Below are 71,388 nucleotides of genomic sequence, written 5' to 3'. Positions count from 1 at the left end.
AACTTTCAAAGTAGGACTCATTTTCATTACAGTTTATAGACTATCAAGTTTCTAAACTAATTACGCCAAATTCAAGCAGAAAGGGCGCTTAGAAACCCTGGAAAACATTCAAAGTTCAAGACCGTCTGTTGTGGTGAAAGGAACTTCAGATCTCGGTTTAAGGGATTTGGGTACTGGAGATGGCAGCAATTATTACAAGTCAACACAGTAGCTCCCTTGAAGAGTTAATAAAGTTCTGTGCACTTCAGAGGAGATCCAGGCTGCAGCAGCTCAGGGGGGTTGACTTTCAGGAAACTAATCCCAGCGGAGCTCCTGCGCCATGAAGTCCTGGCTCTGTGGTCTCGAGGCCTGTGTCAATAAAGTCACCCAAGCAAGAAAGCACCTTAGTCTCAATCTGCTGAACTCTGAATAGCAGTTATGCAACGATCAAGGCATGTGATTTGTTTTCGTAAATTCCTTTACTTTGATTGCCCAGGTTGAGGGAAGAAGCTGAAGGCAATTTATTCTGACAGGATTGGCACTTTTTAATGGTGTTGTAGGTGTTTGACTCCCCAATTTCACACTTCCATAGCCTACACACACACGCACACACTAACACACACGTACACACACACACGCGCACACACACACACACACACACACACACACATACGTACAGTACACATAGGACATTTCATTTTATAAGTGAAAATATTCCCCCAGAGCCACCTGTAATTTGGTGGTTGTAGCGTGACTTGCATGAAATGTGTTTCCTTCAGGAAAGGAGAAGTTGTCATTAGCTAGCGTGTGGAGGGGCTCGTCTGGGAGCACAGGCACGTATGAAAACAGCCTTTAGAGAGGCCTGTCATGCATGTTCTAGCAGGATCTCGGTCTCGGCACCACTCACAAGCAGCCTTGTTTTTCTCACAGCATCTGCTCATCAACTCACGGCTTGTCAACATTCACTGTAGCAAAAAAAAACGCAGCCTACATGCCAGACAATGGTATGATTTGCACAGTTACTTTACCATTTGTAAGGGGTCTTACTATCTGGTGAACTGTACGTCGTACACACAAAGAGCTGACGCCGGCTCTCGTGTCGAAGCCTTTGGAACACGCAAACCACCGTGTCACCACCTCATATTGTTTGGTGTTTTTCAATGCGCACACTGCCACGGGGTTTACTGTACTTACGACAGCCCCTCCACGCGCTCTATTTTCACAGCTGTGACTCGCGGCTGGCGATTTTCTTTTCCGCTCCGTTTGAGGAGCGTTGTGTGTTTTGTGCCGCTCCGTCTCTCTGCGTGACCTCCCGTCGGTTCTGTGCAACGGCAGCGCGCAACATTCCCGGGGCCGACATTCCCAAGAAGGGAAGTCACCCGAGCGTAAGGGTGCCAGAGACCGTATGTGTGTTCCAGGGACCTGTGGCGTATAATTAACAGTTTGTGTTCGGTCTAAAATAGAGCCGAGCCACAACAACGGGCACGATAGACAAAAACATATTTAATTCTGACAGAGGTGAAAGACGCGAGGGCGCGAGGAGAGACGGCGTGCTGAGTTTTGTTTTTGTTTTGTCGGTGTGGGAGCGTGAGAAGAATGAAGGACCGCATCACAGTCAAAGCACTGTTGCTGTGATAGCCTGAAGTCCACACTCTACCTTCTGTAATACTGTTGCCATCCAAAGGTTTCATGATACAGATGTTTTATCCAACCAACAAAGGCATCCTCTAAGAAAGCTCTGGTGTAGAACGTTATAATGTGTAGAATTTGGGAGATGAGACAGTAGGAGGTGATTATGAAACCCCAGTAGACATGATTGTTCCTGGTGACTTTGTTGTCATTTTCTCTTGTCCTGCAAATTCACGAATTTCTCCGTCTCCCTCCCCTGCAGCTCTCATTGAAAATGTCCACAGCTCCTGTTCTAACGGACGCCAGTCGGCCGGGGGGAGGGGCAACGAACCGTCGCTGTGGAGACCCCCACCCAACACCATCACCGTCTCCAAGAAGCGCAACTGGCTGCAGCAGAGCTCCGGAAAGCCCCACGCCGCGGACGACGGCCAGGGCGCGCCGGCAACGGAGGAGGACAACGGGAACGCCTCCCGCCCGCCCCCCAGCCCCTCCCCGGAGAGCCTGAGACCCCCCGGCCCGCCGCCCCCCTCGCGGCCCCTGCGCCTCCACCTGCCCCAGGTGGGTGTGGGCCACGCGCGGGTGGCCCCCCAGCCCCGGCGCGTCGACCCCGCCGAGGAGAACGACGCGGACGACGAGGGGGAGATCTGGTACAACCCCATCCCTGAGGACGAGGAGGCGGAGCCTCCCCACAGGCCCGCCTCTGCCGCCAGGCTCCCCGTCCCGCCCCCGCGTCCGGAGCTCCAGGCCCCCGGGCCCCGGAGGAGGCCCGGCAGCAGGGGGGCCGGGCGGGAGGCCGAGCGGGCCCAGGAGGGCTGCGGCGGAGAGGGGTCGGAGATGGCGGCGGAGCGCACGGGCGGCGGCGGAGAGGGGGTCCAGGGGAACGCCGCGCATTCCGCCGAGCAGCAGGTACCGCCGCACAGGCCGACGCTCGCGTGCAAACCTGCGGAGGAGGGGCCAGCCAGCCGAGCGACAGGTACAGACTCTCCTCTCTCACACCCCCATCACATTCTGCTAGTCTAGCAATCTCTCTCTCTCTCCCTCTCTCTCTCTCTCTCTCTCTTTTTTCTTCCCCCTCTGTCTCTCCCAGACTGCATATCTGGGGATTTGCGTAGCAGTGCCAGTGGCTGTTTGAATGCTTGTGGTTGTCTGCACACCTGGGACTAATAGGAGCTCGTGTTGATAATCGGAGGATCAGCAGCCCGGGCGTTTAGCTTTCAGTCATTTCTCCCCCACTGACTTTCTGCTGGAACAGAGAACATGGCCGACTAGCTTTAGTTCTGTTTTCACGCCGGTGTGTTTAGTTTGAGAGAGGTGGCCAGGGGGACCGGGGTAACTTATTAGCTAAACTCCGCCAGACATTAGCCATGCGGAATGAGTTGGCATTCCTGAGGGAAAAAAAAGAGATCTCCTTTCATTTATGACAGAGGCGCAGGCATAGGATTGTAAACATCGAGATAAACGCCTTTGTATGCTAGCATTAGCCTGTGGTTGAGAATTGAGAACGTTGTGAGACCACACAGTTCGGCATCAAGTGTAATGTTGACAACTAGTGCACAGTCCCCTGTCTCTCTTGATATGTAACGCTTGTGTCTCCTTTTCATTCTTCTGATGTGGCAACATGGCTGTTTGAACCCTGTGACAAATCCCGAAGCAAACCCATAATTATAACTTTTGACAAATGTCCTTTGTGGCACGCAAAAGAGCTTCTTAGTTGTCGGAGGCTGAATGGCAGCATTCAGTTCATTCCTCATGGATAGGCCACAAAGCCCCGGCCCTCGGTGACATCACGTGCCGCGCGGCCAAACTCTCCGCCCTGAGAGACTTTACATGTAGGATTAGGATTAGGCTGGACCCGAGGGGGTCTCAGTGTGCCAGCTCAGGCCTGGAATAACCAAGACACACACATCCTATTAAAACAAGGCTAGATCCGCCCCCTAATCATTTATTGGCTTATATTTTAACTACATTTTCAGGAGTGTTGAGAATTGAGAAGTGTTACTTTCACGGCGTGTGCTTTGAAAACATAAATGGCTCAAGGAGAGTTTTGATTTTCTGGTTTTGCAGTTTGCGCACATGCGTAGCGTGTTGTTCTGTGGCGCTGGTTGGTCAGTGAGGTGAACAGACGGGCTTTGAGCGCAGAGCTGCTCTTTAACGAGGGTGTTGGTGTTGTGTGGAATGTCGCACGGCGGCGATAGTGTCGGTCACCTAGTTATTTTTGAACGCTGCTCCGTTGTGAAAGGAAGGGAGTGTTCCGCTCCGGAACCCCCGGCGCGCTGTTGACTACGCGGCCGACTCCTGCGGGCTCGCCGGCGCCGTTCCACACGTCGGCCCGCGTCTCGACGAAAAGAACAACTTCAGTTTACGTGTCGTCAAAGAGTCCGATGACACAGCTTACACTGGCAGGTTGTGTGTGTGTGTGTGTGTGTGTGTGCACGCACGTGCTAAAGTCACATATTTTACCATCAGTCACACCATTGGGCCTTGATTGATGGGGCATGGCCGCGGTGAAGTGGTAGAGATTCTCCCATGATCCTGTGGGATGTAATGGGAGCTGACTCTGTGATTTGCCGGGACGTGGCAAGAAGCACCACTTGCCGTTTGGCTTGCGTTTTGGCCAGGGACACCTAGTCATAACTAAGCCATGTGTAGTTAATAGCTGCTAGGTGGGGGATGTATGTATGTGTGTGTGTGTGTGTGTGTGTGTGTGTGTGTGTGTGGGCTGGGCGGGGGAGTCAAAAGGCCAAGCGTCGTATGGTGGGACATCAGTCCAGGGTTGAGTGACCGGCGCTGTCACAGCTACACCGCTCTGCCCACAGGGGGGAACGGAGAACTGCCCGTCAGGAGGAAAGTGACCGAGGAGCCAGACTGTACCGGTCAGCACGCTCTCCCCAGCAGCGGCTCCCGCAAGAGGAGGCCCCTCAATCCATCCCCCCTTCCTCTGCCCTCCTCTCTGTCTTCCCTTCTTCACCCCATCCCAGCGGAGGACAGAGACCACTTCATAACAAGGCCCCAAAAATGGACCACTCCTTGTTTTTTATCGCCCGGAATATTAGCCGTCCATCTGCTGATTTAATGAATCGATGTGCAGGCTATATGCAGATGACCCAGGGGTCCACTATGGGCCCCCTGTGTCCGGCTGGTTGGTTCTTTTCCCCCCGACCGGATAGACCCTAGACTCCTCGCGTGGTGGTCATTGACTGCCCCTTTGTTGAGCTGAATGCTCTGTTTGTATGGAGAATAATGATTGATGGACTGTGGAGTGCATTTACTCGTCTGAGTGTCCTTTTAGTGGCCCTTGCGCCAGCGCCTGCTCGAGGGGAATCTCGGCGGACGAGTCGGGACCGGCGAATTCATTTTTTTTGCCGTCGTTTGGAACCGTCAGTTCTAATTAGGCCACGGCGAATGCGTGATTCTTTTATTAAGTCTGACTTGTGACACCGGGCATCAGTGGCAACACTGTAGCTGGAGAGGCAGGAGAGGTTGTGGGCTGAACTGGAATGCCTGCCCGCCTGTGGCAGTGGGATGGGCTTCAGAGAGAGAGAGAGAGAGAGAGAGGAGAGAGAGAGAGAGAGAGAGAGGGAGAGAGAGAGAGAGAGAGAGGGAGAGGGAGAGAGAGAGAGAGAGAGAAATAAAGAGAGAGAGGAACAGAGAGAGAGAGGGAGAGGAACAGAGAGAGGAACAGAGAGAGAGAGAGGGAGAGAGAGAGAGAGAGAGAGAGCGCAGAGGCCTTGGCAGGTGGCCATGTTGTGGTTGTGAGTGGGCCTGCATGCCTGGCTATATTAGCAGGGGTTTTGTAACCATTGTAATGAAGCGGCCGGCTCCAGCGGGCTCTGAAAGGCGTCCCAGCGCTGAATGATTTAGAGCCCAGGGACAGCAACCAATACAGCGCGGCCCGAGGCAGCCAGAGAGACCTAGGAGAGGTATGCCATTCATTCATCTGGTCTACACTCCCTCGCTTTCACGCCTAGCAGACACACACCCACCCCGCACGCAAGCGCGCGCGCACAGACACATGTGCACACACACACACACACACACACAGAGAAGAATGTGAGGAAATGTGCCAGGGTAATCAAGGACAACAGCTTTGTGTCCTGCCACAGCCAATCAGAGGACAGTCTTTACTTAAACAGTCACTAGTGCAGCACACACACACACACACACACACACACACACAGCAGCCTCTCACTTTCTCAGACGCTCACGCTGTTTTAACAGTGCGCACAGACAGACCCCACTGTCGCTCTGCAGCACACCCTCCACAAACACAGCTCAGCCTAGATATTCAACCAAACATCACCCCAGCATGTGTACAAAACACACACTAACGTAAGGTTACACACACACACACACACACACACACACCCCGCTCCCTCAGCACCTGTCCGGGCCCAGCGTTATTAAGAGCAGTCAACGGTCATAAATTCCGCGGCTTTGTCCGAGGTGTCACAGACAGGGTGCCTGGGGCGGGCCCACGGGTCAGGCCGTCACCCGGCTCAGGTTCCTGCCTGCGGAATGCACCCTTTCGACCTCCGACCCCTGAACATGGCCCCTGGGGTTAGGGTGTCAAACGGTTGCCCCTGAACCCTCGCGCCGTTCTGCGCTCGTGCACACAGGGGCGAGAGAGGCCACGGAGCGCGCGGCGGACGGATTCTGGCGGGAGATTCGCCAGCGCAGTAGAACCGAGATTTTCAAACGTTGAAAACCCCTCGCTGGGTAAACAACACAGGGTTTTAACTCGGGCGGATGTTCGGCCCCCGGACTCACACACATCACCAAACACGATCAGGGCGCCACAGTCGCCAGACGTCGCGATGCACCGAGCGGCCCTTGTGTGGGATTGTGAGGCGACATGAAACGACACATTTCCCAGTGTCCTCCTGTGAAGGTGTAGCGTTGTACACCAGGCCACGCCCCCTCGAGCTGTACCGCAGGAATGTTCCGGTCCCCTGGTCAGCTGCTCTCTGTGTGCGTGCGTGCGTTTGACAGGAAGCGGCAACAAGGAAGTCTACTCAGCGAGAGGAAAAGGAGGCTAAACGTGGTTTGTTGTGGAATGCGAGCGGACCGCCCCTTCGGTTGGCCTGGGCCTCTGATTTGCAGGACAAGGGATGCCTTTGTCCCCCCCCTACCCCCACCCCCCCACCCCCACCTCCTCCTCTGCCCCTCTCCACGCAGAACCCTACCCCGCTCCTGCCCCCATCTTACCCCTTCTCTCCATCCTCCGGCACCCCCCCCCCCCCTTTCCCCAGCACCCCCGCCACCTCCCTCTTACCCTCTCCAGAATAGCACAGCAGGCCCCCTCTGAAAATAGAGCTGGTGATGTTGGCAGGTCATGCTACACTCTCTCTCACTCTCTCTCTCTCTTTCTCTCTCTCTCTCTCTCTCTCTCTCTCTCCTCCCTGCCCCCTCACATCTCCCCCTCTCCAAGAGCCAATAGAATCACCCCTTTGTTTCAGCAATTCAGAGACCCTTTGGTTAGAAAACAGAACCAAACTAGCGGAGTTACTTTAAAGCATGTAAATACAGGGCGAGGATGTATAATACAGGCTACACTTACTGTAGCTCAACACGCCGTGTTAAACATTTCAAAAGGTTAAAGATAGAGTTAGTTAAAAGTGTGGCTGCTTCAATGTTTTTTGTGCATGTGTAGCCATCGCTGTTTGTGCTACAGACGGTCCTTTCGTGGTGGAGGGTTACTGGCTAGCCAAGGCCAAGCACCGGTCAGTTCCTCATTCCCCATGTCACATGCCCTGGTTCCGGTCACCTGACGGGATCTTCCCTCTGGTGTAGGGATGCTAACAATTAATCAATTAATCGCGCTCGAGCAAATCCTTAACGACCAATGAATGGCTTATTGATTAATTGTTAGCATCCCTGCTCTGGTGTGCTACAGAAGGGGAGTTACTGAGGGGAGGAAATCCTAAATCCTATTAGAAGAGCTGGGAGCAGCGCTGCCTTTTCTCCGTTTTCAAACAGGCTCAAGGCTCCCATCGGGGGTAGCAGTGGGACACCCCATCGCTTGACAAATTCATCTAAACTGTGCCTGGCTCCGGCTGCTGTGCCTGACCGCTCTGTCCACCCTGCTCACTGCTGGCCAGTACCACACAGGCCGGTTTAACACAGCCAACCCACTTAGACGAAAGGACAGAATCCCGGGAGCGCCTCTAGTCTGGGAAACGACCCCGTACAAACCTTTTGAGACGCGGGGAATTCGGTCGCATTATCTAGGCTTAGATTTTCGGGGCCCTTATTAAAAACGGATCAAATCCACCGTTTCCGAAGAGCTTCCAAAGAGGCCGTCCTTTCCTTCCGGCGCCGCGGTGGCTGTGTTGTGTTTGCGGTGACCTCAGTGCGCCGGGGTTAATCACGTTGTCTCTTGTTTTCCCCCCTTGCAGACGTTGGGCCCGACCTTCCCAACGCCGGCTTCTCGCCTCCCTCCAGCCCCAACCCCGCCAAGAAGGGGAGCTCCCTCAACTGGTCCTTCCCCGACAAGATCAAGTCGCCGCGCACCGTCAGGAAGCTCTCCATGAAGATGAAGAAGCTCCCGGAGCTCAGCAGGAAGCTCAGTATCAAAGGGACGTCGAGCAGCAACAGCAACAACAGCGGCGGCGGCGGGAACGGAAGTACTAGCGGCCAACCGGAGGCCAGGGCTCATTCCCCCAGAGTCAATAGCGTCAGGCCGGATCCGGCCCCCGGCCCCGCCCGGCCCAGGCTGTCCCCACCGGGGGGCGGCGGCGGCGGGGGGGGGCAGGCGTCGGCGGCTAGCCGCAACGTGATCTCCCGCTACCACCTGGACAGCAGCGTGTCCACCCAGCACAGCTACAACAAGAAGAAGAGCAGCGGGGGGTCCAAGTCGGCCAGCAAGGGGGGCTACCTGAGCGACGGGGACTCGCCGGAGCTGGTGGCCAAGTCCGGGAAGCACGGCCCCTCGTCGGAGGGGAAGGGGGCGAAGGGGAAGGAGCCAGGCCCCACGGGAGGAGAGAGAGCAGGAGGAGGAGGGGGAGGAGGAGGAGGAGGAGGAGGAGGAGGAGGAGGGAGCCCCAAGCTCCACGGCGCAGAGCTGGACATCGACGCCTTCCGCCATTACAGTTTCTCGGAACAGCCCAAGTGCGCCCAGTACATCTCAGGCCTGATGAGTCTGCACTTCTACGGGGCGGAGGACCTGAAGCCGCCGCGCGTCGACTCCCGCGACGTCTACTGCGCCATCCAGGTGGACTCGGTCAACAAGGCGCGCACCGCCCTGCTCACCTGCCGCACCGCCTTCCTGGACATGGACCACACGTTCAACATCGAGCTGGAGAACGCCCAGCACCTGAAGCTGGTGGTGTTCAGCTGGGAGCCGACGCCCAGGAAGAACCGCGTCTGCTGCCACGGCACGGTGGCGCTGCCCGCCCTGTTCCGCGTGACGCGCTGCCACCAGCTGGCGGTCAAGCTGGAGCCCCGCGGGCTGATCTACGTCAAGCTGGGCCTGATGGAGCAGTGGCAGAACTCGCTGGACGGCGGCGGCGCCAACGGCGAGCGGGAGCCGCAGGTGTTCGGTGTGGAGGCCTGGCGCGTGGTGGAGAGGGAGGCCACCGCCCTGCTGGTGCCCCTGCTCATCCACAAGTGCATCGCCGAGATCGAGAAGCGCGGCTGTCAGGTGAGTCCGCCATTTTCGCCCCACCGCGTTCCCCTCGCTTACTTTCGACAAGTCGTCTTTTATTCCGTCGCGGGGAAACGCCAAGCGATCGACGCGCTGTACAGCGCGTTCTTGGCGATGTTACCTAAGCCGCCCCCAAAAAAGCTACCGTCCGTGGCGAGGGAATAACGAGTATTATATTGCCTCGGCTATCAAGAACGCCATAGAAGCTGAGTTGCTTGTAGCGCAGCATTCCGTGAGAAGAGAGCGCGCCCCGGAGGCGTGCGGCGATGCTGGCTGAGTGGCAGACATCAGATGTCACAGGTCTGCTTGTTTTCATACAGTGGGCGGCCTTTGTGTATTACAGAGAGGGAGACGGGAGAGTGAATATGAACATGCGGTGTTTGTGTGTGTGTGTGTGTTGTGTGTGTGTGTGTGTGTGTGTGTGTGTTGGGGGGGGGGTGTTTGAGTGACTGCAGATGTGCCATTTGAGAAGCTCTCCCCCTCCACCTCCTACTCCTCCCTCCCTCTGTTCTTTGAAGCCCGGTGCCACAGCAGAGAGAGAGACTCCGGCTCTCCTTTCTCCTAATTAGAGTTGCGACGCCGGCAGTAAATCTGTCTGGTCGTCCTCGGGCCGTCCCTCAGGCGGAGAACGCCAGGGGCGCTGGGCGCCCGGGGAGGGGGCCACGAGGATACGACCCCAAGCCCGCACTCTCTCTCTCTCCGCCCCCCCCCGCCCTCCGGCAGGCCTCTCTCCACGGAGCCCCCCCCCCCCCCCAGGGCCTGCTCAGGTCCTGGCTCCTCCCGGGCGTTGCCAGCAGGCCAGTGTCCAGCAGGCCAGTGTCCAGCAACCTCCTTCAGGACAGCACATTGATCAGCCTCCCTCTGGAGGGGCTGTCTGGCCAGCGTGTGGGCTCTCACTCGGCACGGCCTCCCCGGGTCACTTAGCGCCAGCGCCTCGGCCGTGCCTCGTTTGCTCTCTCTCCTCCCTCTGCCCCTCTCTCCCGTTTTTACTGACTGAAGCCAGCTCGAGCAGAGCTTACAGAGGATATCCCGGTGCATTGTGGGGGAGCCCTTGGCTGGGGTCCTCCCAGGGATGCGGGGTAGGCTGGGAGGGCCTCGGCGGGGGATCTGCGCCAAATTAGGGAGAGATTTATCGGACGTGTCACTGAGGTATGCGGGGCCCGACGCCTGCCGTGTCTTTGGACATAGCTGCACGTGCGGGCCCTCAACCCAGGCTCCCTTCTCAGAAATGCATGTCTTCAGGGGCCTCTCAGTCTTTTAGCCACGGGATGATTGCAGCTTTTCCAAGAAAACTGCTGATTTGCGTCGGGAGAGGGGAGCTGCGTTTGTTGACTGTGTAACTCGATGCTTTGTTGTTAAAGAGACAGACGCAAGGATTTTGTCTACATAGGCTACTACTAGACAAGGCTTGTCTCAAGTACATGAGTAAAATTCTTAAATGCTAAAGGTTATTTAGTAGGCCCATTTGAGCGTATTGCTGAGTACTGCACGACGCAGGTGCAACTGTTTTAGTGACCCGTGAAGATCCGTCAGCGTCTACCCCCGCAGTGATCGGCTTAGGGGCTCAGTCAGCCACTCAAAACTGCGCGCACGTGTGTGTGTGTGAGCGGGTGTGTGGCCGCGCGCACGACGTACGCAGAGCGCTCATTCAGGAAGTCCCCGGGCTCGCCACAGGAAGCCGTTGTGTTGTTTTTAATGAAGGCGAGCGCCGGCCCTTGTTTCCTGTTGCGGCCGCGCGTTTCCCGGCAGCAGCAGGTCAGGACAAAGCCTCTCCCCGACCAGCTGTCGCCCGCACACCCTCCACTCGCCCCGAAAGAAAGGCCTTTTTCTCAATGGACGACTTGTTCACTGTGCCTAGTGACTTCTGTTTACTCGCTCACAAAGACAGATCCCTGTCGAACCCCCCTCCTCCTCCCGCGAGGTTTAGAAATTCTATACGGAGCCAAACTCACAAACAGTGTCCCTGCTGCCCCTGTGTAGACTGCCCGTGGGGGCTGCGGATGCCGGGTTGACCGGCGCGGACCGAGCTAGCCATTTACAGCCCACGACTTCACCGGTCGCTAGGACACCGCGGGGCCCGGCATGCTACACGCCAGACACATGCGGCACGAGACATTCCACAGCGTCTCCGGGGCGACCGCCCACTGAGCAAGCAGGTGGGAGACGGACCGCTAGGCGGTTGTCGTACGTTCTAGCGCGTTCTAGCTCTTCTCTTGTTTCGGTAGCTCTGAATGACCACGCATGCAGCACAGCTCCCTTCGCCAGTTACGTAAGAGGATGCCGGTTCGGTTTTAAGCCAATTGTTTTGCAAGAATCAAAGCGGCTTGTACCACCTAGGTGCCCCGTACCCCCGCCGGGGCCGTGGCTGTGGATTAGACGCGGCGCCGCGTCACAGTCCGAGCGTCTCCCGTGGCGAGCCGCTCGGCGAGACTGGGTGGTCTTCTGGGCTCCGGTGGCCTGTGATGAGCCTCAGTTAAGAACCGCAGACAAGCTGATGGGTTGTGTTTCTCTCTACCCCTCCCCCCCCACACACACACACACACACACACACACACACACCCCACACCACATGTGTGGTCACACTCATCGAGACCAGATCGTCCCTCTCTCGCGAACATGACCCACAGGCGAGTAAAGACGCCCCCCCCCTCGCCCCGGTCGACCGAGCCGACCCAGCCTTGTCGTGCGCGTGGGGGTCTGACCTGGTGTGTGTGTTTCCAGGTCGTGGGTCTCTACCGCCTGTGTGGCTCGGCGGCGGTGAAGAAGGAGCTGAGGGAGGCGTTCGAGAGGGACAGCTACGCCGTGGAGCTGTGTGAGAACACCTATCCGGACATCAACGTCATTACAGGTAACAACTCAACAACACACCCCGCCCTGTTTTTGCTTCCCCCCCCTGTCGGCGTACCGCGCGGCCTCTTGTGTCTGCGCGCGTCTTTGTTCGTGGTAACAGCATCCCCCCCTCGGCAGACCAGCGCGCGGCCGTGCCCGAGGGAGGGAGGGAGGGAGGCCTCGCGTGAACCAGACCGTCCATTTAGGTCACCCCCTCCGCTCCGGGTCGGGACGTGCTCCCTGCCGACCCTCCGTCCACCTCGGGTCATCACGGACTCGCCTCTCTCACAAAGAACGGGGGAACGTTAGCAAGTGGCTACGAGGGAGTGGAAGATTCCGGGTGGATGAATCCAGTTCCGGTGGTCTCTCTAGTACTCATCCCTCAACTGGCGTTGAACCGTCCGTGAACGGCGCTGGTCTTATTTCGTCTCAGTGCCCCGGAGACCGAACATCCGGTCCTGCCTGCTGCAGGAATGTCAGCGGTTAGATCAAGAGATCCCAGTTATGTTTCTGCTTATCAAATCAGCCGTGTCATCAGGAATCCAATAACGAATCGCGTTAGGAATCCAGTTAGGAGGATCAGAGGAGGCAAAAACGTTGGAGAAAATGACTTGCTCATGTTCCCCCCCCCGCCCCCACCCCCACCCCTCCCACCGAAAGAGGAAGACCGTGGAAGCCCCCTGGCATTGTGGGAGCTGATGTTGGTTTTGGGAAGAGGCCCATATAGGCGTCCTCCTATCATGCCTTCTTTGATCCGCATGCATTTGCATGGCAGGGCAAAGAACACAGTTAACAGTTGAGCGGGTTCGAAAAAAAGGGCCCGCACCGGCGCGGATTGTTGGTTTTTGCTTGCTGTCTAAATTTGCTCTGTGGGGCGAGCGGGTGTTGCAGATGGGCCTGGAGGGAGAGAGAGATAGAGAGAGAGAGAGAGAGGGAGAGGGAGGGAGGGAGGGAGAGAGGGAGGGAGAGCGCGAGGGAGAGAGAGAGAGAGGGAGGGAGAGAGGAGGGAGGGAGGGAGAGAGAGAGAGGAGGGAGGGAGAGAGGGAGGGAGAGAGAGAGAGAGAGAGGGAGGGAGGGAGAGGGAGAGAGAGAGAGAGAGAGAGGGAGGGAGGGAGAGAGAGAGAGGGGGAAGGGAGAGAGAGAGTGAGAGAGAGAGAGGGGGGAAGGGAGAGAGAGAGAGAGAGAGAGAGAGGGGGAAGGGAGAATGGGCCGGGTCAGTTAGGCCGGGCTGAGCTGAGGGGTTTGAGCGGAGTCGAAGGGGTTAATAAGCAAGCAAAAACGGATGAGCTAAGAGGGTCGGCGTGTCACACGGCTAATTTGAAAAGCAGAGGTAGTGGAATTGATTAGCCAGGGGGTCAAAGTTTCAGCCCCAGGCGCGCAGAACATGTGCCGTGCGTGGCCTTTCTTTTGTTTCAAAGGCAGATCTGGACAAAGTCACCAGGACAAGGCTCATCGTGGCGACGGTCACGCTCCGAACGGGAACGCCACGTTTAGGCACCGGCTCGTCTTTTGTCGTTGTCTTTCTCCCCGATTTGGAGACTGCGTCAAAACATGACGTATCAGGAGTTGAGTTTGTTAAAACACTGATAACCTGCTTGAATCAGGTTCTGTGAGCGCGGGGGGGGGGGGGGGGGGCAGAAGGGATTCATGGCGGGGGGGAGGGGGGGGGGGTGGTCTGTCTCTCTCTGTCCACATCCACTGTTGGTTGGTCATTCCAGGGCCGAGGGGCTTGGCTGGCAGCTGTAGGGCCCAGTGTCCACAGAGCCGTCCTCGACCCCCCCCCCCCCCCCCGCCCGCCCGCCCCCCCCTCTTCCAGGCCACAGATTGACGGAGTGTTTTTAGTCACGGCTAGGGGGGGTTTGGACCACATTGACCCCTTGGTCCTTTTCTCAGAAAACGTAATGTTGAACTCAGCCATCGAGAGTCCCGACCTCCACACTGCGTCATTCAAAGCGCTACGCGAGTTATAGGCTAGCCCCATCAGTCACGCCATCAGTCCTGGGCCGTGTAGGTGACCGAGTCACGCAGGGCAGTGAACGAAGCCGCTTGTATTTAAACCTGGAGGCAGTTCGTCCGGGATGAGAGGAGACGCTGGTAGTCGAGCGCGTGGACGGTCATCTGAGAACCCTGTCAAACCGTTCCATCTCATTTCAAACCTTTATTTATACTTGTGAAACAAAGCACTGAGGTTTCCCTCATTTACAGTGATGACGAGTTCACGCAGAGACACAAATCAACAAAACAAATGCAATCTACAATAATAATAATTAAAAAAAATAGCTACGGGTTGAAGTACAGGGGTCTAGAGCCATGGTCTTAAACTCTGTGACTGAAGGAAGGACCTCAAGCTGTAGAGTCTGTTGGAAGGTATTCCAAGCATACGGAGCATCATGGAAAAAAGCAGCCCTTCCAAGTTCAGATGCACTCGTGGAACCCTGAGAACAAGCCGATCATGTGACCGGGTCTGGTAGGTGCCAAGGCTCCAGTCCAACGAGACGAGATGTACTCAGGGCCGGACTGGCCATGTGGCGTACCGGGCAAATGCCCGGTGGGCCGGACCTACTTGTGGGCCGATCTAAAAAAAAAAAAAAAGAGCTAACGAACGGCCCATAGAGCAGGGACAGCGGCCCATTGGTCCATCCTCTATAGTGACACTGGGCTGGCCCAATCATATGTAGGCCCCACCCCTCCCTCTGTAAGTTTCAGGTGTCAAGAAATCGCGCAGCACCCCCCCCCCCCCCCCCCCCCCCCGTCAACAAATCGCGCAGCACCGCAGCCCCCCCCCCCCCCCCCCCCGTCAACAAATCGCGCAGCCCCCCCCCCCGTCAACAAAACGAAACTGAAGGTGTTCCATCTCACCGCGTCGGCTCGGCTAGTGGCCTGACTGGGGCTACATTTCCCGGCAGGAAATATTCACCCAGTCCAGCCCTGTGGGCCGGTCTGGGCCAAAAATGCCAGGGCCGATTTTTTGTCCCAGTCCAGCCCTGGATGTACTGTAAGGTGGAAGTTTACCAATAATAAACAAATAAACAAATAGCAGTGATAGCTTCACCTTCGAGAAAGAGATAGCCAGCCCACCTTTTGATAAAGAACAGGCAGGAACCCAACGAGACAGAAAGACTGCGTGACGGGACTGTGTGTGTGTGCGTGTCCCTCTGGCTGGAGGGAATGGAGTGTTTTGAATTTGCTGGTTAAGTAGTCTCTCATGGCCAGACCAGATCTCCACTCTTTGTTGACGTGGCTGTGCCAGCGCTGGAGGAAGGTCTGGCAGCACTCATTACCTTTCTAGGTTGTTGTTGTTTCACGTAGTCTAGATGGAGTCTGATCGGGCCAACAGCATATTCCTGCGCCACGGCAGTAACGCACTAATGACTAGGCTTATCCCCAAAACCTACATCCGTTGAGTCAGAACGCTGGCTATTAAGGTGAAGTATGGACTGTTTAACATAGATATCACTCCCAGCGATTCTCAAACCCTGGCTCACCTCCGCTCCCATCCAACCCCCCCGCCCAACCTCGACTCAACGCCCCCCACCGCCTTGCCCGGCGAAGACGTGGAAAGTCATTAACAAGTGCCTCCTTTGTTGCCGAACAAACACAGATGGTATTTGGCTCACGCATGGGGGATTAGCTGAGCCCTCCCTAGGACGGAGAGTGTGGGGTGTCGGAGCAGCGTGCTACCCCCCAGGACCAGGCAGGCCTGTCCCCCTGTCCCCCTGCCAGGCTGCGCCTAGGCCCTCAGTCCCTCCACCGGTCTGGGGGGGGGGGGGGGCGGTGCTGAAGGGGGTGGGAGGGGAGGGGGGACGGGGGTTAGTGGGTGGTGCCGCTGGAAGAGGGAGAACAAGACCCCATTTGTTCCCTTGACTGCGGCACCGACTCGAGCGGTGACCTGCAGGTTTGTTTGAACGAGAGAGGTCAAAGGGTCAAAGGTAGATCGCTGGCCCGTTGCGTGGTGTACGCTGTAGTCTTTTGGTGGTCGTTTTCGAAAAGGAACAAAATGAAAAAGCAGTCGGGCTGTGATTAGACCAGTTGTGAGCTAGCGACGATTCTCTGACCGCGCCGCAGGATAACAGCAGTCACCCAGGGTGCACTGCTGCCTGTCAGGTCTAGTTAGCGTTGGAAATAGGGATAGCACCTGCAGAGGAAGCCCACCTGTTCTTCCCTGAGCCCAGTGGCCTAGCCCTGTGTGTGTGTGTGTGTGTGTGTGTGTGTGTGTGTGTGTGTGTGTGTGTGTGTGTGTGTGTGTGTGTGTGTGTGTGTGTGTGTGTGTGTGTGTGTGTGTGTGTGTGTGTGTGTGTGTGTGTGTGTGTACACGTACGTGTGTGTGTATCTGGAGACCCAGCAGAGGTTAAGGTGCTCCAAAGGAATAGTAAACACCAGGCTGAGTCATATAGCAGGCTAATCATTTACCACACACACACACACAAACACACGCACACAATGGCTGTGTCCTCGTCGTTCTGGGACACTACACACACTCATAGGAGAGAGCATTGTTTATATAAAACACCGGTAGATGCCTTGCTTTATGGTTGTGTCTGCCTTTTATTGTGTGTGATGTTATGTAATGTTAGGTGATTGCGTCTGTGTGATTCGAAGATTTCATAAGGAAGATGAAAGCTACAAGCTACAACTGGCCTACAGTGACCTCTCACCATGTCAGTGTCTATGGGCTCACACACCTTAAAGTGGAGGTCAATGCGGTCTTAGATTATTTTTTCTGGACCGGGGAAGTTGAAGTGTTCACGCTATTTGTATAGTTGCAAAACGAAACGTTATCCATGATAAGCAGCATGTTTTGATCCGGCTCTGAATGTTGTTCTTCAGTAATGAAAGGACTTGATTACATGATCCAGATAAAAAGGTAGTTCCTGTCCCAGAGAATGATGAAGGTGAATGTTATGGGTTTGACTGGAGCGTGTTCACAAACACGCCGTCTATCTGTTCAGGAAATCAGCTTGTCTAAAGAGTTATTCAGAGAACAACAAAGTATGCTAATCTTGCAGTCGTCTGTCCGCGTGCTCAACAGTACGCGCCAAATACCTTTCCTGGAACTACCCTGGAGATAAAAGTGTGACGAGATAAAAGTGTGAAGATGTACTGTACGCTGTCTCTCTGACGGGGGAGGGGACAGAGACGGCCCCCCGAACGGCCGTTAAATAGGAGCCCAGAACAGGCTTTTCCCTTTCATATCTGCCGTCTTCATCTCCGCACAGCGGCGCGCGCCTCCGCTCGCTACAGGTCTGACCACAGACCTGTCATTATGGATCTACCTGAGAGACGGGGGAGGGGGGACTCCGAGTTCCACTGATTGCTTGACACAGCAGACTTGGTTGTTTTGTTGGACAGGGGACCCGGGAGGGGTGGGTGGGGGGGGGGGGGGGGGGGGGGGGGTTGGAATGCACAGGTCTCGGCCCCCTCTCTCCCGCGTCGCTGCGTCGTGGCGTGTCGAGTCTTGAGTTGGGCAGGAGCGTTGTTGTGGAGCGGGGTTCAGAGTCCTAAGCTGGAAAGCAGGCCCGCTGTGCGCTCACCAAAAGGGAGCCTTTTTTCACGGACTGAGAGTTTTACGACAGCGTATATAGGTCAGGAGGAAGGGGTTGGGAGAAGGAGAGGAAATACCTTTTGACACAGAACAATAACAGGAGGACGTGTCGATACTATACACACAGTACAATGCATGCATTATAGAGATTGTGGCATAGTTGCCACTGTTGAAATGGCTGGGTGTGTTGTTCCATGTGGAGGAAATGGGAGTGTTTCACATAATCCCAGCTAATTTTAAATCTGCTTCGTCTTTGCCCGGATTACTGGCCATGCAGATTGTGCCAGGGAGGCTGAGACAGATGAAATCAGTCAGCTAAACCTCTCGTACTTAAAAGGAGGTTAAGTATGCTCTCACTACTGTACTGCTACTTGTAAAAGGTGTTTTTTACTGTGGGACTAGAACCTGGATTATAATCCTAGGATTAGGCTATGGCACGTCTGGAGAACTGAGATGTTAACTGTCAAAGCAGCAGTGGTCTAATTGATTCGGCAGCTCCTATCCTAGCCTTTCTGAATGTTGTTCTAGAGGTTTGTCACCGGCTGTGAGATCAGTGGTTCCCTGTCTACATGTAGTTGTAGTTCACTAGCAGTGTAAATCATTTCACTTGTCTGGTTGTGGTGGTGATCGTCTGGTTCACTACTACCGTTAATCTGTAGCTTTTTTTATTTGTAAATTCACCAAAGTTATGAGTCTCATGTAGTCTCGCAAGCCAGACGAGTCGACTTCCGCTCCGGATTGTCTATGACATCTGGTATTCAGGCGCTGAAATTTGGTTGAAGGAAAAACGGGCGGATATCCCGTCAAAACTCCGTAGAGAGTAGTAGACCGTCCGGACAGGAAGTGATGAGTTTTTTTAAGAACTTCCTTTTACAAATTCTAAGCGGCCGAAGTCCAGACTCCCTCCTCCGTAGAGAGTCTCGCTCCGAGACTAAGCCTCATGAGTCTCACTCACAGTTTTGGGAGGTTGGTGCCGTCTTAGACAGCGCTGACACCCATCCTCCTCGCCACATTCGTGAAATGTGCAGCCATTTCACTGAGGACCTACTGTAGATCACCCAGCTCAAAGAACGCTCTGAACGCCCGTCCCTGGTTACTGTATGCATTCTGGGAAGAAAATAACAATGAATCCACTGCAAAGAACTGTCACGCTGCCAAGAACTAAAAAAAAAAAAAAAAAAGTTTTATTACTGCATTTGTTCGTATTTGTTCCCTCCCCCCAACGAAAAGAAAAGACATGCCAATAATTTTTCCGGGGGCTTAGCGCAGATCGACAGTGTGGTTTTCGCGTTTGGCCGTCTCTTTTGTCTGGGCCGGGGGGGAGGCTGAAGTCACAGGTGTGAACGCGCCTTGGCTGAAGCGAGGCCCCCTGCATTCTCAGGCTGCCATGTCACGCCCGATTCTAATCAGGCATTGCACCAGACGCCACAGAACCCACCGCAACAATGGGGCCTGCCTTGGCAGCCTGCAGAGTATTCTAGCTTCCAACCGCCTAAAAGAGGAGGGAAAGAAAAGCCTTTGATTTCTCAATAATGACTCTTCCTAAAGATAATATTGTTAGTGATTTGTCAGGTATTTAAGTCATCTGTCTGTGTGAAGTTCAGATGAGTTCTTCTCTATCTAGCCGTGGGGAAATCAGCTGATCGTGATTGATCTAAAAAGTGCATAATGATGATCATTATTCATCTAATGTCCTCATCGCTCTCTCTCTCTCTCTCTCCCCCCCCAGGGGTGTTGAAGGACTACCTGCGGGAGCTGCCCTACCCCCTCATCACTAAGCAGCTGTACGAGGCCGTGTTGGACTCCATGGCGAGGAGGCCTCTGCGGATCGGCCCCGGGGGCTGCGAGAACGACCAGGCGGACACGGAGCACACGGTCGGCCTGCTGGAGCACCTGCCGGAGGTGGAGCGGGTGAGGACCAGAGCAGACCTCCTCAACGTCACGTTCTCCCCGTGTCCTCAGCGAGGCACAGCTCAGCTCCACAGTGCTCACAGTACAGCAGCAGACCCAGCCTAGTGGCTGATATGACCCCCAGCAATAGGCTTCAAGATCTGTTTTACTAGCCATGTATATGGTGTAAAGGAAAAATCTTACTTGGTTTAGTTTAGATTTCAAAGAACACGCTGAGTGGTCGGTCAAGCTGGTTTCAAACAAAGACAATAGTTTATTCTATGTTACGATTTGCAATTCGGACAAGAGCACAGGAAGTGAATCCGGGCTCGAGTGAGTCAGATGGGGACGAGGTCGATAGGTTATAAAGTGAAAAAGGAAGTGACATAGTTTCAGGATGAAGAGGACAGGGAAGTGATGTCACACAGGAATAATTTGTAGTTTTAACAGACTGATCTATGAGAACGAACTACAAAGTTGGAACAATAGTCAAGTAGGAAAACAAAACACTTTGGTGAGACTTGAATTTCATTCACAGGTACATCCTTACTAGGAATTTAAATAGGATAAAGGCGTACGCTGTTGCAGATGATGTAGGACAGGGTGCAAAGACATGACAGTGCAAATGCAGTACAAAAAACAGTGCAAATACAAAATACAGTGTAAACAAACTACAGTGCAATATACCATATATAGCTTATTTCAATCACTAGGACACCTGCTGAGACCAACGACTAAAAGTAAGAGAATTTAACCCAGAATGTATTTTTTCCCGCCTAACTTGACCTAGCATGTCCTGTCCTCCGCGTGCGTGTGTACAGGTGACCCTCCGGAAGCTCCTCGACCATCTGAAGCTGGTGGCGTCGCACCACGAGGTGAACAAGATGACGTGCCAGAACCTGGCGGTGTGCTTCGGGCCCGTGCTGCTCAGCCAGCGGCAGGAGGCGTCCTGTCACAGCAACCGCGTGTTCATGGACTCGGAGGAGCTGGCCAGCGCCCTGCACTTCAAGAAGCACATCGAGGTCCTGCACTACCTGCTGCAGCTCTGGCCAGGTACGCCCATGTCAGACAGGGCCCCAGACCACGGAGATAGTAGGAACGACGTGGATCTCTACTGATCTCATACACTGAGGGGGGTCCCCCCGCGCCTGCGCAGGGTCTGGCTGGGCTCTGATGAAGTGGCGTAGCGTTAAGCGCAGTCTTCCCTCAGACAGCTTGATACACAACTCGATTTACAAGCCGCTATTAACGGTCGGTCTAATTTGGTCAGAGGCCCCATCCCCCCCCCCCCCCCCATGTGTTTCATCCGGTCCCGGTGCCGGAGGAAGCCTGGAGCAAATTGCTCCCAGCTCCGCGGTTTCTGCTCCAAACACGACTTTAAAAGACTCTCTGCTGCTTTGATCACTGAGGTCTGACCGGCTGGTTTACCGACTGGTTTGCCGGCCGGGGTCTCGCGGGCAGCAGATAGCCCGCTACTCCGCCATCTGCTCCCTTCATGGACGAGATACCCCACAGACCGCCCCGCCCTGGCCTTCCCAGGCAGCTGTATACTGTTCGCCACGCTTGTTTACAGTATATAAATCACCATCCAGGGGGAAGATATCCTGTACCAGCTGGGCCTCATGGCTGGTCGTTTGTCTCCCCGCCCGACCGCTGTGCTCCCAGCAGCTGTCTGCTTTGAGCGCCGCCGCCGCGCGACATGTGAAGACTCTGCGTCGTCTGGTACAGATAGAAAACAAGTCGTATGAGTATAAGGTTCCCCGGGAGGTGGGCGGGGCAAAGCTCGTGCCGACGAGTGTGCTCGCCGTGGATGTTGTTCAGGATCGAGGCTAGTCTCGCGATACCAGACTTTTGTCTGGAGACATCTCCGTTGAAAATCGTCGCTAGGACAGCGCCGACTCAATCCGACCAATCAGGACCACTGCCTGCATGTCCTACAGGGTGAAGGACCCGCCTCCAAACAAACTGGAGCGGAGAATCAAAACAAAAACAGAACATTAACCACCCTATTAGGAAGGACCACCTTAAAGTCGCACTGAAATGAAAAAAGCATTCTGTCCCATTTCGGTTCACATAATTGGTCATAGTGTTCACCTATTCAACGAAGTATGCCAAAAGAATTACAAAATTCTACTTTTGTTGTAATCTTATATCAAAGTATATAATTTCTTACTTCCTGGAAAACGGTAGGTCACTTGCAATGACGACAACAGGTACCTTAGATTTTAGGCCAATAATTTCCACTTGTCAATGTTCCAATCAAATTCCTCTAAACATATGTCCCACCCTCATAGCTTGTGTGCGTCGGAAATACGTCAAACTACGGAAGTTAGATGATCTCAAACGTCCGTTTCAGTGCGACGAAATCTGGACGAAGGCCTTCAGTCTCTAGTCGAGCGCAGCGTTCAGAGACTTGACCCATGAGTCTAGATTGAGCGTAGCGAGGGGAGGCGGGCGGATCGCTAACATCCCTCGTGACCGACCAACCTTTTATTTTCGGACGACTTACAAATGCTACCTGTGATGCAGACATGCGAGTATCCGTTTGACAACCTCCCCCTGCACTCTGAAATTAACTTCCTGCCTGTAAACGTGGTGGGGTAACGCCTCGACCCCCCCGCACGGCCCCACCCTACCACCTACGGCGCGCGTCGGCAGACAGCCGTGTTTTTGGACCGAGTGCCCCCGGCTGATGGAGTGTTTGAGTAACTCTAACCTCGGACAGGCTGAAATCTAAGTCTCTGGCTAGTCCACCACCCCGTGTTTACGCCCCCTCCTCTCGTTTCTTCTTTCCTCCCCAACCCCGCCCCCCCCCCCCTCCCTCTCCACACACACACACACACACACACACACACACACACACACGCTTCCTCAGCCCACAGTGTAACATGGCCAGGACTATAATTACAGGCATTCCTGGGCTAACCTTAGCCCTCCGTCCTCCATCATACACCCTAGCCTAGCATTTCACAACCATCACAGTATATTTTCAGTCTCTTCACAAGGACCCCACCTTCCACTGCATTGTTGCTGAGGCCTTGAGAGTGTGTGTGTGTGTGTGTGTGCGTGTTTGTGTCTGTGTGTGAGTGTGTGTGTGTGTGTGTGTCTATGTGTGTGTGCGTGCGTGTTTGTGTCTGTGTGTGAGTGTGCGGTACTCCAGATCTGTACATGGGGGCTGGGTGTTTACGGTGTGTGAGAGAGCATGCGATGTGTGTTTGGTGTGTATGTTGACCGTTGACCGCTCGCCTTCAGGTGTCAAGCTGTGTGAACGTCTGTGCGTGTGAATCCTTAAACTCGGTGCGTGCAGAGCTTTGTGTTAAGGGGACGTGTGTGAATGCATGTGAGAGAGGGAATGCATGTCAGTGTGTGTGTGTGTGTGTGTGTGTGTGTGTGTGTGTGTGTGTGTGTGTGTGTGAGAGAGTGTGTGTGCGTGTGTGTGAATGCATGTGAGAGAGGGAATGCGTGTCAGTGTGTGTGTGTGTGTGTGTGTGTGTGTGTGTATGTGTGTGTGTGTGCATGAGAGAGAGTGTGTGCGTGTGTGTGAATGCATGTGAGAGAGGGAATGCGTGTCAGTGTGTGTGTGTGTGCGTGAGAGAGTGTGTGTGTTTTGGACAAAGAGCAGGTGGCCTGGGAGAGATCACGCTATGCCGCTATGGTGCTGGCGGAGAGGAGGAGGAGGGAGAGGAGGAGGAGGGTGTGTTTAGAGGACCTGGGTATTTTTAACTTTGTTCAGGGACAGCGCAGCTCGTGAAAGCAGCCTGGGAACGGAAGGTCCCGGTCTTTTTTTTTCTGGCCTCCGCCCCACATCCCGCGGGCCGCGTCCCAGCGGTATTCAGCCAGAGGTCGGCGGTTCATGGCGGTTCACGGTCATTCGCGCCCTGGGCTCGGCGGTGCACACGCCAGCCTGGGTTTTGCTAACTGGCACAGCTTCCTCCACTGGCTGATGTTTTATCCTGTACAACTCAGGCTCAGTTTCAGTCATCTACCTCCAACATAGGGCTGTGATTACAGTTGGAAAATTCCAGAATATTCACAAATTGTCCATGGGAATTGTGTGAATTAACCGGAATAAACTGCAAAACAGAATTTATGTGAATTAATGGGAATTAACCGGAATAAACTGCAAAACAGAATTTATGGGAATTAATGGGAATTAACCGGAATAAACTGCAAAACAGAATTTATTCTCGTTAATTCTCATACATTTCCAGTTTATTCCCGTTAATTCCCATAAATTCCCGTTGAGAGTTTCCCGGAATTTTGCAACCCTAGCTGTAATACGCATGTTTAATCATGTTACCCTGCTTCTGAAACGTGTGTTTCTCTCTCTCTGTCTCCCCCCGCCCTCGCTGTAGGGGGCAGCTAGCGGTGTGGTCGGTACAGGGGGGGGGTGCACCCCGGAGGTAACAGCAGTGATTGTGTTGGAGTGTTTAGTCCTCTTGGCACAGATGTGACTCCCCTGCCCCCCCCCCCTGCCCCCCACACTCCCTTCTCATCTAGACAGTCTTAGCTTAAAAGTGACCTATATTAGGTTAACAGTACATATATCGTTTATTAGCTCAAAGACACCGAGTGTAACAGACCGTTTTCTGAGGATCTTGATATATGGTGTAACAGAGTGGGCGGTGCAGTGGATTTGGGCATGCATCTGTGCAGCATGGCGTGCGTTTACGATACGAACTCGATCTCCGAACCCCCGAGGGGACCTTGTGTACGCAGCGCCCGTCTCGTGTGGTTTGGGAATGTGATTAGAACTAACCGCGGCGTCTGCTGCAAGCGGCCAGTTAAGAACGATCCCTGGTGTGTGATCATACAAACGATCACACAAACACATAATCATGCACCAGGGAGCGGACGCAGATACAGAAGCCGGTCAAACTGAGTACCTCGTCCTAACCCGGCGTCCCCTTTATGTCCTCTCTCTCTCTCTCTCTCTCTCTCTCTCTCTCTCTCCCCCCTCCAGTGGTGGACCCACGCAAGCCCCCGGCCCCGGAGCCCCCCGGCCCCCAGCCGACGGCAGCGCCCCCTCCCCTGCGCCGGAGGAAAGAGCGGCCGCAGGTGCTGAACCTGAGCGAGGCGGAGATGGCGGGCGTGCTGCGGCCCCGGGCGGGCCGCCTGGACAGCCCTAGCAACCGCTACGCCGGCGACTGGAGCTGCTGCGGCGAGGGCTACTTCCCACCGCCGCCGCCATCGCCGCCGCCGCCCAGGGACGAGGCCGACTACGACGACGTCCCGTCGGAGGACGCAGAGCCAGCCGAGGAGGGGCGGGACGGCGAGCCCGGGGGGCTGGGGGGGGAGCGGGAGAGCAGCCAGACCGGACAGGGGGAGGAGCCGGCCGCGGCGGAGCGAGCGGAGCCCCCTCCGGGCGAGGAGGTCGCGGAGGCAGTGGCGGAGGAGGGGGGGGAGGAGAAGGAGGAGGAGGAGGAGGAGAGGGGGGGGGCGGTTGAGGAGGAAGGGGAGGAAGGGGAGGGGGAGAAGGAGGGCGACGGCGGCGATGGCGACGGCGGCCAGCAGCCCCCCGAGGAGACGGTGTGCGGCGACGAGGACGGCGGCGAGCGCATCCTGCCGCCGCGCTGCCTCCCCAGGGAGCACACGTACCAGGCCTACATGAAGATCCAGGACATCAGCCCCGTGCTGAGCAACAGGGTCAACCTGAGGGACCTGCAGGAGAGCATCGACACGCTCATAGGCAACCTGGAGAGAGAGCTCAACAAGAACAAGCTCAATGTGGGCTACTGACTCTCACACACACACACACACACACACACACACACACACACTCACAGTTGGGGGTAAAAAAAAAAAAAGACTCGACAGACACAGGAGACGGAGTTGAGCGCCGTCGGGAGGGTTCGGGGAATAAGCCCCCGGCGTTTCCCGCGTTTTGCGCTCGAGCGCTGGGACTCGGGACTCCGGTCTCTGTCGTCAACCAGGCGGGGCCCTCCCGGCGTTCGGTTTTGCCGTTTTGTCCGCGCCGCCGCCGCCTACACACAAGACATTCCGTGATGTTTCATCATTATTGCTCGTCGACCGCCTCGAACGTGTCGTCGTCCCGTTCTGGTCTCGTCCCGTTCTGGTCTCGTCCCGTTCTGGTCTCGTCCCGTTCTGGTCTCGTCCCGTTCTGTTCGTTTCCGCTTCTCTTCTTATTAGAAGAACCCATTGACCCCGAGGGGTGTAAAAGGTGCCTTAATTGTGTGAAGGTGGTACGTTAAGGCAAGGGAGAGCTTCTCTATTGAGGTATGAAACATTATAATGTACAATAATGCACTTATGAGGCTTTAGTGTAGACGTGGTTTAGGTACGTGCAGTATGCTGGCTGGTCTGAACTGGGGGGAGGAGCTACCAGTCTGAGGTGCTGTTGCTGGGGCTTATGGGATGGGTCATGGGCAGCCAGATCCCTGAGTACCCATAGATCACACACACACACACACACACACACACACACACACACACACACACACGTCTGCTCAAATATGATGGATGTATCATCAGAGGAGAGGACATATTGTTGATAAGTGTTCTCTACTCGCATGAACAGATAAAGAGTAAACATGTATCCAATCCTAAGCAAGAAAAGAAGTGAATAATGTTCATGGACCATCGATAGTGTAAAACTTTTTTTCACCTCTCCGTTCCCCCGAAACCTCCCACATGTTTTGACAAACTGTGATCACCTGCAGGTACACAGGCAGAGGCAGAATCCAAATATGAGAGACACACCAGCTGATAAACTGCGTGTAGGGCTTCAGCTTGTAGAAACTAAAGTCAGCTGCCTAAATAGACGAGCAAGTTTTCAGCAATCCAGGGATTCAGAATGATCAGTATTTAACATATGTGTATATAAATGTATTCGGAATATATTATTTTTTACAGCTTATATTTCCATACAGGCATATTTAAATGCTCTCAATGACCTTGTAGTATTGACATGTAGTACGAGTCTCAGACTTTGTCGCTTTCCTCCCCTCAACCTACCTGTACACATCTTAAATGTGCTGGACTAATGGTACAACTTTAGCTGTAAAATATGAGAGAAAAATACGTTCTTGCAGAACGAGAGATATTGTTATTTTTGTTATATTTTGTACATATTTGGCATCTCGTTTGGTCGCTGGTGGGTCCGAGCTGTGTCTGTGTTTGTGTTTTTAAAAAGGTACTGAACGTTGTTGCATGGTCAAAAGCTTTACTGACATAAACAAGTCTTTTTCCCCCTCTTCTTTGCTTGTTCATATTTATGTGCACAGAGACCAGGGGGGGTTTCACAAAGCTGGCTAACTGAGCAAGCGTGACTGACTTTTGCTATGAGTAAAAACTGGAAACCCTTCAAATCTAGAACATGGACTGAAGTTATTTTCTGGGTTTTACTACTCGTGCAGACTTCAGGCCTCCTCAGCTAGCCAGCTTTGTGAACCCCACCCCCCCCATCCCCACACTTCAAATGTGCTGTCCCTCGTTTACCTGCTGCAGCTGCTCACACAACACTGTTTGTACTCCGCATGGAAAATTAGGTTCAGCCGGCCCCTGAGGCGGCCGCATTATTTTCCAACGGGCTCAGTGCATTCAGACTCAGTGTGGTTTGGACCAGCAGCAGTGTGTAACGTTAGCCCGGCAGGTGTCTCCTGCTGTAGTCCAGCGATAGTGGCTTCAGCAGGAGTCAGGTCAACCATCTGTCTTTTCTCTCAAGCGCTGACCTCACGGTCATCCAGAGGTGAGATCCTCTGTCCCCTAGTACGATGTGAGCCATCTCTGTTATCAATGCATTCCTCTCTTTGAATCCTTCTCTCTATCTAGCCTATGACTGTCATATGTCAGCATGTACATGTGCGCGCGTACATCATTGTCCGTGCGTACACGGCTAAACGTTACGTGTTTTGTAATCGTTTTTTTTGTCCCGTCTGTCTTGGAAAAAGAATCCTATGATGAAAGCATCGTTTAAGAGAATATGACTTTGTACTGATCTTGAGAAATGTATGGTCATAATAAAGTATATATTTCACATGTGGCCTGTGTGTCCCTTGTAATTCCATGTCAACACTACATACTTATACCTGGTTTATTGACTACTGTACTGAAGTGTGTTCAGTAGAGACAGCAACATTCAACATTTCCCTTAGTGAAGTCAACTCATAGGAACGCTCAGTCAGTGGGCTACACCACAATATGGACACTTTCTTTAAACACCAGTTTTTCCGTTGCAGTGTTGCTTTTAAAATCATTTGGTACCGGGCCTTCTCATTTGGGAGCTGGGGAATTGCCCTTGCGGGTTGTGGGAAGGTCCCCGCGATGCACGCAGCTCTAGGGACATTCCCAGCAACCAGCCAGCGCAGGAGACCTGCGACGTGATCCCATAAACTAGCTCCATCAGTTAGCGTGGAGCCAGTTAGACCCTGGGATCTTTCAGCTGTTAATGTTTTTTTAAGCGTTCTATGTGCGTGGGTGAGATAATTCTTAACAACTGTTATGAACAGCTATGGAATTATGCAGCTTGAGGGTACAGTACAGAGTGTACCGGTAGCAGGAGCTGGAGCCTGTGGGCATATGTTTTATCACTCGGTTGAAAAATGCTTTTCCCCAAGAGCTCCCAAGTGATTTGACATCTATCCTGGAGATTTATGCTCTGATGGAGCCATTTTCATTGAGAATTTGAAGATGTGTATAATTTTCTTGTCCGATAGTAGTTTATCTCTGCTAAAAAGTTCTTATTTTATGGTATGCATTATTTAACCACCCATAAAAATACAAAAAGCATACTTTTGGGATCATTTTATACATTTTATTTCATTTTTAACAAATGTCTATTCTTAAGATACAATAATGTTGTGACCTTCATGTTTTAATGAAGGCGTCCTCTACAGGGCTCCCAGCCATCTTCCCTATGGGGCTGACTTAGACATAATAACTCGGTCTGTTTGGTTAGTCAGGGCCGCCATTTGATATCAGGCCGTCTGCTTGAGTGAACTGAACTGAACTTTTGTTCATGTCGAATTTGAGAGAGAGAGAAAGGCAGGGTATGGCTCTCTTTGGGTAAACATCCTTGACAGCCACCTGCATGTGAAACTATAGACCCTCTCCTCCTCCCTCTCTCCTCCCTTGATTGAATATCAGTGTGTGCTTCAGTGACAGTCAATCCACCAAGGTGGGGGCTCCTAAAAAAACACATTGTCACTCACAGCCAAGGGTCAGAAGCCATAACACCGTTTTCTGAGGATCTTGATGTATAGTTATGCATTAGAAAGAAAAGCAGCATAATGAAATCTCCTTCTGTCAGTGAGCATTGCTCTGAGAGGCTTATGTTGAATCAGACTAATATGTCCTATACTGACTAAGTAATAGTAATGAACACGGGGAAGCTAAGCCTCTGTAATTGCTGGGAACCTTCACAGCAACGCTGGGCAGACATTCCATACATGTGGTGTCCTTCAATAAGGAAGACTATTAATCACATTTGACCAAAGTCCCAGGCTTTCTGCTGTGTTTTTTGGTTCCTTTTGTTCTTGCCGGCCCGGTACTTGGCAGCCCATCTGAAGCCCGCGGAGCGGATCTCTGACAAACCACTGACAGATCCCTCCGCTAGCCGTGTTCAGGAGCGGGGCGCTGAGAGGGGGGGGGGAGGAGCAGGGGAGAAGACGACGATGGGTGAGGAGAGGTGAAAGTGAAGAATGGAGGGAGAGAATAGGGGAGCGGCGCTTTAGATCCCGCGGCCAGCCTCGCAGTGTCGCTAGCCCCACTCTGCCCTGCAGCCCCCCCTCCCCCCCCTCCCAAACCGCCATTGCTCTGTCACTCAGGACTAGTATATTTCATTTTAATAAGACTAATCCCTCTTAGGGGTAAGCTGCTCATCACTTCCCTCTCTCTGCCCCTCTAGAGAAGAGTCCCATCTCCTTTCAATGTGAAGACAGGGTGAAGGTCAAGGTTGGTCTGGGCTGAGGGGAGAAATATGTGAGAGGTGAGACTGAAAAGATTCCCTGACAGCGGCGCTCTTGCCCAATGAGATTCAGGCCCCTCCGATCGCAGGCGGCACACCTCTGCAGCGCCCGCTTGTTCATTCTCAAGCGTATCCTTCCGTCTTTCCTCACAGACCAGGGGACCAGGGGACTTGGGGACAGTTTTTTTTCTCAGAGGAGGAAGTGGAGGGATATCACCTCTCAACAGAGCTGCCCGCTCTGCCACCACAGAGCAATGGGACTGTATGACAGACTATGATGAAATGTGATGTCACTGAGCACCGACAGCTGAGGTGATTGGCTAGGGATATGCTACTCTCTTAGTATTACCTTCTTTACTAGAAGTGGGTCAGGGAGAATGAGGAGGGACCCTGAGATCACTCTAAAAAGACTTACTGCGGCCCAAGCCCCCTTCAACCCCCCCCTCCTCCGTCATGGTATGGCCTCATGTGCTTAATAGTTTAGGGTAGACTAGACTTGGGTCAACATGTCTCAGGGCTTTAAATTCAGAAAATGAAAGGAGTCAAGGGGTAACATTCCAATCCAATGCCCTGGCCACCTGATCTCTTATGGGGTCAGGGGTCAACTAATGAAATTTACCTTGGAGCCTTGGGTGACTTTAAAGGAAGCTGTGGCAGAGAGGCGAGGAATGTGCGCCGATGTTTGTGACGAAGTAACACTTCTCAAATCAAATGAATCCTTGCTGAGCAGTTAAAACGTGTTTTAAAAAAAATACATATGGGTTCAATTAAACCGACTGTGTACAATACAGCTCATCTCAGCTGTAGATAATCTCTCAGTCTATGTAGATGGAATTATGATAGAGAACAGTGTATACATTAGAAGAGTTCTCACTAGAAGAGTTGTTTCTGTTGTGAGCGATGTGACTGCTATGGTCTTTTGGACCAGGGAAGGGGGTGTCGGCCATGTTTGTGGTAACACAGGGGCACGCAACCCTCTGCTAACAGAATGCGTTTGACTTTGCTTTCATCTGTTGATATTCGCCTTAGCGTCATGTGCTGTTTCACGCCATAGCTTAAGGTTAGTGTGAGCACGCACACACCCATGCGTTTGTGTGTGTGTGTGTGAGAGAGAGAGAGAGAGAGAGAGAGAGAGCAGAAGTGTGCAGGACGGAGGACACTCTTAGCCCCTGCAGCTGGGCCAAGCCGAGATGAACATGTGTGAAATGTGAAGAGTTCCCCCCCTCGCGAGGAGATTTAGACCTCCCTGTGAAGACCCCCACACCCCCGCCAGGAACAGCCAGGACCGACACAATGCCCGGGCAATGGCTTAATTCGACAGGCCAGATTTACAGCCCTCCTGCCCAGCAGCTGCTCACATTGTTTCCCAGGATTCGGAGGACGACCTCAGGAAGCTGGAACGCAGGCATCCCTCTGTAGTCACCCCATAGTTAAAGATCTCCTTTTTTATGGTTGGGGAAATCTCTCCGCTTGAATGAAGAAATCAACTGGGGAAAATCTGACAACATGAATACACTCGGCGGGAGGTGGGGGCATTGAGTGTGTAAGACCGCAGCTCTTGGTCTTACACACACACACACGATAGAGAGCTTTCAGCGAGTGCAAAAATGCGCGGCCCTCTTGATAACAGCCTAAAGTCTTTGGAACCAGTCATGTAGGGGGCATAACCACCAACCCGGCTTTGATTATGCTACTGTACATGCTGTCCTGTTGTAATGTAGTTTTCCCTCACATCATGCTCATGTACAGAGCTGAAGATGAATCCACGTCTGTCCTGTTTGATCAGAACAAGTGGCCCCACACTGCTGGTTCGGCCCTGCAGAATTCCCAGGGAGGGTTGAGGAGGGGGTAGAGGGGAGGGGTTAGAGGGGGATGGAGGGGGAGAGAGGGTCTTTTGTCACCCTGGCCTTTTTGGTGGTGCCCGGGGGCCATATGGACGGCTGCCTCGGTGAGCCTTCGGACCCCCCCTCCCCCGTCCTTCTCTCTCTCTGACAGATCTGTGAGTGAGTAATGGAGAGAGTGAAGTCACCCGTGTGGCGTTTAATCTGTCCGAAGCTGCCGCATCTCATTTCCACTCGGAGGCCCAGCCTGTGCTCCCTCTCTCTCTCATCTCTCTGGCGCTCTCTCGTTCAGGACTCATCTCCTTCTCTCTCTCTCTCATCTCTCTGGCGCTCTCTCGTTCAGTACTCATCTCCTTCTCTCTCTCTCTCATCTCTCTGGCGCTCTCTCGTTCAGGACTCATCTCCCTCTCTCTCTCATCTCTCTGGCGCTCTCTCGTTCAGGACTCATCTCCTTCTCTCTCTCTCTCATCTCTCTGGCGCTCTCTCGTTCAGTACTCATCTCCCTTTCTCTCTCATCTCTCTGGCGCTCTCTCGTTCAGGACTCATCTCCCTTTCTCTCTCATCTCTCTGGCGCTCTCTCGTTCAGGACTCATCTCCCTTTCTCTCTCATCTCTCTGGCGCTCTCTCGTTCAGGACTCATCTCCCTTTCTCTCTCTCATCTCTCTCTCGTTCAGGACTCATCTCCCGCACTCTCTCTTATCTCTCTCTCGTTCAGGACTCATCTCCCGCACTCTCTCTCTCACACGGGCTTTTCGCGTCTTGTCCTCTCTCAGTTTCATACTCATGCGTGTACATTCTCTCTCTCCTCTCTTTTGCTAAGGCAAGGCATGGTTCTTTCTCTCTCTCCAAGGCAAGGCATGGTTCTTTCTCTCTCTCCGAGGCAAGGCATGGTTCTTTCTCTCTCTCTAAGGCAAGGCATGGTTCTTTCTCTCTCTCCAAGGCAAGGCATGGTTCTTTCTCTCTCTCCGAGGCAAGGCATGGTTCTTTCTCTCTCTAAGGCAAGGCATGGTTCTTTCTCTCTCTCTAAGGCAAGGCATGGTTCTTTCTCTCTAAGGCAAGGCATGGTTCTTTCTCTCTCTCTAGGGCATGGCATGGTTCTTTCTCTCTAAGGCATGGCATGGTTCTTTCTCTCTCTCTAAGGCATGGCATGGTTCTTTCTCTCTCTCTAAGGCAAGGCATGGTTCTTTCTCTCTCTCTCTAAAGCAAGGCATGGTTCTTTCTCTCTCTCTCTAAGGCAAGGCATATCCCTCTCTCCTGCTATGGCATGACATCTCTCTATCTTTCCTGCAAGGGCATGGCATCTCCCAGCGTGAAACCTGGCAGCAGGCGGCCCTGTTTCAGCCCCACAGAGCAGGATGTCTAATCGGGTGCCCCGGGGCTCATCATCCACCCTCTCTGTGCCATCCCAAACCCCGTGAACCTTTCTCTAAAGCCAGCCTGGCCTCAACCCTGGCTCCTGCCCCGGGTAAACAAACATTTACTTTGGTAGACTGCCGATGTAGGCTTGTTTATCTTTTTCTTGGGTTTGAGAAACAGTTGACTCAGTTGAATTAAATGGAGCGCTAATAAGTAGGGACCACAACTTTAATATCAACCCCTGATTATTTACAGTGCAACGACCATTTTGGTCTGAGAGAGGACTCTGCCATAATGCAGAGATCCACAGAGTGCTGCGGCAGAGCGGATCAATAGTGTTAATCAATAGCGGGGCCGACACAGAGCGGTCAATAATTCAGAGCGGACCCATGAAACCAAAGATGCGTGAAATGATTTCCTGCCAAGTTCAGATCCTCAGGTGCTTAGAATGTATTTCATTATGAATGTCTCTGGGGAGCTGGTGGCGAAGCAGGGCTGGATGATATTACACAGTAACCAGATCTCAGACGTGTGCATGTGAAAACTCACTCATTAACTGGAGAAGCTCTCTCACCCCACCCCTGCTCTGCTGAATCAGCAACCCGCTAACAAAACAAGAGACACACATTGTTTTGTGGAACAATTCCATAAAAAGGATTTTTTCTTCTCGGGTATCAATACTAGGCTACTGGTAAAACATTGTTCTTTGTAATATTTCAAAATGTCAACAGGGCATACACTTTGGAGCTGTGTGGATCGCAGGCTTGCACAGTAGTGTGTGTCACACTCGGGGTATTGCATGCTAGTGTTTAGGGGGTATCAGGAATCAGGGTGAGAGCTGGTGTTATCTGTCAGACGGGACAGCGGCGTCTCAGATGTCCTTCTCCTCAGTGTCGGGCAGCAGACCCATGTCCTTCAGGATGACCTTCTCCAGGGCCAGGTACTCCTGATACTCCTTCATGGCCTCCTCCAGGATCTGCTCCTCCAGCTTCTCTGGCATGATTGGTTCCTGAGGAAGGCAAGGCAAGGCAACGTTATTTGTATACAGACATGCAAACTCTGGAGTAGTGAAAAAGGTGACGACATACAAAACTAAAACCCTCTAGATTCACTGAAACTACCATGGTTAACATAAAAAAGGTGACTGTAGCCAAAAGGTGACAAGTTTGCAGGTCTGTGTATAGCACATTTCAGCAACAAGGCAATTAAAAGTGCTTTACATGAGACATTAAAAGCATCAAGACAAAGTGCAAGAAACACATAAAAGGTCATATAAAACAAAATGTAAAAAAGGACATTTAAAACAAAATGCAGGAAAAATAAAATACAGGAATAAAAGTTACAGTGCAGGGTATGAATGAATAATTATTAGATTTAATAAAAAGCAGCGGCAAAAAGAAAAGTCTTCAGTCTTGATTTAAAAGAACTGAGTTGCAGCAGACCTGCAGTTTTTTGGAAGTTTGTTCCAGATATGTGGAGCATAAAAACTGAACTCTGCTTCTCCATGTTTTGTTTTAACTTTGGGGACAGAAAGCAGACCTGTCCCAGATGACCTGAGAGATCTGGATGGTTCATAACGTAGCAGCAGATCAGAAATATATTTTGGCCATAAACCATTCAGTGCTTTATAAACCAACAGCAGTATTTTAAAGTAAATTCTTTGACAGACAGGAAGCCAGTGTAAAGACCTCAGAACTGGAGTGATTTGATCCACTTTCTTAGTCTTAGTGAGGACTCGAGCAGCAGCGTTCTGAATCAGGTGCAGCTGTCTGATCGATTTTTTAGAGAGACCTGTAAACACACCGTTACAGTAGTCGAGCCTACTGAAGATAAATGCATGGACAAGTTTTTCCAGATCCTACTGAGACTTAAATCTTTTAATCCTTGATATATTCTTCAGGTGACAGTAGGCTGACTATGTAATTGTCCTAATGTGACTGTTTAAATGCAGGTCTGAGTCCATGATTACACCAAGATTTCTGGCTTCGTTTGTGTTTTTTAGCATTACTGATTGGAGCTGAGCGCTGACTTTTAATCATTCTTCTTTGGCTCCAAAGACAATTACTTCAGTTTTATTTTTGTTTAGTTGAAGAAAGTTCTGGCACATCCAGTCATTGATTTGTTCAATGTATTTACTCAGCGCTTGTATGGGATTACAGTCCCCTGGTGATAAATCTGTGTGTCATCTGCGTAGTTATGGTGACATATTTTGTCATTTTCCATAATTCGAGCTAGTGGGAGCATGTTGAACAGAACAGGCCCCAGAATGGTGCCTTGGGGAACTCCACAGGTCATTTTTGTCCGCTCAGATTTGTAATTGCAAATAGACACAAAGTAGTCCCTGTCCTTCAAGTAGGATTCAAACCAGTCTAGCACTGTGCCAGAAATTCCCAGCCAGTTTTCCAGTCAGCCTAGTAATATGCTGTGGTCAACTGTGTCAAATGCAGCGCTGAGATCCAGTAATACTAAGACTGAAATTCTGCCATTGTCTGTGTTTAAATGGACGTCATTGAAGACCTTAACAAGAGAAGGGGAGGAACAGGACCAGCATCTGTTATCATCATCCCGAGTGGAAGGCCACACGTTTCACAGCATTGTCTCTGGTCAAACACAATCTCATCCACCAATGCGTGGTTTGCTGGTTTTCTAAGTGACAACAGGCAGGTACTCGCAAATGCAAATGCAGCTTGTGGTCTAAATGGAAAGTGTAGGAGGTTAGTTAATGTTTGTTTTTGAGATGATGATTTTCAAATTTCTCATCACGGCCAGACAGGCGGAATCCTAACACATGCACATTTCAGAAAACAGTAATCATAGCGTTTGCTTTAAATTCTTGAGGTGTCTATGTCGTATTTGGTCTGGAATCTAATTTGTGTGTTTGAGTCATCAGTTGACTATGCAGTTGACTATGCAACACAATGGGTGGGATTGAAATATGTCTGACCTGACTGGTGGTTGTTTGACTTTGAAATAAACCAGCCTTCGATCATCTTGACATACGAATTAACATGGTGAAGCTTAACTGACACCATTCCAGTAATTTTCCTCTGTTTCAGCAGAAGTAGAGAATGCATAAACATGCAGGGCTCTGAGACAAATGTAGGATTAGTGCAGCACAGGGAGATGAAGCTGGGTTTAAATCATAATCACTATCATTTTGCCTTAATGCTCTATGGTTTAGATTAAGACTAGACATTCCTTCTGGGGTGGCAAAGATGCATTACAATTTGCGTAGTGTTTTAGAATGGGTTTCTGCATGTCAGATGATTACAGACGAGTACAATGCGTAGAGAATTAGACGCCCTTGCATTTTCAGACTGGGGGACAGAAAAAGCAATTTTCCCAAATGACAATATTTTCGTGGTTCGAGGAACTCGTGACGGGCGTGATTCTTCCCCCGCTTGGCGGTGTTGGATCCACCCAAACGGCGTGAAAGGTTTGAAAGCTGCTACAGTATGCAGCACGAGGCAATCCCTCACCTCCTGATGGACTGCTCACGCCGTGGATGTCGATACGCACACTGTACCTGAACAGTAGCTCTCTCCCCGGCGCTAGGAGTCAAATACCCGACTGAATGCATTAGTTATGAGAGGAAGCCGGTTCCCGCTCTCACAGTGTTGACTTGACGAAGCGCCTCTGACTGGGTCGATGAAGAAACCTAGCCAGACTTACAGCGGAGAGTGGAGTAATCATACTATAAATATATGGAAGGAATCAGTTATCTTCTGATTGCCTGTCATGTTTTACTGCCTCCTACTCTTAACTCAGTTATTTATAGAAACTATAACATGTTTTATTTTATTCACTGCTGCTCGTAGTTTTTCCTGCATTGCCCTACAGTATACAGTATGTTGATCTGCTATCACTGATATATAATTTAACGACCTTGCCTGTGAGTTTTTAAGTTGTGCGTGTATGGACTGGGCATGAGCTGCAAATGAACTGCCCTTCTTGGGACCAATAACGTCTGAGTCTGAACCTGGCTCTAGTGTGTAAGTGTCAGGACTGGGTCTCACCGTCTTCTTCCTCTGCTCCTCTGCCTCCATCTCCTTCTTCTCCTTGGCTCGCATCTCCCTCCTCTTCTCAAAGTACACCAGTCTGTCCACCTCCTTCTCAAAGTACTTACTCATACTCCGCTTCTGCACACAAATACAGTATGGATACAGTGTGAGTGTCAGTGTGAATGCAGTATGGATACAGTGGGAGTGTGGCACACCTTCAGCGACTGAGAAGAATTTTGTTGGTTTTTGTCTCGTGGCGATCAAATCGAGTAGCGATGCTAATATGGAATCGCTAACCTCGTTGGTGGAGGGACTGCGCAGTGTCCATGGGATCTCCAGGATGTGAAGAGTTCCCAGGTGATCTGACACAGCCAGGAGGTGCTGCTTCGCTGTGGGCACAAACATAGAGGGGGGGGGGGGGGGTCAGTTCCAGATGTTCCTGCGTCCAGCCCTGGAACCCCCGGCGGAGCCAGACCCGCCCAGACACCGGGGCGACTCACAGGAGACGATCCAGGGCTTGATGCCGGTGATCTGGGCCGTAGTGATGTTCTGGGTCTGGGAGGGCTCGTGGGTCTTCTCCAGCAGGTCCCACACCTCGACGTTCCCGTCCTCCTTCCCGATGAAGAACACGGCGGGCCGGGACTGGGACCAGTAGCCCACGGTGCGCTTCTTCTGGGAGCAGGACGACTGGACGATGGGGCCACTCTGTAGGGACGAAAGTCGTGTTGTGTTATTTTTGTAAAAAAAAAAGAAAAAAGAAGTGCCCTGGAAGGTATTCTGTGCTGTTTATGTTGTGTCGTTACTCATTACCATGACACCCTCCTTCCAGATGGCAAAGGTCCAGCCCCCCACGGTCAGAATAATGTCTTTAAAGAAGGGCGACCGACGCACGGTGTTCACCAGCCCATCATGGACGATGTACCGATGAGAAGGCTTGTTACCTGAGAGCGTAATAGACAGAGGGAGAGAGAGAGAGAGAGAGAGAGAGAGAGAGAGAGAGAGAGAGGGAAAGAGACAGACAGAGAGAGAGAGTTATCTCAGCGAGGGGCCAACGTGTTGCGTTTTGATTGGGAGGTGACGGCATGGAAACCCGGCAGAGATAGTTCACCTCCGGTCAAGTACGGCGGACGCCCACAGCACCGTGAGTGTTTATGGGCATCTGGGAAAAGGAGTCTGAGGTGAGCGTCTGTGTCTGTGCTTGTAGGCTTTTAATCAAGATTCTAATCAGCAGTGGTGCCGTATCTATGTGCCAGTCTGTCTCCAGATAGAGCCATAACAGAGTAACAGCACTCACAGGGCTCTGGTTTAATAAAGTAATCCGCCTGGGTACTTGTGTGCAATTTTAGGCATTACAGGGAGCAATTCAGCCTTAATGTACGAGTAAATAACCTGTCCAAACACTGTTATGACAAGAGATGCAATTTAGTGAGTAATCAGGTTCCTTTCGCCTGCCAAATTGAGATGAGAAAGGTTATTTAATCTCCTGTAATTGCCAGACGGTGTCTGAGCTCAGTGTTAAGGTTGACTATAGTTGTAGTGGTTATATTAAATCTGTTCTCTGTCAATGGCCTGTTGTGCTCTTAGAATGACTCACTTGTGGGCAAACTCAATGTTGTTTGCTGCTTAAACAAAGAATGATTGCACAGAGGAAAGGTATTATTTGAGTCTCTACAGTAATCAACGGTAAGGAAATCATATGGGCGGAAAAAGAAAGAAGATAGATAGATAGATAGATAGATAGATAGATAGATAGATAGATAGATAGATAGATAGATAGATAGATAGATAGATAGATAGATAGATAGACAGACAGACAGACAGACAGACAGACAGATAGATAGATAGATAGATAGATAGATAGATAGATAGATAGATAGATAGATAGATAGATAGATAGATAGATAGATAGATAGATAGATAGATAGATAGATAGATTGATAGATAGATAGATAGATAGATAGATAGATAGATAGATAGATAGATAGATAGATAGATAGGTTAGATAGATAGATAGATACTTAAATGAGATCACCCAAGGGGGAAATGATTGCTTTCTGTACATGTCAGAGTGACTGTTACTGTAGCTATTCTAAATGGGCCACAGTATCGCTTGAGAAATAACACAGTTGTGTAGAAACACGGCAGTCTCATCAACAGTCTTCTTACTGAAGAGTCTTCCGGAGTCATTGTCCTTCTGCAAAGTCCAGTCTGTGTAGACCAGCTCGCCGTCCTGGAGAGAGAACACACATGACGTCACGTTGCATCTCGTAAATGAGCATCACCCACAGCAAGCTTGTGTACGGGATCTTGAGCTCAGCCTTTACCTCAGTTCCTACGTAGAACTTGGTGACCACGTCCTCCTGGGGTACGAGATGTTTAGCTGAGGGCGCCCTGAGCAGGGTGTACTCCGGAGTCACCTCTGACCTCTCGGCGAGCAGGCGTGCCCTGTCTGGCACAGATCAGCAGACGTGGAGGTTCCATGCAGTTATGCATAACGGTCTCCCATAACGGTCTACCATAACTCTCCGTTGCAAATAATCATTTCCTGAAGGTCCGCTGAAGGCTACAGATCTACAACCTCTTGACAAAGGCGGACAATGTTTAATATGAATATTAATCAGATACCAATAAATGATTATTTCGTCATGTTGGTTAGAGACGGCTCGTCCACCATGACGAAATAATCATTTATTGGTATATAACGTCTCTAACCAACATGGAAAGCTGATGGCATGCTGAGAAAACGGTCGTGTGTCTATCACTGCTGGGCTGACTGTCTTTATCTTATTGTCAAGAGAGCGTTTCAGGTCATTGAGACGTGCAGCTCTCTGTAGAGAACCAGAGCCAGCTCGGTCATCTGAGCAGCAGCGGCGGCGGCGGCGGGGTGGCGAGGGGGAGAGGGCGGAGGGCTGTGGGGGAGAGGAGAGGAGCGGAGTGGCCTTTCCAGTCACAAAAGCCCCACTGTCTGCTGGGACAGTGCGGGACAGCCCGCTGTTCACACCCCCTTATCAGCGGGCTGCCTCCAGATCCCGAACTCTAATAGCTGAGCTATCTGAGGCCGCTAGGTCTGACTACAGAATACAGAACATGGCGGAGGGAGATTCAGGCTCAGATGAAACAGCAACAGATGATACTGAAGTGCGTTCAATAGGCTCTGTGCACCAGCTTCACTACTTCCTGAAAGTCACTTGGCTTCTTTATTTCCTGTCCAATATGATTGGATTAAGTGATTAATCAGGTGTGCGCTGGGTCTTCCGCACACCTGATTAATCACTTAATCCAATCATATAGGACAGGAAATAAAGATGCCAAGTGACTCTCAGGAAGTAGTGGAGCTGGTGCACAGAGCCTATTAGCACAGATAAGGAAACGAACACAGCGTCTGCATGAGTCATGGTGGATCCTATCAATCATCATGCCGTAGTGATGATACAGTAGCGTGTTGTGGATCACCGCTTCTACAAAGACACATTTGGTCCCATTTTCCAGTCAAGGACAGGAGTACATCAGTGACACGGTCTCCACCCACCTCATGAATACATCTTGGGTAACGCAGGGGTAGCTGGGCTACATTTCTCACAAAGTTAAAAATTGATTTCAAAAATCACATCAGACCGCCCAGGGGTCACTTAAAAATGTGGCGCATTCTGAGGTTGAGTGTATTAATTCCGTAACCCTCATCAAAGCTGTGTTTATGGAGGCAGACCACAAGCCAGACAAAGGCAGGTTTCTTCTTGACCGGCCGCGATCAGGGAACATCTCTTGGCCCCGGGGGAACTGAGCTGCATATTGCAAACAGCTGACAGTCAACAAAGCTAATGCGGCCTGACTGTGAGCGCCTTGTCTGGGAGGTATTGCTTAATAAAACACTATGAAACCAGAGGAGGGAGAGAGGGACTGAGAGGAGAGAGAGACTGAGAGGAGAGAGAGACTGAGAGCAGAGAGACTGAGAGGAGAGAGAGACTGAGAGGAGAGAGAGACTGAGAGGAGAGAGAGAGACTGAGAGGAGAGAGAGAGACTGAGAGGAGAGAGAGACTGAGAGGAGAGAGAGAGAGACTGAGAGGAGAGAGAGACTGAGAAGAGAGAGAGACTGAGAGGAGAGAGAGAGACTGAGAGGAGAGAGAGACTGAGAGGAGAGAGAGACTGAGAGGAGAGAGAGACTGAGAGGAGAGAGAGAGACTGAGAGGAGAGAGAGACTGAGAGGAGAGAGAGAGACTGAGAGGAGAGAGAGACTGAGAGGAGAGAGAGACTGAGAGGAGAGAGAGACTGAGAGGAGAGAGAGAGACTGAGAGGAGAGAGAGACTGAGAGGAGAGAGAGACTGAGAGGAGAGAGACTGAGAGGAGACAGAGAGAGACTGAGAGGAGAGAGACTGAGAGGAGAGAGAGAGAGACTGAGAGGAGAGAGACTGAGAGGAGAGAGAGACTGAGAGGAGAAAGGCCCACACCTCACTGATCATGGTGCTCACTGATCCCATGGAAAATCTGAGACGCGGGCACACACACGCACTCACAAACACGCACTCACACACACACACAAACACACACACACACACACACGCACACACGCACACACACACACACACACACACACGTCCACCAAAAGAACTACTCACACACACACACACACACACACACACACACACACACACACACACACACACACACACACACACACACACACACACACACACAAACGTTCACCAAGATAACTACTCAGATACACACGAGCATGCACAGACACACGCACAGAGCTTGGGGTCCATTACAAAGGGTATCGGGTATCTGCTATGTTTTCTACCTGTGTCATCTACCTCCAGAGTGTTTTATCCTACTGGGACAGGTGATTCAGGAACAGATGTTCCATGGTCGCCTAATTGGCTTCCCTTCACAGCGGTTGGGCTTTCCGCTCACCTGTGTTGCTTCAAGGAGCAGGGGGAGGAACACCAGAATGTACAGAGGGACAAAGAGAGATAAACCAAGGTGAGAAATTCTCACCTGGGCCTCTGCCTGAAGGGGAGCGGGAGTGAAAGAAAGAGGAGAAGAATTAGAAGAGAGTGAAGGTGAACGCTCACCTGCATTGCTGCCTGTGTGGCTGTCGCAGGTGTTGTCTTGCAGGCTGAATGTCACAGGGCTGTACTCCCCGCTGGTATCGATCTTTGGCAGGGCGACCTGACGCGTGATCAAACAGAACAGCTGTGACATCTGCTGCCTTCGGAGAACTGTCAAGCGCCTAGTCTAATAGTCGAACATGTCACCGAATTAGTGTCAGGCCTCAATCGCTCTGTAAAGGGGACGAATCTGGGACTGTTTCATTGGACGGTTTGGAGAGAAGAGCGTTATGGCGCAGCTGTGGTGTGGTCCACCATACCCTGACCAGTGGTTTCCAGGACAGATCCAGGTGTTTGAAGGTGTTGGGGACACCGTGAGGGTTCTCCAGAGGTTTCTCCTCCACACGCTTACGGTTGGAAACCGGAGCTGCTGACCTCGACCTTGGAGCCCGGATATCCCAGAACATCACACAGCTGATCATGAGAGAGAGAGAAAGATAGGGAGAGAGACAGAGAGAAAGAGAGAGAGAGAGAGAGAGAGAGAGAGAGAGAGAGAGAGGGATGAAATGAAAGATTTTGCGCAGAGAGAGATCCATTATTATCTTATCATGAGGGAGCTGTTGGACATTTCTTAGTGGATATGATATACATTGGATATCGTACCAGTCAGGGGCACAGGTGACAATCTGAACACAGATCTGGCTCTTGTTCTCCACCGGAACCCCCATTCTGGAGACCTTGAGAGAAAGAACACTGTGTCAACAAAGACCTAAATCAGGCTAGCTATTCCGTTATATTCTGTCCTTGCAATGGTGAGCGTGGTTTAGACAGCTCCCTGGGGACACTTTGGGTTGATTGATTGTTTGGCTTTACTTATTCAAATGACTCTTTCTTAATAAAGACTACAAGACCAGAGGTGTCAAGGACATGGTCATGTCACTGCTCTGACAGGATAGTGTAGCATGTGTAGGAACCATAACAAGTCAGTGAAGGTGTCAGGTGTTCCTGCCAGCGCTTGTCTGGGAGGCTGCTGTTGACAGGGCCTGCGACGCAGACAGATAACAGCAATATGTCTAAAAGCCCTGGCCGCCGTGGCGTTCACCCCCTGACCCCTGTAAATAATCCCCCACTTATGCCCCGTCCTCTCCGGAGACTGTTCTCACTCACCCTCCTGCTAACTGTACATGGTCAAAGTGCTTTCGAGTGAGATTGGATTGTAAACTCAAGCAGGAGTCATCGTTCCAAAATTAGACTCGCAAATCGTTAGTGAGATAAGAGGCTGGACCCTTTTAACTTAAGTGTTTGAATATCAGTGTGTAAATTAGGTGTGAAGGCCTAAAAGCATCTGCTGTTTATCAAGTTCTCTCTGGTATGTCTGACACTTGGTAGAAGTGTTGACTTAAGATCTGATTAAGCACAGCCAACAGAGTTTAAAATCAGTGAAACTCAAAAGAATGTATCATTACGATAACAAGCATTACTGGGTAGATAGTTTAGCCCAAATATTGAATTCTAATCTATGGCAGGGACACCAAAAATCTATAGATCATTTTGACTCGTTTTAGCTGTTCAGTACCTTGGCAATACCATGTGAGCCCCCTGATTTAAACACTGAGAACATTCCTCAAATAACTTAAATAATGTGAAATCAGTATTCTGTAAAAATGCCCTCTTTTTAAAGCTTGGGGTTGCGGTCATCCCCTCCACCCCTACCTCAATGGTCTCCGGCAGCCATTGGACATCTGTAATTGGTGCTTTGTGGCCATTTTCTATGCCTGAGACGGCACAGTAGCGCACGATGGGGGTCTCGTTCTCTCGCTTGTCTTCAAAGCCCTGCTGGGAGTCCAAACACAAAGGAATGACACCACGGGTCTGGACGGCTGTGGAAACCCTACTGATATGGCTCCATACTACTGCTAGTGGCTCCATACTACTGATATGGCTCCATACTACTGCTAGTGGCTCCATACTACTGATATGGCTCCATACTACTGCTAGTGGCTCCATACTACTGCTAGTGGCTCCATACTGCTAGTGGCTCCATACTACTGCTAGTGGCTCCATACTACTGCTAGTGGCTCCATACTACTGATATGGCTCCATACTACTGCTAGTGGCTCCATACTGCTAGTGGCTCCATACTACTGCTAGTGGCTCCATACTACTGATATGGCTCCATACTACTGCTAGTGGCTCCATACTACTGATATGGCTCCATACTACTGCTAGTGGCTCCATACTGCTAGTGGCTCCATACTACTGCTAGTGGCTCCATACTACTGATATGGCTCCATACTACTGCTAGTGGCTCCATACTACTGATATGGCTCCATACTACTGCTAGTGGCTCCATACTACTGCTAGTGGCTCCATACTACTGATATGGCTCCATACTACTGCTAGTGGCTCCATACTACTGATATGGCTCCATACTACTGCTAGTGGCTCCATACTACTGCTAGTGGCTCCGTACTACTGCTAGTGGGGGGAACAGAGTCAACGTTATGTCAATACTTGAAATACTGTGTAGTCGCTGTGCTGTCTAGGGAAATGAAAACATATTTTGTAAACAGAGCGTGAGCAGTTCGGCAGCCCATTAAGTGCCGCATGTGATTTCAGTTTGTACTTTGGCCGCTGCCGTTGAATCTGTTTCTGATTAGAGCCCAGATCTGTGGCTTACATACCAAAATCTAGACTCGGCAGAAGAGCTGGATATGCTACTGTGTATGTAGACTACAGCAGATGGCAAATCTGCATTGATTAAATTTTATGTGAAAATGTACGATGCATTCCTCTTAAAATCATTCCATTTTAATTTCCCGTTTATCTGATAAGGCAGAAACAGCTGCGGGTAGAGCACACCTTTCAGAGCACTCAACGCTGAAATAATTGGCTTTTAGCAGATAAAACCTGCCAGTGTTTGCAGTGCAAACACATAGGGGGGGTGCTGTCATCTGATGCTGTGTGTGTGTTATTGGCCATGGCGGCCTATCGTTGGCGCTGGCTGGTGTGCGTAACAGTTGGGAGTGCGGGGCCGCTGCCGCTGTTGACACAGGGAGATGGCGAGTCAACAGGGACGGACAGAGAGGAGAGACGAGGGGAGGCAGCTGCTCCCCGAGGTTGTCATGGTGATAAACAGAGAACGTGAATGGGGGTGACTGTCAGAGAGATATGAGTCTCTGGGTCGAATAAGGTGGTTGGGTCCAGATTATGACACAATGGTAAAAAGGAATATGACACCACATGCTGTCATTAAGACAAGACGGCGGCTTTCACCTCTGAGGGTTATGAGTCATCCGGATGGCGCGTGATATCAGGAGGTCACGCCGGGGTACTTACTAAAGCGTTGGAGTTGCTCGTGATGTTCTTTCCGCCGCCGCCGGCACGCGTGCCCTGTAATCGCTCGACCTGGGCGGATATATCCCATAACACAACCTGAGATGACAAGAGCACAAAAATCCAATTACTGAGGAGCGACACCTGCATCTCAGTCAGCACTTCCTACTACTACTAGACCGCCGCCTGTCTAAGAGTACGTGTTTCCATAGAAAGAAACACAGAGTGAAAACAAGGTAGGAGATTTGCTGAGAGAGTAAAAATAACCGAATGGCGTAGTCTGTAAACTATATTTTATTCGTATTTTATTCGTCTCATCAGATTCCTTTGAAATGAAACCAGTGAGGCCAAGAAGGACATGAGGAAAGGAAATAAATTCCTGAGGTGGTTATATAATACAACCTCATAAGACAAACGCTAGCGCTGACAGTTAGAGGGCACTGAAACCGAGACAGGGAGAAAAAGACAGAGAGAGAGAGAGATAGAGGGGAGGGAGAGAGAGATAGAGAGGAGGGAGGAAGAGAGAGATAGAGGAGGGAGGAAAAGAGAGAGAGAGAGAGAGAGAGAGAGAATGGGAAAGAGAAAAAGGTGGAGGTGGTAAGGGAGAAGGAGAGAGGCAGCAGCTGAGGTCTCGGTTAAAAGGAGCTCTGTGGGGATGAAGCCAGCACCTGGCCGTTCATGCAGCCGCCAACAATAATATTTGGATCGGAGGGGCAGAACTCAAAGGAGAAAACGTCGTCAGGGCACTCCAGCAGCAACTGCAAACGACACAGAAAAACCCACATCAGACCGAGGCATTACATTTCAAAGCAGAAAAGACTTTCATGTACAGGGTCATTGCCATCAAATGTAGCTATTTATTTATTCAAGTCATTGAACACAAAGCTCAGCATTTGGATCCTTTAATCCCATGTGATATGATACGATCTCACAAAGCAGAAGATAAAAGACAGAGTAACAGAAGAATAAGTTATTTTGGAGTGCTGTGCAATTCGTGGTCTATTTAAATTACATTTGTTTATCTTAAACATGTGTGTCAGCAGCTTAATCCAATTGAGATTCAGCAAATTATTTTTTAGTTTCCTCTGTGCCTATTCTCGTATGTGACAGTCAGGAGACAGTGAAGCCAGACTATTGTGCATGTAGCATTATGAGTGTGTATAAACTCGACTTTTTTGTTTTGAAATTGAAATGAATCTTTTATTGATTAAGAGCTCCAAATCTACAAAGGAACTCTAACCAAACCAGACAATAGCTTTGAATGACACCTCAAAGCAACTCCTTAAAGCTATTTATTTTACAGAACGCATGTCTCTAATGGATCTGAAGTGAGTCTGGGGGAGAAGAGAGAGAAATTGCTTGTAGCCTGTCAGACTCAGTAAGGATTTAACCTGAGATAACATAGAGAGAGAGAGAGAGAGAGAGAGAGAGAGAGACAGAGAGAGAGAGAGAGAGAGAGAGAGACAGAGAAAGAGAGAGACAGAGAGAGAGAGAGAGAGACAGAGAGAGGGGTGGTGGTAGACAGAGAGAAGGTAGAGAGAGAGCGAGGGGAGGGGGATGAAGTGAAAGAGGAGATTTTGCCCATACCTGGGGGTTGATGGGATCAGAGAAGCTCCAGAAGAGGATGAGTGATGGATTTAGGAGCAGCTTAGTGGAGCTGTTGATCCTCTCCTCAAAGGAAACTCTCTCTGTCACGGCCACGGCTATGACCCCTGCCACAACCACACAACACCCATGTCACACCCATGTCACGACCAGGTCACACACTCCTATACACCCAGACACACCCATGACCCACAACCACACAACACCCCTGTCACGACCAAGGCACAACTCATCCACTCACCTATACACCCAGACACAACCGGGGCACACACTCCCATACCCCCAGACACGCCGTCACGACTAGGGCACACACTCCCATACCCCCAGACACGCCGTCACGACTAGGGCACACACTCCAATACCCCCAGACACGCCGTCACGACTAGGGCACACACTCCCATACCCCCAGACACGCCGTCACGACTAGGGCACACACTCCCATACCCCCAGACACCCCGTCACGACTAGGGCACACACCCCCACACCCCCAGACACCCCGTCACGACTAGGGCACACACTCCCATACCCCCAGACACACTGTCACGACTAGGGCACACACTCCCATACCCCCAGACACGCCGTCACGACTAGGGCACACACTCCCATACCCCCAGACACACCGTCACGACTAGGGCACACACTCCCATACCCCCAGACACGCCGTCACGACTAGGGCACACACTCCCATACCCCCAGACACGCCGTCACAACCAGGACACACACTCCCATACCCCCAGACACGCCGTCACGACTAGGGCACACACTCCCATACCCCCAGACACGCCGTCACGACTAGGGCACACACCCCCATACCCCCAGACACGCCGTCACGACTAGGGCACACACCCCCATACCCCCAGACACGCCGTCACGACTAGGGCACACACTCCCATACCCCCAGACACGCCGTCACGACTAGGGCACACACCCCCATACCCCCAGACACGCCGTCACGACTAGGGCACACACCCCCATACCCCCAGACACGCCGTCACGACTAGGGCACACACTCCCATACCCCCAGACACGCCGTCACGACTAGGGCACACACCCCCATACCCCCAGACACGCCGTCACGACTAGGGCACACACACCCATACCCCCAGACACGCCGTCACGACTAGGGCACACACCCCCATACCCCCAGACACGCCGTCACGACTAGGGCACACACTCCCATACCCCCAGACACGCCGTCACGACTAGGGCACACACTCCCATACCCCCAGACACGCCGTCACGACTAGGGCACACACCCCCATACCCCCAGACACGCCGTCACGACTAGGGCACACACTCCCATACCCCCAGACACGCCGTCACGACTAGGGCACACACTCCCATACCCCCAGACACGCCGTCACGACTAGGGCACACACCCCCATACCCCCAGACACACTGTCACGACTAGGGCACACACTCCCATACCCCCAGACACGCCGTCACGACTAGGGCACACACTCCCATACCCCCAGACACACCTAGGGCACACACTCCCATACCCCCAGACACACTGTCACGACTAGGGCACACACTCCCATACCCCCAGACACCCCGTCACGACTAGGACACACACCCCCACACACACCCATGACCCTCTTAGGTTTTCGTGGCACTGACCAGCATCATGGCACTGACCAGCATCGTGACACTGACCAGCGGATTACACCGAATTCATTCGAATCATCGGCTGTGGTGACGCGTGTGTGTGTGTCATCTCACCGTTGATGGTGGGATGCCAGTTGATGTAGCTAATGGTCTTCTCTTTGCTGAAGTGCAGGTCTGTGAAGGACTGGTACTCCTTCAGGTGAGTGTCTGCCTTCCCCTCGAACCCGTCCTCCTCGCCCAGGGCCTTCCAGTCGTCGAAGAACACATCCATGATCTCGTTCTGCTGGATAGCTATCTCAAACCTGCCAGGGGAGGACAGACTCAAGACTCCAGATCTGTTTACTGCCATGTATATGGTTCACACACACTAGGAGTTTGACTAGGGTTAAGGCATACACTGTTGTAGAAACAGGACAGGGTGCAGGACAGGACAAACAGTGCAAATACAAAATACAAAACAGCCAAAACGGTGCAACAAAATGCAGGGCAATGTACAAATTGCACTACAAGAGAGCAGACATATTTAATTTTCAAGACTTTATTTTAGAGTCACCTCAGGCAACCCTTACCTCGATGCTGAGCAGAGAGTTTCTCTACGCATACCTTGATAAGGCTGAGGCCTTTATGATGGATGTGTGTGTTCCCCAAGGCTACCATTATAATATATCGACGGTGGATTGGCCTCCAGTCACCCCCATACATAAAAACCCTTCCCTTGAGCCACAGAGACTAAACCCCATCAATCATAGGAGCCTTCACTCACCTGCAGGCGACCGAGTTGATGAAATTCTTCAGATTCTCAGACTGTAGGCAGTTCTCCTTTTCCTGCTCGTGGAACTCTCTCGCCTCATACTGGGTACACATGTTCTTTGGATACGTCCTGCAGAGTAGACAATTTATGGATCGTCCGACTGAACTGAACGGATCTGATCAGGACCACACTTTGCTTAGAGGGTTATGGTCATCAGAGGTTGCTTAGAAAACGATGTTCTGTCATTCGGTCAATATCTAGTGTTTAATAATGATATTCACACACGCTAAGGCGCAAATAAATCATTCGCCCCTTCTTCAGTGACTAAGCATACCATAGTGTTTGAGTGCTGGAAGTCTTGAGCACGGGGATGGCCTGCACCCCACTGTGTCTCTCCGTCTGTGTGAGGCTGAAGTTGCGGTCCTGGTACGGGGCACATTCGACGAAACCATCCTTGGTGTCATCTGCATTTCGGTCAGAAAAGTAGACCGGTGCTCCAAATTCCCTCCGCACCTTGGAGATCCGATACTTCAACTGAGGGGGGTGATAGGACAGACACAAGCATCTTATGATTCCTCTAGTCTGTATACAGTACATTATTATTCTATTACTTTCAGTGGATTCTATATGGATATACTGTATATCTGATAATGCTTTATTATGACATACAGTATATATCCATATGTGAAAATGCTTTAATGAAGTATGATGTTAAATGTATCACCCTGGGTCTGGAGTCTCTGACAGACTCCTCCTCTATCTCCTGCTCACTCCCCAGAGGTATCCAGGGTTGAGGCTCTGGGGTCTTTTGCACAAAGTCCTCATCCAACTCATCCTCAAGAAAAAACTCATCCCCTGGAAATAGGGTCTGCAGCACAGAGAAATGGTTATGAAACAGTGTGATGAGAATAGTGGGATTAGTGGGGTTATAGGGCGCCTTTATTGGCTGTGTTAACTTTCAACGTTGATTCTCTGAAGATCATTCATTTAGATGCAGAACAGCTGTGTAGCCTAGCGAGGGTTGCAAAATTCCAGGAATATTCACAAACTTCCCATGCAGGGTTTTTCCTGGCTCAGAGCGGGGTCTTTGGGGGGTTGATGTGTGGGGCCCGCCAAAATATTTTTGGGGAGTCTGCAGATTTTAATTTGAATAATAATAATAATAATAATTAATGTAACTGGTTATGTTATGGTATAGAAACACTGATAACCTGTCTATTAACTCAATTACTACTAGTCCGAACCACGATAAATGCGAGAAAGAGGGGTGGAGAGCACTTGAAACAAGCTATTAAACACATTCAGAGAGGATTTTAATTGCTATTTTAATTCTCAATTTGTATCATTTTGGCACTGGTGATTTTCCTTTGGCTCTGGCTAAAACCTCTTTGGGGGGCGCCAACAATTCCTTTACAGTATGCACTAAAACCCTGCCATGGCAATTAACAGGAATTTATGGGAATTAACTAAACTGACGAGCGCCAGATGGTTTGTTTCAACAGCGTGAGCTTGCGAGATCAAGATGGCCTCAAGAGGCTAGGAATTCATGGGAATAAACGATGTATGGGAATTAACAAGAATAAATTCTGTTCTCCAGTTTATTCCCATTAATTGCCATTCATTCCTGTTAATTCCTATGGGAGGTTTGTGAACATTGAAGAGTAGAGTCCGCACACTAGAGCATATAGAAAAATGGAATGTTCCATTAGAATAGATTATTAAATATGACTTTTTATCTTATTCGATCTTCATCAGAATCAAAACGTCATATTTAATCAACTATTGGGAACATTCCATTTTTCTATATTATGCTCCAGTGTGCTACTCTTTTTCTCATTCGCACTCCGGTTTGTCCTGCACCTGGTCTGCATAGTGGATGTTCAAGTCCTTTTTTCTTTTCAAGTTTGTGAATATTCCCGTAATTTTGCAACCCTAAGCCAAGCTGTTCAGTTACATGGAGGTCCTTTTCCCCTGAAGATCATTATTGATGGTGCAAGGACTCACGTTTAGGATCCTTTCCTTGGCCTCTACTGTCAACACCAGGTAGAAGCTCTGTCCATAGGTGAAGTCTCTGTCGAACACCAGCAGAATCTCCTCCTCTGGGTAGTCCTACCCACATTGCATAAGACAGAGAAGGTCAATGAGTGCACACAGGTGCTTAAATAACCTGTATCATATTACATAGTACACAATCTAGTTCAGGTAGGCTACACATTGACCAAAACAGTGATAAAGTGGGGGGAGAAATAGACTAAACATAACTTATTTCTGATCAATGTAATCTAACAATATACTTGAAAAAATGTAGGTCATTTTGAAATAAAGGTTAACTGTTAGCTATTAGGTCATTATCAAGGGGTGATGTGTGTGGTTCAGGGTCAGCGAGCTTGTACGTGGCACAGGGCAGACAGGTAAGACAAGATAAGACCCACACATCACCAAGGACTCGGGACGTTCGATGAGGTACTGTACACAAGGTCTTGCCGGTGGGGACAATTGTCTGAGTGCTCAGTGTGACAATGACGCAGGGATCAGCCTACCAGCAGCAGCTGTTTGGCCGGGCTGAAATCCGACACGGCCGCCCTCATCCTCATATCCTGCTGGATGTCCTCCTTCCTCAGGAGCTTGAAGGGGTGCTTCTCGGTGACATCCTCGTCGGCCCGGCACCCAAATAGTTCCTGGGTGGCGGAAGTCAGCACCAAGGGGAAGATGTCATCGGGGTGACCTTGACAGGAGAGAGGAGAGCTCAGCTAAAAGGTTCTGAGATAGATGACCCCTGGTCAGTTCCCCTGTGGTCACTCCCCGACGGCCCAGGATGCAATCTGAGAATCCCTCAAATCAAATCAGATCAGTTCATCCAATCGATAACCTCAGTCACAGTGACAGCCAGTAATCTGACCATTAACTCAAGTAACATCCGACCATTAACTCCACCCAGCCATAACACTAAGGCACTGAGCAGCACGTTGAAGCTCTTACAGTATGTAAATAGGCTATGGGGCTTCCCTTAGACCTAAACACTGGCTCAGTGCAATGCATGCTATAGTAAACAGGGTTCTGCATAATTATAGTTCTCATCCCACTTGCGGCCTCTTCAAAGTCTTTCCACAAGGTCGCTGAGGAGACCGGGAGAATATTGGAGTGCGGCTTAAGTAACCACTTCCCAACTGGGTGTGGCAACCTGTTTTATCAAGACCATTAAAGGGCTATGCCAATTCATTGTAGTGGAAACTCACACCCTTCATTTCTGGCAGCATGTGTTAGGCATGCCCTGTTATCTCTGGAAAGAATGTAAAGCTTGATGAGAAGATGAATGCAGAAGATGAATGGGTCCACATCAACCCCATCGAGGTGCAATGCCATTACCGATTTGTGTTTTTGAAAACATCAAACTATTTAGGCTATGGTAAGTCAAGGAAGGAGAGGCTCTGTATACTCTACTCTATTTATGGTTCAAAATTGTAAGGCCTTGCTCCTACTGGACATGTTGTATCCTCCATGAGACTGTGGCATGTCTGCCGAGACCACCCTCTCTTTTATGTTCCCCTCACGCAACGATGACCTAATTTGAGGTAAACAGATACATCTCCGGTCGGCCCTGCGTTTGTGAAGAATTGCAATTGACTAAGATGACCATCAGCATGTTTTCAGGGGTGGCATTGAAAAATGTAAACGCCACAGCTCTGACAATGAGGAGTTGTGAATATAGCTGTAGTGATGTGTATGTCCACGGGCTGTGTGCAACAGTACACCCAAGATCACATCAAAAGCCTGCATGGGCCTAGGCTAGGGTTTTCTTCCTCAAAGACAGCGCTGATGAGTATATCGTCGTGCACATTACATCACCACGGCAGAGTTAAATAGGCTTGGGCCTTAGGCTTCCAATGGCATCCACAGCAAAGTCTGAATGAATGACATGTACCATAGGAGCCGACCCTCTCAAACAAATAGAGGCAATCAAATACAGGGCTGTCATTCAATCAGGAGGCCACACTGCCAAAAGCGGACTTCTGCTTTGTTTGCTGTGGCATGCATTAGTATACAATGGCAAAGTGTTAAGAAGAAATGGCAGATTCACTCGTCCTGATCTCTGATAAGCATAATAGTTCACAAGAGGGGAATTATGTGCTTGCGACTTGTGAGTCAGTCTGTCAGTGTGCTTCAGAGCGACTCTAGTAATTTAAGTGTTTTCACACACGCCTTTGTGTTTACAACCTACAGCCAGCCTATTCAGACAGCAGAGTTCAGGTTGCTAATGGTTTATTGAATTTCATGGGAATGAGCAGAAGAACAGTATCTGTGGACACAATGTCCACAGCAGTTAGAGCCCTGTGAAGTCGACAACTCATACCAGATCTAGTATTCTGTAGCTGTCTATTACTAATGATACTGCATTGCTTAGACTGATGCCTGATCAAATCTCTGAATAAGACTAAATGTAAGCTAAATTACTAATATTAGGCTATATTTGTGTTTTTTAACACATTGTATTAACATCTGTAAATGTGTGAGCCCTTTTTCTTCAGTAAGGTGACAAACAATGTAGTTAAATCTTACCTGACTCTGCAACACTTCCTGCAGACGATTCAGTAGCCGGTCTATCATTCTTTTTGTCTGTAAAAACAAACATTAAAATAGTTATTCAATTTGTATTTTCTACTAATTCTACAATACATTAATGTAGAGTGAATGCAGTGATGTTAAACGGTTTTGAGAGCCGAGTGTGGGCCAACTCGGAGGTATGTAAGTGTGTGTGGGTGTGTAAGTGTACATACCTTTCCCTTTACCTGAGCTCTTTGGTCTCTTGGAGGACATCTCTACTACTAAGTAAGACATTTGCAGAGGTAAACAAGATGGGAATTCAATTAATACACTGATAACCTTTCGTTTTATGTGGACTAGTGTGCTACATTAACCTGCTAGCAATTTGCCTACAGCCAGCCAACGAGCATATTTCTATTCAAGGACATGAGGCTACTGTATGTTTCTACTGCACTCATGGAAGCTGTCCATCTTTGAAATGTGCATTGAATTATTATTGTCGAATATGGCGACATCTTGTGGTAGCTTCCTATCAGCTACCTTTAAAACTATTTCCCAAAACAAAGAATATGGTGACACCCTGTGGCAAATATCACCTAGCGACTTTTAAAACAACTTATTTCCAATGTTGAGGTCTGTAGTACGGTAGCAAATATACAACTCATATCTGGGTAAAGACGTTGGTTAAGTGAGACATAAATGTGATCCCGTTGGCTTGCTAAACACAGCTAACATGGGCAACTACTTCAAGCTAATATACAAATAATATATGCTACAGTGTAGCATGCAGCTAACGATAGAGATGTCTAGCGCAAGGTTAGATAGCAAGCAACTACAAATGTGTTGGCATTCACTTTTAGTGCTATATTCGGCAACAAATCTTAGCAGCCATAAAGATAGAAAGGTAGACAAAATTGGTAAAACGTTTAGCTACCGTTCGCTAGCTAATATCAGATCGCACTCTGCTGCATCGATGCACTTCCGGCAACAAATTGGTTGCTAGTAGTAACCATAGTAACGGGAGTAAAAAGTGGTTTGTGTGTTTGTTGTTTATGTGGGTTGTTAGAATAGTCTACCTTGCCAGCTAAACTATTTGACATGGAAACCAGGTAGTGGCTCAACAGAATGGCTGAACGCAGGTTATGTATACCACATATGGTACAGAAGGTGAGCTTTTTCATAAAGTGAGATCCCCTGATGTTTATTTAGTTTAATTTAATTCAGCAAATGAAGGGCTTGATAGTGTCTGAATTATATTGCAATTTAAAAAGGTTGTGAAGTTTCTGTGTGTGTGTGTGTGTGTGTGTGTGTGTGTGTGTGTGTGTGTGTGTGTGTGTGTGTGTGTGTGTGTGTGTGTGTGTGTGTGTGTGGTTTTCAGCCTACTCCTACTCCCTCGATGAGGGAACTAGAATCCAGAAACTCACAGATCGCGAGAAGGTTGAGCTCAGTGGAGGAAGAGAATGAATCTCTAGCCCTAGAGAACAGACAACTGATCAGTGAACTTGAAGCAGCACATCTTGAACTTGCCAGCTCCAAAACCAAAGTATGAGATGCATGTCTGTCTACTCACACCTCTGTACTGTTTTCCTTTCTTGCATTTACAGTGCAGTACAGTGTCATGACTGTTCAGGCCTTAGAGGATTCAAGTGACATGTAGAGTATCATCAGGCATGGTTTCCATCTGGTTTCCATGGCTTCTTATTCTATCCCTACTTGCAAGGATGTTGCCATGTTGTCATCAAGATGCTGTTTTGTGTTTTTGCCCTACATTTGGAAAGGTACGGATCCTGGGTTCCACTGTGGGGTCAAAGTCTTCCAACATGTCTCTGATGAAGGAGGAAATAGAGGGCCTGGAGGCTGAAGCTGAGGCCCAACGGAGAGCACTCAGGTAGGATTCAGGGATCCGCCAGCTGGGAGAGGGGTGAGGAAGAAGAAGGTTTTCAAACATTCCATTTTCATCTGAGGGACAAGCTGCACCTGGCTGAACTTATTAAACTGTGTGGGGATTATTGAAACCAAAAACCCTGTAGGGTATTTAAAACCTTTTAAATTGAAAACAACCTAGCTTTGGTAACTTGGAGTGTGGCTCATGAGCAGTGACTGAGTTGACACATATGAATAGCTGTGACAGTTGTGCTGCCTTCCTCACTCTTCTAGAGAGGCAGATGAGAGGCTAGAAGAGACTCAAGAGGATCTAGTCATGAAGAGTAGACTTGTCGACGAGCTGACGGAGGAGTTGATGGTGGCGCGAGACGAGTTAGAGGACAGAGCCGGCCTGGGAATAAGGTAATGAGTGTCTAAGCCAGCAGAGCTCTGTGCCACCAATTGTTGATGTTCTTCTGTATGTATTCCACCTCTGTATTGATCTCTGCGGGACACTCAGTTCATGTTGTGGTCTGGCAAAAACGCCATCCTCCATTTGCCCCCAAAAGAGTTGAACAGCAAAGAAATGAAGCTCTTATTGATGCAGAGAGGCAGACACTGGCTCTCCAAGATTACAAGGAGAATATGGCAGAGAAATTAGGAAAGGTAAGGAATGCAATGCGTTTTCAGCCTCATCATTCAGATACAACTTTTGATTTGCTTATTATGACATGCATATCTCGCGTCAAACTAAATATCCAATCAAATATTCTGTTTTCTAGGTGTTGAAAAATGAGGCCAGACTGAAGGAGGCTCTAATTCAGTGTGATGAAGAGCAGGGGTCATGGGAGAACAGGTGCTCTCAGCTTGAACAAGAGAGGACCGATTTGAGTCAGCAGATTTGGTAGGTAGTCCTCATATATCTGACACAAGTCCTCTGAATGACTGTATTCACAGAGTAGTATATAATATATATATTATAATATATAATACAGTATTGTTGGTACCACCATGATTACTATGGCCATGATAGATTGTGTGTATCGTCAGAAGGCTGAATACTGTGGTACTAAGGGGTTGAACCTTCTCTTGTGAACCGATAAGCCAGCTGAAGGAGGACTCGGTTAGAATGGAAGCCTTGAGTCTGGAGACGTCCGCCTTGCGTTCTCGACTGGAAGAGGCCTCTTCCAGGTGTTCGGACCTGGAGAGGAGGCTGAGTGAGGGGGAGGCGGCGGAGAGAGATCTGGAGGAGCTGAGGAAGGAGAACGGGGGCCTCCAGCAGCTCAGCAGTAGTCAGGAGCAGCAGCTGGAGCAGTGTCAGGCAGAAATCCAAGGCTTTCAAACTGAACTGGCCAGCCTAGAGACCATCCTCAGCCTGCTCCATCCCAGAGAGGTGAGGGGCCTAGCGACCCTCTTTTTTACAGTCCTCAATACATCACCTTCCCTTGCTTCCTGTACATTGAGTGTACCCAATACCCTATATAGTTACAGTTATAAGTTGCCATCTGTGTTAGTGCTTTTTTTTTTTTCCAGGGTGGAGGAGGATCGCTATGTTCAAATCCTTGCCTACCTCCTGGGACATCTGGCAATGTTCTCAATCTCAAGCCAGGTGATATTGTATTGTCTGATCCTGTACGCTGTAAATTACTACAGCAAGTCATCTGTTTTATTTTTAGGTTGTAATGTGTGTGTGTGTGTGTGTCTGTGTCTGTGTATGTGTGTCCATGTGTGTATGTTCGTGTGTGTGTTTGTGTGTCCATGTGTGTGTGCGTTTCCATGTGTTTGTCCTTGTGTGTGTGTGTATGTGTGTGTCCGTGTGGGTGTGTGTGTGTGTGTGTATCCGTGGCGTGACAGGGGAGCAGTACCAGCGGCTCCTGCCTGTGCTCCAAGCTGTGCAGCAGGAGAGAAGCAGACAGGCAGCTCTGGCTCACGGCCTGCAGGAGAGACTGAGTCGGGTCCAGGAAGAAGTGTGTGTCCTGCAGCGCACCATGGTCCAGCGCGACCAGCAGGTCCAGAAACTCCACACCGAGCTACAGGAGAGGACAGTCCACATCTCAGATCTAGAGAGAGAGGTTAGAATAGACTTATAATAAACTAAGGAGTAAAGAATAAAATAGACACTCTCAAGCATAAGACAAGTGCAAAATCGAGTATGCTGTCCTCTAGTGGTGAATGTCTTGCGTTGCAGTTAAAGAGGAAGAGCACCCATCTGGCGGATATGGAGAAACAGCTAGAGGAGAAGGCCTCAGAGTTCTTGCAGGCTGTGGGGAAGAACACCGAGCTAGAGCAGAACCTGCTGGTGAGAAATAGATATTTGTTTGTGGTTCAGAAAGAAGGAAGCGTACGAATGGGTTCTTCTGCTGTGGTTTTCCACAATGATGCGTCAATTCTAATTACACCACAACCTGACCACAGCTAGTCACACACACACTCACACACACACACACACACACACACACACACACACACACACACACACACACACACACACACACACACACAATGTTCACAGAGGTTCCTTGAAGTTATCACGTACATCCTTCACACTTATAGTGATATCTGTTTTTTTGTTTGTTTGTTTGCTTCTGCATAAGCCTTGCACTCTGTCATTGTAGGAAAAGAGCAGCAGTATCCAGCTCTTTAAAACCACTCTGGACACAAAACACCGTGAATTCCAGCAGGTGTTGGAGGAGTCTGACAGGTCTCACTCTGAGAGGTGTACGGAGCAAGAGGACAAAATCAAGAAAGTAAGGGAGTTAACTTTACTTGTTTTCACCTTTTCTTTCAACCATTCATTCACACTGGACTGTTGAAAGGACCAACCCATGGTCAAGATGACAGAAACATGTGACTGGCCTGTCCATCTGTGTAGTTACAGCTCTCCCTGGACCAGAGGCGCGCTCAGCTAGCCAAGCTGGAGAAAGACTACTCCTCAGCCCAATACGAGAGACGAGAGGCCCAGCAGAGAGCAGACACACTTCACACCTCCCTCAGCGAGCTCACACAGGTCTGCTCCACCACACACAAACTCACAGCCCACAAATCACTTTGAAAACTCACATTTCTAGTTTAAAGTTTTATTTAACACTCGTTAAAGCAGGCTTGAGAACTGAAACGCATGAGTATTTACAATATACACAGGTCTCTCTTGACTTTGTGTCTCAATTAGATTTTACCTGTATAAATAAAGGTTAAATAAAATAAAATAAATACGTAATATACACAATAAGTACACACTGTACACCTCAACCTATAAAAACAACAGCAACATTGCACACTGAGCATTATATAATTGAAAAAGTTTTCATTTAAAATTCTTGTTAAGGAGGGGATGGGTGATATCCTGTATCTAGGGATGGGCGGACAAAGCTCTATCCAGCTTTAGGGGCTTCTTCCTGATTGCGCCGGAAAAAGAGCCGAAGTAATGGTAAATGGACTGCACTTATATAGCGCTTTTCCACCTCAGTGGTACTCAAAGCGCTTTACAATGGCCTCTTATTCACCCATTCACACACCAATGGCGGTAGCTGCCATGCAAGGTGCTAACCTGCTCATTGGGAGCAATTTAGGGTTAGGTGTCTTGCTCAAGGACACTTCGACATGTGGACAGTCGGAGCTGGGATTCGAAACACTGACCCTTCGATCACTGAACGACCCACTCTACCAACTGAGCTATAGCCGCCCGAAGTGACATCTGGTGGTTTGCAGAAATCATAGCATGCTGTCAAAGTAGCAGTATTTGTAGCTTTCAAAGCTTTTCCGGTACGTGGATGACGTTTGAAGCAGCACCAATCTTCAGGCGTCATCAATCGCATGGTCATCGTCATTTGACACAAGCTCCGCCCCGTTTCTTTGGTACAGTGTTTGGTACCAGGTTCCTGAAGGGGGGGGGAGGGTCACAGCCAGCTCCAATCTCTCTCTGAGTCATTCAGCTGGCCTTGTCACATGCCTGCCCAACATCCCTTCACATTCCTCCTCAGTGGGTTCGTAAATGTTGGCCATATGTTTCCTCATGTCCTGCCTTTTTATTTCCCCAGGGACAGAATTCCAACTCGGTGTACAGCTAATGCCTCGTTCTGATGGTTGTAAATCCCGGGGGAACTAGTGACTAGTTTTCTGTCTCGGCGTTTGTTTACCTGGGTGACCTCCGCCCTCTGGCTGCGTCAGTAACCCCCTCGGTCACACTACGTTTCAGGAAAAGGAGACGAAAACCAAACAAGCCCAGGACACCTTGAGGGCTCTCAGAGCTCAGGTAGCAGAGTCCACAGACAAGGTATGTCCCCCTCTCCAACACTGTACACAGATGGTAAACGGTGAATTGACTGCACTTATACAGTATAGCGCCTTTCTACCTTAACGGACAAAGCGCTTTACAATGGCCTCGCATTCATCTATTCACACACATATTCACACACGCTAGCCTGCTCATTCGGAGTGATTTGGGGTTCAGTGTCTTGCTTAACACAGCACAAGCGGAAAGAACACAGCCCCTAACACAGCACAGGCTGAAAGAAACTTTTGAAATTGTGTTTACAGTCCCTCCTCCCCATCTCCAAACCTGATTGCAAATACAGATCGTCTGATCAGGCTCTCTCATTTCTCTGATCCCAGGTGAGCCTTCTGGAGACGGCCTTGTCGACATGCCGAGATGAGCTGAGCAGCTGCATACAGCGGATAAAGAGAGCTAAGGGTCGGTATGACAGAGAGCTGGACGAACGAGGCAAAGAGGTAGAATGCAAAAGGCCGTGGAAGTCTCTGATTCCCCCTCTCTTTCTCTCCCTCTCTTCTTTTCCTCTCTTCTTTTTCACTCATCACACAATTAATCTGAAGGGTTGGGTGGGTGGGACACCACAGCAACTAGGCGAAGACATGATCACCTAACAGTTGTTCAAATGAAAACGGAATCAATCACTTGAAACTGTACGGGATGAATGGGAAGTATACAGTATGGTTGTGAGATAGAGGGGACCAACTTTATTCATATGATGTGGCACGGTGCATACTAGTGTAGGCTTGTGGAATCCATGCAGACCTGGAGTAGATGGAGCAAGGTTATAGTTTAGCTTTTTTCATTAGTTTTTATTTTTATATCGTTTTAAGTTTTTGTTTTCAATTATTTTTCAAATCTGGTTTGTTAGCTTAGTTTAGTTTTTATTTTTTGAAAATGCTTAGTTTTAGTTTAGTTTTATTAGTTTCAGTATTTGTTATTTTTTCTTCTGCACTAGCCTCGTGAGACCATCCTGATCTCGCAAGCTCACATTGTTTCACTCCATGTGAAACAAACCATCTGTTGCATATCAGGCTACTTCTGCACAGGGACACTGAATGTATTTCTTAGTTAGTTTTGTAAACACACAGTGTTTCTCTTAGTTAGTTTTGTAAACACACAATACAATTTAAGTTAATTTTTATTTTTTATTTCAGTTAACTGAAATGTTTTTTCACACCTAGTTTTCATTTTTTCGTTAGTTATAATAAGCTAGGGCTGTAGATGGCAGTTGTGTTTGTGGTTTGTCCTCGCTGTGTCCAGGTGGAGGCGCTGAGGGCGGAGGTGAGGAGCAGCTCAGACCTATGCCAGAGCTCCAGCGAGCAGGCCCTGCAGCTGCAGTACCAGGTCCAGAGACAGCAGGCCATGCTGCAGGAGAGCACCTCCAGAGCGGCTGAGCTGGAGGACGGACGGGCCCTGCTCCTGGAACAGGTACTGTACTAGCAGCAGGTCACGGACAACCAGCACTAGAGTGAGGGGTCTCAGTTTACTGGTTTTTATTAAATATATTTTTTAGGGCTTTAATGGTCTAGGACAGTGTAGAGAGACAGGAAATGTGGGAGAGAGAGAGGGGAGGAAATGCGGCACAGGACCCGAGCCGGGAATCGAACCCGGGTCCGCCGTGCAAAGAACTAGTCTTCATATGGTGCGCGCCTTACCCGGTGAGCTACCGGTTTACTGTTTGAGATGCAGAGAACTGGGAGTGCTTCTCTATCGATGCAATTAGCAGTTCTTATAGCACGGCAAGCTACTAAACTACACTGTAAAATATGACGCCCTGTTAAACATACATTCATCATCTTTGGTGCTCTGTTGACATTCTATCCTAAGGCAACGGGTTTCTGCACTTTTTCAAATAAAGTCATGCAACATAGCCCTAAGACAAAATTATGTATTTTTAAAAATCATGCAGTGTCTGTGAATAGCTCAACTGACCTTGCTGTGCTTGTGTGTGTATTTGAAAAATAGAATTGTTCAGATGGAGCCTAGTTTAAATTGATTCACTTTTATGGGTAGCCGTCGAATAAAAGGTACCGTTTGTTGAAATGCAAGTAAAGATATATCTGATATACATGTACAGTATGGGGTTGTATATCTGGAATGCTGTTGGCACAATAAAATCACACACAGTGACTTACTGTCTGCTAGCTATTAACAGTTCTCCATGGCCTCCCCAGATCTCCGGTCTGGAGAAGGAGCTGGAGAAAGAGAAGTCATCAGCCTCCCAGGAGATGAAGATGAGTAAGCAGAGAGCCCTGGAGGCCAGTCAGCTGGCAGAGAGACACGAGAGAGAGGCCCTTCTCCTCTCCACCTCTGTCACGTGAGTTCCATCCCCCTACTGCGCTGGCTCATTCGCTCACTCGCTCACTCACACATTCACTCACTCACCCATTCACACACACACACACACTCACTCACTCACTCACTCACCCATTCACACACACACACACACACACACACACACAGTAAATGGACTGCACTTATATAGCGCTTTTATCCAAAGCGCTTTACAATGGCCTCTCATTCACCCATTCACACACACATTCACACACCAATGGCGGCAGCTGCCATGCAAGGTGCTAACCTGCTCATTGGGAGCAATTTGGGGTTCAGTGTCTTGCCCAAGGACACTTCGACATGTGGACAGGAAGAGGCGGGATTCGAACCGCCGACCCTACAATCATTGGACGACCCGCCCTACCACTGAGCCACAGCCGCCCCTACTCACTCGCCCCACTCACTCATTCACACTCACTCACTCACTCACTCACCCCCAAAGCGCTTTACAACGGCCTCTCATTCACCCATTCACACACACATTCACACACCAATGGAGGCAGCTGCCATGCAAGGTGCTAGCCTGCTCATTGGGATTAATTTGGGGTTCAGTGTTTTGCCCAAGGACACTTCGACATGTGGACAGGCGGAGTGGGATTCAAACCGATGACCCTACGATCATCGGACGACCCACTCTACCACTGAGACACAGCCGCCCCGAAAGAGATGAGAGATGTACTTGCAGTGCGCTGTTCCAAGTTTAGAATGTCAGTTAGCTGCAGGGCAAAGTGAAGTCAGTCTCATGACTTGGTCTGGTGGGAAGGCTCTTACTTCCTGTCATGTGTTAGTCTTGTATAAAAATAAACAAGCATCTCCATCCCCACAGATGACTAGAAGGGAACAAATGCCATTGGAGAGAATAACGCACCCACAGTAGAATACTGTCAGGCACAACAACCGAACAGAACACTTGCTGTAGTCATCCGTACCCGTGTTGAGGGATCACTCAAATCAAGGTTCAGCAGTCCGGCAGACTGCTCCGACGTGTTCAGTGCCCCTGCGTCGTGTACCGGAGCGTGTTGTTTGTTGAGCGCCAGTGTTTGTCCGCTGCAGGCAGTTAACGACGGACATGAGTAACCTTCAGGGCGAGCTGACGGAGCGGGAGAAGCAGCTGCTGAGAGTGCGGCGAGACAGCGACACCAAGGCCTACCAGATGGCCAAGATGGAGAAGATGCTGCAGGAGACCAAGGGCCTGCTGGAGAAGAAGGCCGAGTCTGGTACGGAAAGCAAGCAGGACGGTACCGACAACATGGGTCTGTATCACAATCTTTCTTCGTTCACTGGATCTCTGCTCTGAGTGTGCTGCACGCTTTGTGGATGAGCTATAGCATCATGTGTTAGCCTAGGTAATGTGACTGCAGTGTCTGGGTGTGATGATGAGGTAGCCTACACTATATTAATACTTTTTGGTTCTGATGGAGTTCCTATTGCAATTAGTCATCAAAGCACTTCTCTGATTGTGTATTATGCATACACAGGTACTGTAGTATATTTGATTGTGCAACAGCGTATGCCTTAACCCTAGTCAAACCATATACATGGCTAATAAACAGATCTTGAAGTGTGTTCTAGCAGCCCCTAGATTTGCAGTACCCCTGTGATTCTGAGTATCCTACTGTATGTTCCTGGTCCTGGTACATGACTGTGTCTGGTCCTGGTACAGTATAACTGTGTCTGGTCCTGGTACAGTACATGACGGTGTCTGGCCCTGGTACAGTATAACTGTGTCTGGTCCTGGTACAGTATAACTGTGTCTAGTCCTGGTACAGTATAACTGTGTCTGGTCCTGGTACAGTATATAACTGTCTGTTCTTGTTGTCTGGCCTGGGACAGTGGAGGACCTGGAGCAGAGGGTGCGCTGCAACAGGCGGGACAGGCGGAACTCCCTCCACCACACGCAGATGCTGGAGAGCCAGATGAAGACGGTGCACTGTGAGCTGGAGGACACGCTGGACCACCTGCAGGAGCTCCGCAATGTGCTGCGTCGCTCGCAGCAGAAAGCCGAGGAGCGCAAAGCCACCATGGACAAGCTGGCCGCGGGGCTCAGGTGAGCCTACCGTACCCCCCCCCCCCTGCACGGCTGGGCTGTAGACGAGGCCTTGGCCCCTCTATGCACTCCCGGTGACCGCGTCATCCATGTAAATCACTGGCACAACATCTCACGTCCTTGTCAACCAAGCCGGACAGAGGGTCCTCCCAGCGTCGATCCATCCCCTCCTCAGACACTTCTGTTGTTTACCAACAAAACCAGGACACTCCCAAGTCCTCCTCACCTTTCTCTCATCCTCACTACCATCAGGACTGTAACATCTAAAGCTTGGTAACACAATCATACTTTTACCTGTAGCACAATCATGTACTGTAGCTGTGGACCATTATTGAAGAAATTACAGAATTTTGTATTAGTCCTAATTATTTCTTTTTTTTATTTGATAGTCATTTGGGGTGCAAATGTCAACTCTTTTCCCAGCACTTTATTTTCTGTCTTTTCTTTTTCTTTTTTTTATGATTTGGCTCCAGTCAAACCAGATTGAGGGTAATCAAAGGTCTGTCCGACAAGCCAAAAATATGATAACTGTAACGTTAGCTCTGAAACGCATGCAACATTGTGTCTGAGTCATTTGTGGGACACAATTGTTCATTTTTACCCTTTTTTAACCTTGTGAACTTCCCCACTCTTGTTCACACCTGTGAAGCAGTAATTTCTGATTACTTTGCCTGTTCTGTGAGCTGCTGATCATTCGTAGGACCAGGCTGTGCGCCATCTTTCGGCGATGATCGGCAGGATCGGTGTTCTGGGAAGAAATCTGTTCAGAGAAGGCTCTTCTGTTCATCTCATTTCCCGATTACATTCTTGAGCACCCTCCACGCCGTTATGAAAAGTTTCTGATTTATTTCGGATTGTCCGTCCGCATCCCAGAGATCAGATGTATCAGGTGTTTGTGAAACTGAGCAATTACCTAGTAGAAATGGATTCACTATATTCTATTACCAGCCAGCCTCACAACTCTCTGGGTTAATACAGTATGATTTCGGTAGTTGGGATATTTTGAGCGCTTCTCTGAAAGGGCAGTACCATAACTGTACACCTACTTGTCTGATTATCCAGGCCTTTACCCCCCGCAGGGAGCGATTGTCTGTTGTTTTCTTGTTCCCTGTGGTGGGAGTCAGCTGAGTTCTCTGACGCTTCACGCTCTAACGCCCCGGGGCGAAGATGTGATCATCAGTCTATTCAGCTGGTCCCTCACATGCCAGAAGGTCATCATGGGTTATCGGCTGCTGTCCATAATCACCGTCTTTGATGTTCTTAATCTTATGGCTTTTGTATTGCAGTTATTGGAGAAATTAAACGTGAGATGAAATGTTCATTGAATGTTTTGTGTCAGCTTACTGTAATTTACAGTTGAACGGCATTTACCATGACGTTACACAATTTTGAGAACAAGTGTTTCTTGTTGAACACCCTTAGTCCCAGATTATGCATGGTAGTACACAAGTGTGTGTATGCATGACAATGTGTGTGTGTGCATGTGTGTGTTTGTGTGTGTGTATGTGCATGACAATGTGTGTGCATGTGCGTGTGCGTGTGAGACAACATGCTTGCGTGTGTGTGTGTGTGTGTGTGTGTGTGTGTGTGTGTGCGCTCCCCCCAGTGAGACTCAGAATGAACTGGACCGGACATGTAGGGAGCTGGAGGAGAAGAAACAGGAGGTTATAGACAAGGACACAGCACTTAGAGAGAGACAGGAGGAGCTTCAACAAAAAACCCTACAGGTGCAGCATGGTACACACACACACACACACACACACACACACACACACACACACACACACACACACACATTTAATCCAATCCAATTTACTGCAGAAGATGAAGAGTCTGACAATGATTTGCCACATCAAAGAATCATTTCAACCATTCATTTGTGTTGCTGTCCCCTTAAAGCTGAGTCAGCTAGCAGTTGCTGTTGAGAGTCATAAACATGAGCTGGAGCAGAAGCTAATCCTCCAGCAGGGGGCGCTGGAGACTTCCCAGAGAGAGGCCAGGGAGAAGACGAAGCAGGTCAAGTCTACTCACCTTGGTTTTATTTTTAGAGTCATGCACAGTATTATATAAATTAATCTACATGTGAACAGTGAGACATAATCTGGCACCTGGTGCTGTTGAGCTATCAGCTTATCCTGTATGTCTTTTGTGTGCCAGGTGGAGTTTATGAGTGAGAGGCTTGAGTTGATAAGGACGCAACTGCAGAGGAAAGAGAACCTAGAACAGGTACAGGCATGAGGCATTCTGGGAAAGTGAATGAGACATGCTGCTATCTTGTCACATTCCTGACGTCTCTCCAGTACATCCAGCTGGGTTTAGCCCGACTGTTCCACGGTGCCAGACGACAGATGAACCCCAGTAGAGTTCATCTCAGGATAGCGAGACACAACACACCCACCAAACCACACCTTCATAATTGAACATGCTCGTCAACCCCTTCAGCGTGGAAGTGCGCAGAATGTTGCTCAGAAAGAACTGAGCGTACGAATCGGTTCTTCTGCTGTACTTTTCCATACTGACGAGTCAATTATAATTACACCACAACCAGTCCACAGCTAGTCCCCCCCACACACACACACACACACACACACACACACACACACAAGGTCAACTTTATTTATATAGCACATTTAACAACCAAAGTTCCACCAAAGTGCTTAACAATATAAAACAGACAAATACAATATAATATAATATAATAACACACATCAATCTATTTCACCAAACTTCCAACATTACCATGCACATTGCTTATTGAATCTTATGTATCTAAACCTCAGGACTGGAAGGACTGTACAGGGGAAAGGGCATGCAGGCCTGATTAGACCTCTGCTACGGCTTGGGTTGGTTTGAGGTGTGAGGAGTGCTGCTGGAATGTCTGGCATGCGTGGGCAAGAACAGGATGCACTGTCAGGGCTGTGACAGGGGCTACAGCATGGCAGTTAAGAGACAGACAAAAACACATCACCGGAACAATTGGCTGTGTCTATCGTGTCTATGTATCTCTCTTTATTACCTTCCTGCTTTTACACATAAACGTTGTGTGCAGCTAAGCATTCTAATAATCCATCCTAGCACGTGGATTCCAATAATTCCAGATTCTAATAATTCATAATATGCATAATATCTTTTTACTTACCTGTAGAGCTACAATGTAACGCATTAAATGCATATTATTCATGCACCACTCGTATAAAGTGATTACACTGTATTGTAATGTACTTTAAATACATTGCACATTCATAAAAATAAAATACAAATGTAAATGCAGCGGTATCATGATACTACTTGGTATCGTGATACTTTGGCTGGTATAGTATCGCAGGTCAAATATTGGTATCATGACAACACTAGTCGAAAGGAGCCAGTTGAGGTGGTTCAGGCATCTAGTGAGGATGCCTTCTGGGCACCTCCCTAGGGAGGTGTCCCAGGCGTGTCCGGCTGGGAGGAGGCCGCGGGGTAGACCCAGGACCAGATCCGCACTGGCCTCTGAGTGGCTAAAGATTCCCCAGGCAGAGCTGGTTGATTCTGCTAGGGAAAGGGATGTCTGGGACCCCCTACTGGAACTGCTGCCTCCGCGACCCGACCCCGGATAAGCGGATGACGATGGATGGATGGATGGATGGATGTCTTATTTATATCTCCATCCATCCAATCCATCCATCTTCATCCGCTTCATCCGCCGTTATATCTCCCGTGGCAAAATTATTTTGTTTTCTTGTTTATCAAATCCCTTTTGGGTATAGCTGGGTATACAGTCTACGTTTTACCACCAGGAAGCCATGGTTCAGGGCCAGCACCTGCGTGCGTGTCGGGAGAAACTGCAGCAGACTGAGCAAGACCTCCAGGGGACAAGGAGTCTCTGTGAGAGCCTGGCTCTACAGCTGGAGGAGAGCGCTCGCTTTGCCCAGGAAAAGGTTTGACACGAGCACAGCGCACTCAACACACATCATTACACTACATCGCTCTCTCTTACCTAAATCCAAATTGCTGAGGATTTATACGATCCCACTGTTCAGCGCACAGGTGTGCTTGAGTACGATGAGGGATGAGGGCGTGGTGTCTGTGTGGGAGTGTGGTGGATGATGGTGCTGGTTGGTTCTTTGGTGGACGGGGGGGGGGGGCTGTCCTGCAGGAGAACCAGGTGAGGGGTCTGGAGGAGGAGCTGGCCAGGATGGTGGACCAGGTGGCACAGACAGAGGCTAGGCTGAGGACCGCTGTGTCATCCCTCAGGCAGGAGCTGGACACACTCAGAAGGTTCCATCTGAACGAGGCACGGCCTAGAACCTTATAATACTACGAATCATCTTATTTGTATGGTTGTGTGTTGTACGGGCTGGATCGGGGTACCTTAGCCATGACAATTGTGCTACGGTGATGGTGAGGTTTAAGGAATATGGCAGTGACTGTGACATACTGTGTCATTGGGATGTTGTTCAGCTGTCGGCGCTGCAGGAGAGCCAGGCGGAGATGCTGAAGGCCTCAGAGTGCGTCTGCAGCACCTTGCGCCTCTCCCAGGACCAGCTGACCTCTGACCTGAAGCACACTAGGGCCCAGCTGGAGCAGACCCAGGGCAATAGCACCGCCCTGCTGGCTGAACTGCAGACCCGTGAGAAGCTGCTGCAGAGTACCAGCGAGGCCTTACTCATCAAGGTAGAGTAACAACAGGTCTTTCCCATCTGATTCATGACTAAGACCTATTCCTTAACGTAATCCACGAGTGTTACAGAACGTGGGGAAAAAAGCTACCTGTAACTGTATCTGGGTTAACTTATACGTTTAGAGTATTTTTCTTGCCTTTAGGAGTCTGAAGTCAATCGTTTAAAGAGCAAGATCTCCAGCTTGGATAGAGCCTCAGAGCTCCACTGCGTAGCAGTCCGCACAGGCCTGACTTTCTCTGGCGGGCTGCCCACCCTGGACCCTCACAGCCCACCCGAGAGGCAGCTGCAGCTCCCGCAGCAGATAAAGATCAATTTCACAAATCATCAAGTTGAGGATGGTCACAGCGCACTGCCACTCGGGAGAATCCCACCAGAGCCAACTGGTCTGGGGGGTCAACTGCACCACGCAGGTGAAATCTCATTCGCCACATTTGCTCTGTCTCTGAAGGCATTGTATTTCAATGAACTGCTACATTGAGCACATGTTGGGCCTACTGATTTCTCATTCTCTATTTTCAGACATAAATCTAAGCCTGATCAGAAGATTATGATAAGATGCCTAAAATGCCGCAAATTCATAGGTTTCCTTGAAGTCTGGATACAGAACAGTCTCTCTTCACCTTATCCATTGAGGGCAGAAGAAGGATTCTTTTTTGACCAGTAAACTTTTTCAACTTATATTCATTTCAGGTTTGAGATAAAGTGTAAAACTGAAGTAAAGTGACATCTGAACATTACCCTGTTGTTCTCATTTATGTGCTTTTCTAACTGAATGTTGACTGGTCCAGTCATTCTAGCACTGCAAACGTCAGGTCCGATCAACTCTGCACTGTTCCTGCACCTGCAAAGATGCTCCTAAATCTGAAGTTGAAATTTGTCCCTGGAGTCTACTTGATAATCTAGTGCAGGTTTGACAGGTGTAAGTCATGTGGTTTTTGATCTGGACCTGGTCTAATGTGGTCTAGATGGGGGGGGGGGGGGGTTGTGAAATCGCCCTTTTCTGGCTTTCACAAATAGAATAAAGGTTTCACAAATCTGAAACTGTGTTTTAATGATTCTTCAGAGTGTACTTGATAATCTAGTGCAGGTTTGACAGGTGTAAGTCATGTGGTTTTTGATCTGGACCTGGTCTAATGTGGCATTATGGCATTTTTAAGGTGGACTGTAAAATTCCAATCAGAAACGGTGAGTCAGTAGCCTACTTCATTGTGCCGCGAATCGGACCCCAAATTCGACCTAGTGTTTGACCGTGAATGTCAAACGAATCTCACGAATATCAAACGTCATGCTATCTTTACCGCGGTCTCTAACCCTGCCCTGGGGGCGAAGATGTGATCATCAGTTGGCACATGCCAGAAGGCAATGGCTATCAGCTGCTGTCCATAATCACTGTATTTGATGTACTTATTCTTACGGCTTTTGCATTGCAAGTATTTGAGAAATTAAATGTGTGATGAAATGTTCATTGAATGTTTTGTGTCACCTAGCCCAGTCATTCTAGCACTCCAAACGTCAGGTCCGACCAACTCAGCACTGTTCCTGCACCTGCAAAGATGCTCCTGAATCAATTTGAAGCTACTGTGAAACATGCCAGATCCTCAGGCCAGAGGCACTGTGTCACAACCCTGAATGACTCAGGGTCTGTGGCATTAGTGTTACTTTCCATGGAGAGGAAAGGGATGCTGGAGGAAATTAAAGTGGTGAAGCAGGAGATTTTGTCCTACTTCCTCACATCTTGCCCTGATTTCTCCCGAGAGAAGCCATTTTAGCTATCATTCTCTACACGACATCAAAGTACCAGAAACCGGAGAGAAAAGTCAGTCCATCTGTCGATTTGGAAGCCTTTAACATCATGGTAAACACAGATTTTAGTATGCACAAAAGATGCCTTTTCCACAGTAAATTTCTATCAATTGTGACTGCTAGATATGTCTTTACTCAAATATTGCAATTTGATTTGGTGATTATATAATTATCATAGTAGGTCAGTTTCCACAGTATTGTTACACAATTTCATTGAACTTCAGCCAGATAAAATAGTGTTCAAGTCAGAGCAATTCAGCCATAGGAAATGATGTTCAAGTCTGAGCAAGTGACAGACTAGCAGACTTTGCGATATGACTTTGTTTGTGTCTGGATTTGTGGGTGTGTCTGGGTGCGGGCACACGTGCGCGTGCGTGTGTGCATCCATGCATGTTCCATTTGAGTGTGTTATGGTATGCCTGATTAAAGTGTGTGTATTGTGTAAAGAGCATAACAATGGCTGAATGTGCTGATGCGGCTCTTCGATAGAGGGAGTGATGGACCCAGCCCTAAGCTAAGTTGATGGCTAGTGCTCAGTCATCTCAGGGCAGAGACCCATGCCTTCCATCTCTGTCATTCTGACACGTGGGACACAAAGTGGCCTAATACCCCAACATCTGGCAGGTCAGCCGTGACACAATAGCCTCCAGTCAGGCCCACACTTACAGCCACACAGCTAAACTACTCACATTCTTCAGCCATCACATTGGATTAAGTCTGTGGTTCAACAAGCTGAGCTCTCTTTAACGGTCCAGTATGGCCAGCTATATTTCCTGGTCCAAAATTGGCCAGATTGGAGCAAAACCCAGTGTAAATCTCAGAATACCCCCATGTGGAATGACTATATTGATCTTCTAAAAACTTTCAAATCAGTTGTTCTATTACT

The 71,388-nt window shown here is 49.8% G+C and overlaps 3 protein-coding genes across 3 annotated transcripts in view; 2 read left to right on the top strand and 1 right to left on the bottom strand.

Annotated features, from left to right (window-relative positions):
- Positions 1–27,433, top strand: part of syde2 (synapse defective 1, Rho GTPase, homolog 2 (C. elegans)) — a 34,735-nt gene extending 7,302 nt beyond the window's left edge. The window contains exons 2-7 of the mRNA XM_084444331.1: positions 1,871–2,581; positions 8,004–9,247; positions 11,972–12,098; positions 19,351–19,532; positions 20,333–20,564; positions 24,475–27,433. Coding sequence (XP_084300457.1) covers positions 1,871–2,581; positions 8,004–9,247; positions 11,972–12,098; positions 19,351–19,532; positions 20,333–20,564; positions 24,475–25,250 — 3,272 coding nt within the window. The 3' untranslated portion in view covers positions 25,251–27,433. The remainder of the gene's footprint in view (positions 1–1,870; positions 2,582–8,003; positions 9,248–11,971; positions 12,099–19,350; positions 19,533–20,332; positions 20,565–24,474) is intronic.
- A 5,243-nt stretch (positions 27,434–32,676) lies between these two features.
- dnai3 (dynein axonemal intermediate chain 3) lies at positions 32,677–53,797 on the bottom strand (the record flags this gene model as incomplete). Its single annotated transcript, XM_084443900.1, has 22 exons — positions 32,677–33,642; positions 36,650–36,772; positions 36,932–37,023; positions 37,135–37,339; positions 37,445–37,575; positions 38,801–38,864; positions 38,959–39,083; positions 41,707–41,803; positions 42,003–42,156; positions 42,346–42,419; positions 43,396–43,518; positions 45,022–45,117; positions 45,687–45,776; positions 46,606–46,730; positions 48,346–48,533; positions 48,995–49,111; positions 49,317–49,516; positions 49,707–49,850; positions 50,987–51,091; positions 51,523–51,707; positions 53,540–53,596; positions 53,758–53,797. The coding sequence occupies 22 exons, from the start codon at positions 53,795–53,797 to the stop codon at positions 33,505–33,507; spliced, it is 2,673 nt and encodes an 890-aa protein (XP_084300026.1). The 3' UTR covers positions 32,677–33,504.
- A 1,123-nt stretch (positions 53,798–54,920) lies between these two features.
- On the top strand, positions 54,921–69,224 carry LOC311313722 (coiled-coil domain-containing protein 18; the record flags this gene model as incomplete). Its single annotated transcript, XM_084443899.1, has 24 exons — positions 54,921–55,067; positions 55,303–55,412; positions 55,682–55,810; positions 55,957–56,053; positions 56,170–56,291; positions 56,492–56,780; positions 56,921–56,996; positions 57,242–57,432; positions 57,576–57,686; positions 58,003–58,134; positions 58,260–58,394; positions 59,583–59,660; positions 59,999–60,115; positions 60,918–61,085; positions 61,832–61,974; positions 63,045–63,208; positions 63,825–64,038; positions 65,645–65,765; positions 65,938–66,054; positions 67,815–67,955; positions 68,174–68,311; positions 68,479–68,691; positions 68,842–69,027; positions 69,219–69,224. The coding sequence occupies 24 exons, from the start codon at positions 54,921–54,923 to the stop codon at positions 69,222–69,224; spliced, it is 3,345 nt and encodes a 1,114-aa protein (XP_084300025.1).
- Positions 69,225–71,388: the final 2,164 nt, after the last annotated feature.

Source organism: Borostomias antarcticus (assembly GCF_949987555.1).
Source record: "Borostomias antarcticus genome assembly, chromosome: 10".
NCBI classification, from domain to species: Eukaryota; Metazoa; Chordata; class Actinopteri; order Stomiiformes; family Stomiidae; genus Borostomias; species Borostomias antarcticus.
Note: the sequence above shows the minus strand (reverse complement) of the source record. Positions and strands in the feature narration are given on the sequence as shown.